Source organism: Amblyomma americanum, chromosome 7, assembly GCF_052857255.1.
Source record: "Amblyomma americanum isolate KBUSLIRL-KWMA chromosome 7, ASM5285725v1, whole genome shotgun sequence".
Lineage (NCBI taxonomy): Eukaryota > Metazoa > Arthropoda > Arachnida > Ixodida > Ixodidae > Amblyomma > Amblyomma americanum.
Genome location: NC_135503.1, coordinates 56,086,453 through 56,138,338, shown reverse-complemented (window position 1 = coordinate 56,138,338; position 51,886 = coordinate 56,086,453). Strand labels below are relative to the sequence as shown.

Genomic DNA, 51,886 nt, shown 5'->3' with positions numbered 1-51,886 from the left:
TGATGGAAATCTATCCTGTAAGGCCTTCCGGCGGTGTCACAGTGAAGAACAGCCATTGTTTCAGTCGTTCTCCGGTAGGCAGAAGCGGCTGTACAATCCTGTAATCCTTCAAACCGCCCAAAAACGACGCTCACCGGCCAGCATCGGCCGTTATCACAGCTCGCGAAGAGCCAGCCAGCCACGTGGTCCTCTCACGACCGTGGCCGGAAGCAGAAGTGACTATGCTATCTCCGCAGCCGATCACTCCTCGCGTTCAACTGCAGCCCACTCTTGCGCTGTCCATTGTACATCGTCGTCTTCATCCCGTAGTACTACTATCCAACCAATATCGTTGCCAGAGTGCCGACGACGCGGCAAAGCAAAACCATGAGCCAAATAGACTAAACACATTTTAGCACGTCTACTCGACGTAACTACACGTTGAAACACTGCCAATTCTTTTTTACCTCTCAAGGCCACGTTTTTTTGGCATCTTTCTTATTGTGAATCATACGGGGAATATTCAAAGATACTGTTATTAACATATCGATGAGAATGGTCCTAATCTTTCGATGCCTTCCAAAATCTTGCTTTTAAAAGTTAGTCTCGCGCTCGCATCATGTAGTTAAGACTGGCATATCAAACTAAATGGTTTGAGTTTTGAAGATAGCAGGAAACTACAAACGTCCCGGGGAGGAGTCTGTGAATATATTGATTATGGCGCAGCCTTGCAATATGCGAAAAAACTGCGTTCATAAGAAAACGTCTCGTTTCAAAAATGCGCTTGTCCAGCCTCGGTGTCTAGCTGAAAGAACCACAGTTCTCAGTGAAACTAGCGTCCTTGTCATTAGAACGTGGTAATTTATAATACAGGCCAACTTTAAACTTAACCACATTTATTGCGTAAGGCGTATTTCAGGTGGCAGTACTACCCAAACTAATGATTCCGAAGGCGTAAATGAAAAACAAGGTTTTTGCACCTAGTTTTGAAGAAGTAGGTTATGGTCCTTCGCACTTATGGGAAACGAGTTTGAAAATAGACTCCAATGCAGCAGTTTGAAATCGTGAAAATCAATAGGTTCATATTTGTGGGCGTTACATCAAAAACCATCGAAAATAAACGCCACTAGCGCACACCCTTATTCTCAACATGTGCTCGCTACCTTAAAAGGACGATTTTACGTGAACCAGCCAGGGGAGATAAAACAAGTCTTTTACAAAAGTCTCCCGATTTCAAATTATCAATAATCCCCGTTAGTTTACGACGTACCAAATATCGAGTCCTTCCGATAGCCGCTTGTCGTAGCCTACTTGAGAAAATCATCCTGCGTAACGACACCCACCGGAAACATATTTGCCTCAGAGGTTAAAAGCAATATTCAGTCAACCGAAAAGAAAACGCACATTAAAGGCGAGTGACCAAGAACGCAGTGCTGACTCTTCACAGGATCACTGAAAAAGTCAACATTGAAGGTTCAGCAATGTCTCCATCTGTGGCTTAACCAGGAACTACGTACACAATAAGCTGCATTCATTCTGCGTTATGCTCCTTGAGTCCTTATGGAAAGGGCTGCAATTATGGCAGATGGATGAAGTGGGGCACATTAGTCCAGAAAGCAGATAACGATAATTTGATTAAGCCCCACACCAGATTGACAGTACGCTCCCGCAAATGCATATCTGCTGGTGAGAATGCGTGCATCACACTCACCAACAGCGCGTAGTAATTGCATGTTTATTTCTTCGGTTACGTCTATTAATGTCTATGAAGTGATAAGTGCGAGCAAGCTTAGCAAAACTATGGTTATTCTGGCTTCACTTCACAAAAGGCAGCTCAAACACGCGGTTTCCATGAATGGAAATCGCAAAACAAAGTTACAAATAAATCTGACAAAATAATTATCCAGGCTTGGTGGAATGGTACGCATAGAGCGGCCGCGTCTACATCTGCGTGAAGTTCGCACACTCCGGACTACTGGGTGCGCGTTCGGAGGCACGGCACCCAAAGGCGGTGGCGAAATCGGTGTTCAGCTTGAGAGGTTCATTTACAAAGAGCCGGGCATCCTTGTCGACGCTGCACCGGAAGTAGGCGTAGCGTAGATAGAAGAACTGCGCGTCGGACATCTTGTCGAGGCTCCAAGCAGCTTTAGGTGTGCCAGTCGGCAGCTGCTGGGCCTGTGGGCGATGGGGAGGACAGTGCCCTCACAGCAGCCGCGGCAGCGATGTGTAGACCAATCGTGGACGCGTCAACAATCTTAAGTTGGAACCTGCTCAGCCTCGAAACCGAGCTCTCGACGCAGCGCCTGCAAAGAAACTCGAATTCAGAGCACGACAGAGATGGGTGAGCAAGTTTATCAACGGCCTCGTAGCCACATGAGTGCCTAGGGCACTGCAACATACTTGGCTATCCGCCGCTATGAATATTTTTTTAATTTTATTTCGCAATGCTGTCGATCCCTTTTTGGAGTTTCAAAGAAATTAAAGAAACGGGAAAAAAAACGTGTGGCAAACACAAGTATACTTTCATTGGCTACAGTATGAAGCTTCATCAATAGGATGATACACATGCAACCCATGTGGCATAGACAAAGGAGGAATCAAGTGATAAAACAAGAATGACACTTGCATCTTGTATATACATTGGGAGAAAGCACTGCAGTAAAAAAATGAACATAACAGATTCATTCCCAAAGAAATGTAAGAACAGAGCTCTCAAGGCCAGCGTGATTTGACCACGATTGGCTGAGCTGTAATCGATGTGTGCAATTGATTCCAACCTCGGACTACTTGTTGAAAAAATGAAGATCGGGGCGTATTATATTTAATAAAAAGATGCATGACAGTGCATTTTGGCGAGTTTCTGTTTAATGGTTAATACGAGAAAAGTCTGTAGAAGAGAGAGTTCGACCTCAGGGTACTTTGAGAGAGTACAGGCAGTTATGTTAGGTTGTTTTTTTACTCCTAATGATGCACACGACGTTACCCAAGATAAAACGACATATGGAATTTCCCTACACATAGTAAAATGCCCTCTGATCTCTTCTTTCATGTTGTGTCAATTTCGGTTACAGAGTCCAAAAGGGGACTACGATGTAAAGTTTAGTTTCATTCAGGTGAAGCGTACAAAAACATTATTTAGCTGCTTCTTCATGTGTTCTTGTTCTGAGCCTTGGGTCAGACTGGCAAACAACTGTAATGAACTGAAACCGTGAAGCAGTGATTACATCGCACTATTCTTAGGCTTCAATTTCCCTTTCTTAGGCTTAGGCGCCCCTTTCTTAGGCTTCACTTTCCCTGAACTAGCTTGAAATGGTACCGACAATTCGACTGTTGACAACAAAAGCAAAAAAATACGAGAGAACAAATAAATCAAAATACTTACAAAGCGCAAGAAAGCTCGCATGGTTACCCATGGATAGCACGCTCAGTTCATACATATAGGTGCGAAGCTAGCGCTCCCCGTTGCGTTGTCTACGTCCGCGCCCGAGGATTCGTTTCCAAATGCACAGACAACCGGCAAGCGTATTTCCTTGCGACAAAGCTCAAGTACCAAAACTGGCAACATCCTGCACATTGTTTTACCTACTACCATGTTTTCGTCCTGGCACTGACCAGGACCTCGAGAAGTAAGAGTGACATTCGATACAAGGCTGGCGCGCCTGGAGGCTCTGTCTTCATGCCCGCCCAAAAAGTTGTTGACCGTCGCTTGAAGTTAATATCACACTGCTCGATAATGTAGCGTCTCAATGCCTCGTACGTACATGATTCGTATGCCTAGTACGTCTCTTTATAACGTTCCATGTTTTTATCAAAACCCACATCGGGCCTTCGAAAACTGCGAGTGATACTGAGCGGAGTGATATGCTTTTGCGGGCGCACTACTTGCGTTGCTTGCGCAGCTTTGCACGTTAAGTGGCAACGCAGTAAACTGCCTTGCGCGACATTTCAAAACCACACAACCATAACTTTGACGCACACACTTCTTTAAAGAACCACATACACTAACTTTACTTGCATGTTTTCTTCTTTCGTATGATGCGCTAGCCATTAATATGCATGGTTCAGCACGTGGAATTCGCCTACGACCAATAAATAGTTTATAATTGAATTTCTTCTAAATGCTTTTTCCGGTTTCTGTGTCATATCGACCGAACGATGACTGTGACGTGTAGTTGAATTGCAAGTCAAGTGAGCCACAAAAAAACTAAAATATAATCGCAGATGCGTGGTTTCACTTCACTACAACACTTAAAACAGCTTATTTCACGTACTGAAATGATAATGACGTATCAGCAGTTATACTGCCGTTTTTTCTATTTCCTGAAGTAACCTCAACATCAACTACACGTCATAGACATCATTAGACTGAAAACGAAACCGGAACGAGCCCCGCCGCGGTGGCTCAGTGGTTAGGGCGCTCGACTACTGATCCGGAGTTCCCGGCTTCGAACAAGACCGCGGCGGCTGCGTTTTTATGGAGGAAAAACGCTAAGGCGCCCGTGTGCTGTGCGATGTCAGTGCACGTTAACGATCCCCAGGTGGTCGAAATTATTCCAGAGCACTCTACTATGGGCACCTTTTTTTCCTTTCTTCTTTCACTCCCTCCTTTATTCCTTCTCTTACGGCGTGGTTCAGGTGTCCGCCGATATACGAGGCAGATACTGCGCCACTTCTTTTCCCCTATTATTATTATTATTATTATTATTATTATTATTATTATTATTATTATTATTATTATTATTATTATTATTATTATTATTATTATTATTATTATTATTATTATTATTATTATTATTAACCACGTGGTCAACGGGGAACAAAGCAGCGCACATCCAAAGCGCGTTCACCATGAAGCTTGCGGCTTGCTGCCCGTTCGTTCGGCGCGGAAGCTGTGCTGGCGTTCGTGGCAACGGATTTTTCGAGAACGATGTGGCGACGAACTACGACTGCAACTTGAGTCCCGCGCGCTTCGGCAAGGCGCCTGGCAGCGCTTCTACGTGGTTTTCCGCTCCGCGCGTCCGTTTCACCGTACGTAGCAGAGCGATTTGTCTAACGGGCAAGGCGTTGCGCCGTTCCGTGAACTCCCTGGCAGTGCCGCAACACGCAGTCGCGTTCCACTCAAAGGCGAAGCTTAAGCATCCTCAAGTTTTTTCTTCAGTTTGTCTTTGTTTGTTTGGACTACTCTTCGACTGCGCTTTTTGACGCTGGGTGACACAGAGGGAGCATAACCTTTCTCATCCCGTTCCTAGATAGGAATTTCCAACTAAACTAAAAACTAGACTGAACTAAAAAAGGTTACTTGAAGCAATCAGTTCTGTTCTTTAATGATTTCAAGTGTCTTGCGTGATTTGTTCGAGAATGAGAATTAACTGGTGTGATGTCTTCCGTAATATTCATTTCATAGCAACCGCACAAGATTTGAAGAAAAAAAAATGGCTGTGGTTTTAGTTCTGGTTAATCCTGGAGTGACGTGATAGCTACAGCTGGCCGAGTGAACTCGCTCAGTCAAATTGCTTCCACCGCCTTCGCTCAGAAGAGCGTGTTGTCGGGCAAGTTGGCTTTGCATGATATAGAAAAAGTTAGCGCAAAACTTAGACGAAGACAGAGAAGAAACACACGAGACGACAGACGAGCGCTACTACCAACTGTTTATTGGGTCTTAACACCCGGAATATATATCCGAAAAAACAATCATGCGCAGACAGTTGGAGGCACACACGTCATACACCAGCGCCGTGACGAGGCGAAAGGGAATCCAGAAAATCACATTCAGAAGTATAAGTCTGTAAGGAAGGATCACTAGCGCAGCGATCAGATAGCCTTTTAATGTGGAAGGCCTCCAGCACAAGCCTCGCTGTGACATTGGCGCTCCTGCCCAGAATCTTTGTTTTCCCACTCAAAAGTTGTGAAAAGAGCTATTGCGTCACTCTGCCTGGAGTCTGCCCTTCTTAAATCGTGCCCTCATAGCATTCAGGAGAGTGTCAATAATCAGGTTTCCCGCCTCTTGGCGGTAGGCTTCCCTGGTCCGGTTATTTCTGCTATTGCTGAAACCCTCCTGCAAAAACAAAAAGGCGCTCAAAAAAGAAGACCGGATTTCTCGACATCAAAGCCGGTGGTTGTTCCATATGTGCACAGAGTGTCACACAACCTCAAGAAGGTGGCCGGCAGGCACCACGTGCCCTTAGTCTTCTCAGCCCCCAACAAGCTTTCAAAGCTTTGCCGACGCATTTCTGGCCCTTGTGAGAGTGGCTGCAAAAAGAAACATGGCATTTCTTATGTCAAATGCGCTACAGGGGTGGTGTACAGCATACCATTTTCTTGTGGGTCTTCTTATGTAGGTCAAACTGGCCGTTGCATTAATGACCGGCTACGGGAGCATGATAGAAATTTAAAAAACAACGACAGAACCGCTAATATTGTGCGGCATATTTCTTCCTGTGACAGCACGTGTAGGGAACTATTTGAGAAAACAAAGATTCTGGGCAGGAGCGCCAATGTCACAGCGAGGCTTGTGCTGGAGGCCTTCCACATTAAAAGGCTATCTGATCGCTGCGCTAGTGATCCTTCCTTACAGATTTATACTTCTGAATGTGATTTTCTGGATTCCCTTTCGCCTCGTCACGGCACTGGTGTATGACGTGTGTGCCTCCAACTGTCTGCGCATGTTTGTTTTTTCGGATATATATTCCGGGTGTTAAGACCCCATAAACAGTTGGTAGTAGCGCTCGTCTGTCGTCTCTTGTGTTTCTTCTCTGTCTTCGTCTAAGTTTTGCGCTAACTTTTTCTATATCATGCAAAGCCAACTTGCCCGACAACACGCTCTTCTGAATTGTATTTCTTGTACAGCGGGCCCATCCTTTTGTACGTCATCTCTTCATCCTTCTGTTCTGGATCATCTTGTGCGGCACACCGTCATCGCTACATGTCAAGCAAGACAGTTTGCCTTCTGTCTCAGGAGGGGTGTTATTCCTGGCTGTGTTAGTGCACTTGTTGGCCCTGTTCAACCGTCGTGGGGCCATGTCAAACGCCTTCTCAAGATTCTCCGTTCGGAACTTTGGCGGCAGATCAGGCTCTACCATGATTGGATGTGGGTCGTCTGCCAGAGTTTGTACCCTGACTGGTTCGCCAAAAAGAAGACAGCTGACCTAAAGAGTCTAGTTTCGCACGTCGTCGAACAACGTTGGAGAGCTGATCTTGCCTGTCTCCTCACCTCATTCGGTAAGAAAAGAAGCCATGACAACAAGGAGCGTGTGGTCTTCGCCGGTGGTTCTACTGCGCCAGAAAACATTTTATCTGTCCTGGAAAAAGGCCCCAAGTACTGCATTCAAACCAAGGTACCGGCTCACGAGCTCCTTGCTTTTAATAGGAATATTGCCTCAAGGGCCAACGATGAGGACAAGGAACGATGCCTACTAGAAGGTGTGGACAGCCTTAAAAGGTGTGCTAAATATTCCCCGAGTAAGTCTGGTTCTGTGGATGTGAATTCTGTTGTGCACCATTTCAAAAGCCACGATTTGTGCTTACTGCAGTCCGATAAAGACGGCAAATTTGTTGTTTTACCAAATGGCCTCTTTAAGGAAAAAGCCCTTGAGGCGCTGGGCAAAAACTTTTTGCCTGTCAAACGAAGCAAAGTCAGAGTAAAAACAAAATTTGTTGACAATTGCAACAGCTTGCAGCTGACGCCTTTAGCGAGTGCTATTGATAACAGTTCAAAGAATTCCTTGTCGGTCTTTTTTTCGGCCAAAACACATAAACCAGATATGCCGTTTAGGACTATTGTAAGTGAGAAGGGTTCATGGCAACACCACGTCGGCCGATTTCTTCTTTCCAAGCTTAAACCTCTGTCTATTAATGACCCCTTCTGGGTAAAGAAGTCAGCTGATGTTGCCGATTTTTTTAAAAACAGCGATCAGGTATGCTCTGCCTTTTCTATCGACATTGAAGATTTGTTTTATTCGATACCACATGCTGAGTTGTTGGCCTCTGTTAGAGAATGTATCGAAAGCTCGGGGGCGGTGGCGTTCCAGAACAATGCCGGCATTTCAACTGATAATTTTCTAAAGCTTTTAGAGTATTACTTGAATGTTACCTTTATCTTACATGACAATCAGTTTTATCTGCAGCGCAAAGGTATTTGCATTGGTTCTTGTGTAGCGCCAATTTTATGTGATATTTTTTTAGCTTTTATCGACCGCTCTTTGGAAATTGCCTTACGTGATGGTCCGGTTTTAAAAGTTTTTAGATATGTAGATGATTTTTTAATCATTTTAAGGGCTGGGACCTTTACATCCCTTGACCCGGTTGATTCTCAGATTTTAGCTGTTTTTAATCAATTAGGACGAGGGTTGGTTTTTACGCATGAATTGCCTGATAATCAACAGTTACGGTTCCTGGACTTAAAGCTTAGGTTCTGTAATGGCCACGTGTGCTGGATGTACTCCCCCCGTGCCAACAAAGAGTTGTTGAGATACGACTCTTCCCACTCAAAAGTTGTGAAAAGAGCTATTGCGTCACTCTGCCTGGAGTCTGCCCTTCTTAAATCGTGCCCTCATAGCATTCAGGAGAGTGTCAATAATCAGGTTTCCCGCCTCTTGGCGGTAGGCTTCCCTGGTCCGGTTATTTCTGCTATTGCTGAAACCCTCCTGCAAAAACAAAAAGGCGCTCAAAAAAGAAGACCGGATTTCTCGACATCAAAGCCGGTGGTTGTTCCATATGTGCACCGAGTGTCACACAACCTCAAGAAGGTGGCCGGCAGGCACCACGTGCCCTTAGTCTTCTCAGCCCCCAACAAGCTTTCAAAGCTTTGCCGACGCATTTCTGGCCCTTGTGAGAGTGGCTGCAAAAAGAAACATGGCATTTCTTATGTCAAATGCGCTACAGGGGTGGTGTACAGCATACCATTTTCTTGTGGGTCTTCTTATGTAGGTCAAACTGGCCGTTGCATTAATGACCGGCTACGGGAGCATGATAGAAATTTAAAAAACGACAGAACCGCTAATATTGTGCGGCATATTTCTTCCTGTGACAGCACGTGTAGGGAACTATTTGAGAAAACAGATTCTGGGCAGGAGCGCCAATGTCACAGCGAGGCTTGTGCTGGAGGCCTTCCACATTAAAAGGCTATCTGATCGCTGCGCTAGTGATCCTTCCTTACAGATTTATACTTCTGAATGTGATTTTCTGGATTCCCTTTCGCCTCGTCACGGCGCTGGTGTATGACATGTGTGCCTCCAACTGTCTGCGCATGCTTGTTTTTTCGGATATATATTCCGGGTGTTAAGACCCAATAAACAGTTGGTAGTAGCGCTCGTCTGTCGTCTCGTGTGTTTCTTCTCTGTCTTCGTCTAAGTTTTGCGCTAACTTTTTCTATATCATGCCTTCGCTCAGTCTTTCGCCGCTGCGTTTCGCTGGGTGTTCCTTCATTTTCGTCCCTGAACGTGGATTCACGAACCCGACCGCGGCGGCTGCGTTCTTATGGAGGCAAAACGCTAAGGCGCCCGTGTGCTGTGCGATTTCAGTGCACGTTTAAGATCCCCAGGTGGCCGAAATTATTATCCGGAGCCCACCACTACGGCACCTCTCTCTTCCTTTATTCTTTCACTCCCTCCTTTCTTCCTTTCCTTACGGCGCGGTTCAGGTGTCCTCCGGTATATGAGACAGATACTGCGCCATTTCCTTTACCCAAAAAACAATTATTATTATTATTATTATTACTCTCTTCCTCCTCTCCACTCCTCCCCACTCGGTTTTGCCGGCGCGAGGCGCCACCGGCAGCTGCTACGGTGGCCACGGCGCCGCCACACTGAAGGCTCCAAATGCTAGCGCAGTGTAGGCGCGCGGCATGCACACCAGCTGCGTGCTCTGACGTCACTCCGCACATGCGCACAACTGACGAGGCGGACGGCGTCAGCTTCGCCGTCGGCGCAGCGGCGAGGCGCGCGGCGCGCACACCCGCTGCGGTCTATGACGTTTCTCCCCGAATGCGCACAGATGGCGGAGCGGTGGTGCTACGGCTCAGTGTGCAGCCACGCTGACCTCGCGAAGTGCTGGCGTAATGTAGCTATCACTGCAAAAAATAGTCTACTGTATTAAATCATTTGGTTCAATGAAACGAACTCGCCCAATGACTACCCGTCGACGCCTTCCAGAAGCTCCACAATCCAACCACCTACCTACCTCCTCCCTCCTCCGATGCAGAGCGTGGTCCGTAACGAGGATAAGCGAATTGGCGCCAATACAATCGGCCAAGAGAGAAGGAGGAGAGTGAAGAGAAAAAAATTAGCTGCAGTTTAACTACTGCTGAACCTACCTGGTTAGAGAGCGAAAGCTGTGGTTTATCGGGCAAGTAGACGCGGCTCGGCGTGAGGAACGTTGAGTGCGTTCCGCACACTGGGTAGGCAGCGTGCCCACCCTGGCAGGTGGCAGTTAATGGTTGATCGCGAGGTTGGTCAACCAATGAACGCTGCGGCCTATTGCTGCAGTGGCGCGTGTCTGCCACAACGTTGTCAGCGCTAATGCATGCCGCCCGCATCTCTTTCTCACCACCCCACGTACCTCAAAGCGCGATTGAGGCGTCCAATGACCCAGCGAGGCAGTTATGCGCCGTTCCTTGCCTCGAAATCATCGGAGTTTAGAGCGTTGTCAACGCCTACGAACACAATGAACGCCGAAGGCCAGGCCGGTAACCTGGTAGGCTTCTCATATTCCATTAAAGTCCCTCTTCCTCCTCCCTCCTCTGGCACAACGTTGTCAATGCCAACGCACATCTGTCAATGCCAGCGCTTATCTCTCAAGCGCGACTGGTGTGTCCACTCCCCTCGGGGGTGACTTATGCACCTTTCCTTTGCTTTCGAAGCTCCCGCTCTTTTTCTGTCTCGCCGCAGTTCCGCAGCGGCTAAGTCGCTGAATGTCAAAGCGACGGAGTCGGCGAAACTCGTGGAACATGGCGTGTGAAGCTTTCGCTTTAAAATGAAAGGATCTGAAGCTTCCTGGCCCTACGGGGCTGGGATCTAGGGTCTCTCACCAATGTGGCGAGGGCTCTTTGTCACCGGGTGTATCTGTTGCTAAACCACCGACGTCGCTTCGGATGACGCGGTTGTTGCGACGCGAGTCTTGTCTTTCCATCTTTCCTCTCTCATCTCTTTTAGCTCTCCTACTGTCTGCACGTGGCAGCGATTGCGGCTAGTGGGCAACCCCCGTGCACTTTCCTTTTCATTCTTCCTACAGCCGCAACTACAACAACTAAGGCCAGCCCTGTTTCCCTTTCTCCGCGGAGCTCCAGCTGCACTACAATGGGCGGCGCTGAAGAGACGCGCTGATGTAACAACCGATAACTGTGGGTGACACCGAGGCAATATCCGCTCGCATTCACGGGGCTGAAGCGTCGGCGCAGAGAAAATCCTTCGGTGCGCGAAGAGGCTGGAAAAAAATTTGGTTTTGGGGGAAAGGAAATGGCGCAGTGTCTGTCTCACATATCGGCTCACACCTGAACCGCGCCATAAGAGAAGGGGTAAAGGAGGAAGTGAAAGAAAGGAAGAAAGAGGTGACCTAGTGGAGGACTCCGGAAGAATTTCGGGCGCCTGCGGGTCTTTAACGTGCACTGACGTCGCAAAGAGGGCGGATCTCCAACTTCATTCTCGGACGAGGGCCGAAAACGCTGCGCGATGCAGCAGCTGCCACCGCCCAGCTGCCGGAGAAGAAGCCCTGATGTGCCACATGGGACCAAGAGACGGCCTAGTTCAAGCGCGAGATGCGCTGAAACAACACCGGCCACTCCAGCTCTGTGAGAGACGTATTTTGGCTTTGACACGACCTGTGGCCGCTGCACGGTGGGCTGCAGCACGACTCCGGTGCCGACCTTAACGTATTCATGAGAAAAAGTTTTTGGGGGCTAGTTTGTGCATTACTGGAACTGATTTTTGAGCGCATACTGACAGCACAGGGGGGAACGGCCTGTCCTTTGTTAGCGCTCTGTTCTGTCAACTTTGTTCCTTCCTGTACTGTCTTTCTGCGCTCAAATATAAATTATAATAACGCATTCAAGCCGTGCTCGACGTGTTGGGATGCCGTGGCAAGTAGCAATGCTCCACACCTGTCGACATTTGCGGAGAGGTTTTCCACCGCTTTGCGCAGTAATGAGCGCTTCATTTCACCTCGGCTGCTGTTTATTCAGCTGTGCGATTGATGCGGTTGGTGGCCAGTACGACATTTGCGGTCCATTGGTCAGTGTGGAGGCTGATGTCACTTCGACGCCATAGTGACGTCATTGCCGCGTGAGGTCGAGCTCTACCTGCCCTAAAGGTCCACATAACGCGAAGATTGGTGGCTAAGACCACGGGCATTACCCGGGTGGTTGCGCTATTATCTATTATGGATGTGATCAGCGCGCATTTCATTAATTACGAGGCCCTATTTTTGAGCTACAAAATGACCCCAGCACTGTGTGTCTGGCACCTCGGTCCACCTCCCTACGAATGCGGTCCTTCCAGGAGCGCAGTGTGGCACGCGAGCAGGCCAAGAGTCGGTAGAGTGCGCTGCTGAGGCTCCTCCCGGACCCGAAGTCGCCCCCCGTTGGCGACAGGATCTGCGACGTTCATCTTGATGCAGCCTCCAGGACCCTAGTGTCATGAACGGCAGGCCACCTTTCCCCATCCTTCACATAACCCCTTTTCATCCACTTCAGCGTCTCTAGACTCAAGTTAGTGGAATAAACGCGGTCCGAATCAAGAAACAAAACACGAGTTCATTGCGCTGCTTTAATGAAACATCGCAAAAATATTACTGGCTGAACGGGAAAGCTAGACAAACGTAAACGGACCAGAACAACTAGGGAACCAAAGTGCGATCTCTAAAGCAATGGAGGGGACTGGCGCATCTCTCCTGGCGCTAATCCGATTGTGGGCAAAGCAGGAGAGCGAACGAGGCAGCATGTGAACGAGTGTTTTTTTCACAAAAAAAAATGTTAGTTGTTCAGTTGACTGACAGAATTTTGCAAGTTGTCAATGGCGACCATTGACGGCTGTCGCCGATCATTTTAACTAAGTCATAGTGTCACGTAGTGGTGACGGCAGTCGAAGCAGCGATGAAGACGGACGAAAGGGTCTTCTAAAAGAACTGTTTATTGGGCTGACTTGCACCCAAAATGGACTGAATCACTCGGCGGCGGCGAAGCGACAAGCGTGCTCGGCGGTCGTCGAACAGAATGCCCCGCCGCTGTCGGCCGTGCTCAATTTAAAGCTGATAGCGAACATTCGAGATAAAGGGCGCAAAGTTACTAGAACATTCCGGAACAACGTAGAATCAGCTTTGCCTGGCTGCGATCAATCGAGATAAATCTAGTCGCGTCTTGCGTCGCAAACAAAGCGATAAGGTGGTGTCGCGGCAGATTTGAAAAACGAACAAACACTGCAAATATTGGCGGCATTACTCCCCTCTCAAAGAAGCATCGACCCGATGCATTAAAACAAATAATGCGACTAGTAAGGGAAAAAAAACGGATCTTGCGAAAATAGAGCATGGAAATGCAGCGGCCTTTAGCGCGCATAATACGGCTTCAGACGGACTACATGGACAAATTCTGGTCGTACGCGGCGTCGCTGGGATGCAGTCATTGCGTCAGGGATGACTTCATAATCCAGTTCACCCAGCCGACGAAGAACCTTGTACGGGCCGAAATAGCGGCGCAAAAGCTTTTCACTCAATCCACGGCGGCGAATGGGCGTCCACACCCAGACTTGGTCTCCTGGCTTGTATTCCGCGTTGCGTCTTCGTAGGTTGTAGCGTCTGGCGTCGGACCGCTGCTGATCTTTGATCCGTAATCGGGCAAGCCTTCGAGCTTCTTCTGCGCGTTGAAGGTAGGCGGCAACGTCGACGTTCTCTTCTTCTGTAACGTTGGGCAGCATGGCGTCTAGCGTGGTCGTGGCATCCCTGCCATGGACGAGCCTAAAAGGCGTCATCTGGGTGGTCTCCTGCACTGCGGTGTTGTAGGCGAAGACGACGTAAGGCAGGATGACATCCCAGGTTTTATGTTCGGCATCGACATACATAGCGAGCATATCGGCGATGGTTTTGTTCAGGCGCTCGGTCAGTCCGTTGGTCGGCGGATGGTATGCAGTTGTCCTCCGGTGGCTGGTTTGGCTGTAGCGCAGGATGGCTTGCGTGAGTTCCGCCGTAAATGCTGTTCCTCTGTCCGTGATGAGCACATCGGGGGCGCCGTGTCGAAGAAGAATGCACTCCACGAAAAATTTGGCCACTTCTGCTGCTGTTCCGTTCGGTAGGGCTTTCGCCTCGGCGTAGCGGGTCAGGTAGTCGGTCGCTATGATGATCCACTTATTTCCAGATGTTGACGTTGGAAAAGGGCCAAGCAAGTCCATGCCAATCTGCTGAAAGGGTCTTGAGGGAGGTTCAATGGGGTTCAGAAATCCTGCTGGTCGTGTAGGAGCAGTCTTTCGTCGCTGACAATCTCGGCATGTTTTCACATAGTGTGCGACATCGGCAGACAGTCGGGGCCAGTAATACTTGTCTTGAATGCGGCGGAGGGTGCGAGTAAACTCGAGATGTCCAGCTGTCGGCTCGTCGTGTGAAGCCTGTAGAACTTCTTCGCGGAGACAAGTAGGTACAACAAGGAGGTAGGCTGTTTTGTTCGCTGTAAAGTTCTTCTTCACAAGGACCTCATTCTGCACACAGAAAGAAGACAGTCCTCGCTTGAATGAAGCGGGGGGTGAAGAAACCTTGCCTTCCAGGTACTCGATGAGGCCTTTTAGGTTGGGGTCCGAGCGTTGCTGCTGAGCAAAAGAGCTTGCGCTGATGGGCCCCAGGAAGGCGTCCTCATCGTCGTCCAGCGGCGGTGCATCTACAGGGGCTCGTGAGAGGCAATCGGCGTCAGTGTGCTTGCGTCCGGACTTGTAAACGACGGTGACGTCAAACTCCTGGAGACGCAGACTCCATCGAGCGAGTCGGCCAGAGGGATCCTTCAAATTGGCAAGCCAGCAGAGCGCGTGGTGGTCGCTGACCACCTTGAACGGCCGTCCGTAGAGGTAGGGGCGGAATTTCGACGTAGCCCAGATGATGGCAAGGTACTCCTTCTCAGTGGTCGAATAGTTAGCCTCGGCCTTAGAAAGGGAACGGCTAGCGTATGCGATGACCTTCTCCAGCCCGTCACTTTTTTGAACGAGAACGGCGCCTAGTCCCACGCTGCTTGCGTCGGTGTGAACTTCAGTATCGGCGTTTTCATCAAAATGCGCAAGGATCGGTGGGGACTGTAAACGACGCTGAAGTTCCTTGAAGGCTTCTGCTTGCGGCGCTTCCCATTTAAACGGCACGTCTGCCTTCGTCAGTTGGGTCAGGGGCTCGGCGATGCGCGAAAAGTTTTTCACAAATCGTCGGTAATATGCGCATAGTCCGAGAAATCTGCGCACTGCTTTCTTATCGGCCGGCGGTTGAAACTGTTCAATAGCGGCTGTTTTCTGCGGGTCTGGGCGTACTCCTTCCTTGCTAACGATGTGGCCTAGAAACAGCAGCTCTTCGTAGGCAAAGTGGCATTTCTCTGCTTTCAAGGTTAGGCCAGACGACTTGATTGCGTCTAGTACTGTTCGAAGTCTTTTGAGGTGCTCTTCAAAGTTCGAGGCGAAGACAACGACGTCATCTAAATATACCAGACAAATCTGCCACTTCAGGCCTGCCAGCACTGTATCCATTACTCGCTGAAACGTCGCTGGTGCGGAACAGAGACCAAATGGCATCACCTTGAACTCAAACAGCCCATCCGGAGTTATGAATGCTGTCTTCTCGCGATCTCTTTCGTCGACCTCAATTTGCCAGTAGCCGCTCTTGAGGTCCATCGATGAGAAATATTTGGCGTTGCAGAGGCGGTCCAGTTTGTCGTCGATGCGGGGGAGGGGGTAGACGTCCTTCTTTGTTATGTTGTTCAAGCGGCGGTAATCCACGCAGAATCGAAGTGCGCCGTCTTTCTCACTAGAACAACCGGTGCCGCCCATGGGCTGTTTGAAGGCTGGATGACTTCGTCGCGAAGCATTTCTTCGACTTGGTCCCGGATGGCTTGTCGTTCTCGCGGAGACACACGGTAGGGGCTTTGACGGAGAGGTCGGACGTGTTGATCCGTTATAATGCGATGCTTGGCAATTGGCGTCTGTCGCCCCTTCGGCGATGTCGAAAAGCACTCACTGTAGTTTTGAAGCAGATTGCGGATCTGGTCTTGTCTGTTCCGGTGCAGGGCTGGGTTGATGTCGAAAGTGGGCGAGTTCTCATGGTCATGCGGATCTACTGCGGAGGGGTCGGAGAGGGCGAAGGAATCCCGTACGTCAGATATTTCGTCGTAGAAAGCAATCGTCGTTCCTCTGTTAATATGCCGGTATTCTTCGCTGAAGTTAGTCAGCAGTACTTCGGCCTGGCCATTGCGGAAATGTGCGATGCCTCTTGCGATGCTGATTCCTCGGTCTAGTAGCAATTGCATGTTCCCCTCGATGATGGCTTCAGTGTTTATGGCTTTCGTGGCGCCTACGGTCACGATAACGCTTGAACGGGGTGGGACGCTCACTTCTTCCTCCAGGACACTTAGGGCAACGTGATTTTCCCGAGTTTTCATCGAAGCGATGGCTTCGTCTGTCGAAAGCGTGATCAGCTTGGATCGCAGGTCGATGATCGCCTGATGCTCATTAAGGAAATCCATACCCAAGATCACTTCGCGGGAGCATTGCGGTAGCACAACAAAGGTCGCAGGATAAGTATGTCCTTTGACAGTCACTCGCGCTGTGCATCGTCCTGATGGCGTAATGAGGTGGCCCCCAGCGGTGCGAATTTGTGGGCCGTCCCAAGCCGTTGTGACTTTTCTGAGCTGCGCAGCGAATGTTCCATTCATCACCGAGTAATCGGCTCCTGTGTCGACTAGAGCGGTAACTTTCCGGCCATCGATAGTCACTTCTAGGTCGGAGGTCCTGGCTCTTGCATTGCATGTCGCTCTCGGCGTCGGGTCACGGCTTCGTCGCGTATGCGAGTCACGGGTTGGGCGTGTGGTCGAAGCTCCTCTGGGTGGCGGCGTCGATTTCAAGGTAGCTTGCGTCGTGGTCGAGGTTCTCATTGTGTGCGGCGTCGGTGCAGCGAGTGTCGGTTCTTCATGCGGCGTCGAAGGTGCAGCGTCTTCATGGGGCGGTGTCGGTGGAGGATCTTCGGCGTTTAGCTCGTGAGCAACCTCACCTACAGAGGTTGCTGCCTTTAGTTTCCCCTACGGGGGCTGGGCGACCTTCCTCGTACCGCGGCTGCGTAGCTGCGGCGTGGCGACGCAAAGCGCGAGGTTGACGGCGATGGTGAGCGCGAAAAGCGGTTCGGCGTGTACTCTTCTCGACGCAGGTACTCGTCGATTTCGTGCGGACGTTGTCCGAAGCGTGGTCGTGGGGCGTTAACGGCAAATCCTCGAAGACCGATACGTCGGTACGGGCAGTGACGAAGAATATGGCCGGCCTCACCGCAATGGAAGCACAACGGCCGGTTGTCGGAAGTCCTCCAGGAGTCGCATTTCCTGGGGCTTGAGCGTCGGTCATAGGCTGGGCGGGCGGGGGCTGGGAGGCGGCGTTGTGGAACGATTGGCTCATCTCGGGGAGGACGTGGGGGTTGTCGCGGGGGCTGAGCAGTACTTACTGCAGCGGCGTAGGTCATGGCCTGGGGTTCTGTGGCCGTCGGGGTGCCAAGTGCCTGTTGCACTTCTTCCCGTACCACATCCATCAGAGTCGCTGCTTGTGGCTGTGGGGAAGATGGCAGTAATCGGCGTAGCTCCTCTCGGACGATTTCGCGGATAACTTCCCGCAAGCTGTCGCTGGTGGTGGCCGGCGTGTCCGAACGGATTGCACAGGCAGAGGAAGGGCGATTGTACTGCCGAGCTCGATCGTCGAGGGTATTCTCAATCGTGCGTGCTTCTTGCATAAACTCCTCGACTGTTTTTGGCGGCTGGCGGACGAGGCTTGCAAAGAGTTGTTCTTTTACGCCGCGCATTAAAAACTGAACTTTCTTTTCCTCGGTCATCCCGGGATCGGCGCGGCGAAATAGGCGCTTCATCTCCTCGACGTAACTGCGGACGGGCTCATTCGGAAGCTGGATCCTGGACTCGAGGAGTCGTTCGGCTCTTTCTTTCCTCACGACACTGGTGAATACCTTCAATAGTTCTCTCTTGTATAGCTCCCATGTCGTAAGGGACGACTCGTAGTTTTCGTACCACGTGCGTGCGGAGCCATCCAATGAGAAAAAAACGTGTCAATCTTTGCCGCATCATCCCACTTGTTGAATGACGCCACGCGCTCAAATTGGTCCAACCATTCTTCAGGGTCTTCGCCTTGGGATCCATTGAAAGTTGGCGGCACCCGCGGCAGCGGTGTCGACATCTTTGGCGAGGTTGCAGTGCTGGTAGCAGCGTCTTTTCGCTGTCTGGTGCGGTCCGGCAGTTTCCCGAACTCAGGCTCCTCTCCCTGGAGACGTCGGCTGGCTCGCTGAGCTGCTGGCTCGTCCTCGGGTGCGAAGCGCTCAGGGCTGGCTTCACGACTTGAAGGGGGCGTCCGGAACATGGAAGGCTACCCCGCACCTCCACCAGATGTCACGTAGTGGTGACGGCAGTCGAAGCAGCGATGAAGACGGACGAAAGGGTCTTCTAAAAGAACTGTTTATTGGGCTGACTTGCACCCAAAATGGACTGAATCACTCGGCGGTGGCGAAGCGACAAGCGTGCTCGGCGGTCGTCGAACAGAATGCCCGCCGCTGTCGGCCGTGCTCTATTTAAAGCTGATAGCGAACATTCGAGATAAAGGGCGCAAAGTTACTAGAACATTCCGGAACAACGTAGAATCAGCTTTGCCTGGCTGCGATCAATCGAGATAAATCTAGTCGCGTCTTGCGTCGCAAACAAAGCGATAAGGTGGTGTCGCGGCAGATTTGAAAAACGAACAAACACTGCAAATATTGGCGGCAATAGCATAGTTTGGTAAGGTTTCCTTCAAAAAAAATTTGTAATGAATAGAAACAAACCATGCGGTATAATGTGAACAGCTTTAATGCAAAGCATTTCAAACATTGGTCCTGTTTCCATTTTCAGCTGACATAAGCTATCAGTTTCTTGCGGTTAGAAAACAATACGTTTTTTTTTTAATCAGAGCAGTTTGTTCGGTGTAGGCAAAGTTTTAATCATTTCCTTGCTACATTGAGCATCGCCGGGGGCGTCTTTATCGACAACACTCAAGGTGGACTAGAGACTAATGGAAGGTAACTGGACGCTTGGCGGATTTATGGACGCAGTAATAGGCCCTGCGCCCGTTTTGCCTTCCACGTAGGCATATGCAGTTGCGGGCGCAGAACATTCCGTGTTGCCATTGCGGACACTGGTTGGAGGACAAAAGCAAGCAAGAAAAAAAAGCTTGATGAAGTGACTATTACATGTAATGCTGCACATGTAACCGTACAGTCAAGCCGGAATGAAACGCGAACAGCTCCTGCAAACAGAACAAAACACCCTGCCCGTGTACTCTCAGCTGCAATACAGCTAGCCTGATTCATGTTTCTGGAAAAAGGGTCTACCCAAGTACATATTCATAAACCGCTTGTAAAGAGATATCTCCCAGCAAATAATAAAAGTATAGCAAATGCATGTTCACGTTTCCTTTCGGCCCGTCTATACATTCAATTTCAAAATAACATATTTCTTAAGCGACAAAAATCACTACTGTCAAGGAGAAAAACTACTCTAAGGCGAGTTCTTCACGATGAAAGCGTGGTAACTGGTCTGCCCTGTCGACTCCTATTGATTTTAAATGAACACAGAGTAAAAATCGTTGTTGGCTTATATCGATAGGCTACCGCCTTGTGATGGCAAGTAGGTGACATCCACTGTGAACGCCGCATTCATAATGTAGAAAAGACGAAAAACAGAAATATAGGTATGGCTTCTATCGGGTGTTTTCTCAAGCGAACTGCAATGACACCCAATACGATTTTTTTAACGCGAATCTCTGAAGCTAGGTTACGCCGCCATACACTTCGGTAATCACGGAGACCTTTGTGAACTGGGCGCCACGAGTTGGAATTGCGTTGCGTAAAAAAAAAATGTTCAATTTTTGGAACCAATGTTCCCAGCAATATAATTGGACTTTTTGCTGCTCAACAAACAGTAACATAAGCCCTAAAAAGCAAACAATCAATTTTCGGCAAAAGCAAAATTTGTATGCAGTTGTTCTCACTCTCCTTCTGAAAGTTACCTAAATTTTACAAGGAGCTGGAGAAGTGGCCGGCAGCAAAAAGAATCTAGCTCAGAGAATAAACAACCTTTGCTTTCTTCCCGATACCAAAGTGCCCCATGGACATCCGAAACAATGCTTTTCTCTGAACAAAGCGGAACTTTGGGCTAGTTGTTTTTTTTTTTTTTGAGGGTGAGGCTTAGCGCGGGAACACAGGATGAAGGGAAGAGAGACGGCATGAGGCTCAGCGGTCTTCGCGCATTCCTTCTTTCACACTGCGTTTCTGCGCTAAGCCTATCTGTCCAAACCTTTCCTACTACCTCGCTTGGAACAGCTGTCGAGCAATTATTGTGGGCAGTACCTCTCTCTTTATGCGATAGGGGCCTATTTTGTATGGGAACACGCGTTCCAGCCGTCGGTATCAGTGTGTTAATTAAAAGTTTCAATAGTTCGCCACTATTACTCGTCACCCATCTTCATAAAATGAGAGCGCCCTGACAGGACTCGTACAGCTGCTAGACATATTTCCGGTGCCCACACTGCGGACTCTAAACGAAGCCTTCAAAGCCAGGATGCGCAGCACTGCTGGTCAGTTACTGAACTCGCATGAGTGCATTGTTTCGCAGTGGTCTCGTGTGATCAATCGCAATTACAGGAGCTGCTCCCACGACGTAAATCGCAAGTAATATTGCTTAGAAGATTACAAGTGTAATGAAAACACCGTTGAAAAACACAGTTAAACCTGAGTCCAACTTGGATGTAATGCAATTAAGGCGTCTCGAGCAGATGCTCCTCCAGTGAACCCTTAGTGTGAATAGACCGATAATAATGAACATTGCACAGGAGGCAATTCAGGCGGTTTCTGCACGTTCATTCCTCTGGGAGCTGGCTCTTCCTTCAAACGGCCCTTTTTTCTACAGTGTTCACTGTTCGGAAGGAGCGAATGAGAACGTTCTGTTGTAAGGCTCGACTGGGAAAGTGATGACTTTTGTAAACAGTGTGGTTCGTTGCGATTTCAGTCACCGTGCGAATTAACGAAGGGGACCATGTCAAAACAGGATATCAAGACATGAAAATCTTTGATGAAGAAAAGACGTAGTAAAAGCGTGAAATAATGCAGCCAAGTGGTGACAATTTAGGGCTGAATTCAAATGTTCTCGACAAATCCTTGGCTGGCGCTAATAGCTTTGCGTAACGACTGAAGATACAAAATTCAGGTCTTTGCAGTCTCGCCGTGACCAGTAGAGGCCATGGACAGGTCTGTCATTCCCGTGTGATCTTGCTTTCGAAATTCCATAACATCTGCCGGCGCACGTAGATTTTACTGGTATTTTTTTTTACTGCGTAACATTCGCAATTCACTTATTTTTTTCAATATTTTGCGCATCGTCATTAAAGTTGTGATGTTCGTTTCCTGAAATTGTCCTCTTTTCAGAGAATTTGAGGGGTACATTTTGACGAAAGCGGCGCTTTTGTGGAGTTCAGAGAATTTTAAAAATGGAAATGGGTTCGCTTTTGCCCGATTGGCGGTGTTTCCAAGCTGCTGCGGTGAGAAATGACCTGAAATAAGAATTTGTGGGTCTGATGGAGGGAATTTTCGGTTACCCCATAAAGCATCACTGCTTTAAAGGGACTTTCACTATTCGGAGTTTGAGCAGAAAAGAGCATTCAACTTACGCTGCTTAAAGTATAGTTGTCGCGTGACTCGTGAAGTACGCTGAAAGTGTAGAAGATGCCAGGACGGTGAGAAAGGAACAAGGACGAGAGAGGCACAAGAACACAACAGGACAGGCCTCTCTCGTCCTTGTTCTTTTCGCGCCGTCCTGGCATCTTCTACAGCTATGAACCAACTAGCCGAAACCAAAGTATTCTTACGCTGAAGGCTTATCAGTGAGCGAGTGGCGTTTCACGTTCTAAGTGTAGAGTCTAGAAAGCTCACCCAGGTAAATAAAAACACAAGCTCTCTCCTTAGATATAACATACCGCAAAATAGTAGGCGCGAAATTGTCAGACCCACGAAAAACTGGGTCCACTGTTCACAGAAACTACTGATCCGGAGTTCCCGGGTTCGAACCCGACCGCGGCGGCCGCGTTTCGGTGGATGCGAAACGCATAGGCGCCCGTGTGCTGTGCGATGTCAGTGCACGTAAAAGATCCCCAGGTGGTCGAAATTATTCCGGAGCCCTCCACTAGGGTCACCTCTTTCTTCCTTTGTTCTTTCAGTCCCTCCTGTATCCCTTCCCTTACGGCGCTGGTGTCCAACGAAATATGAGACAGATACTGCGCCATTTCCTTTCCCCCAAAACCTATTATTATTATTATTATTATTATTATTATTATTATTATTATTATTATTATTATTATTATTATTATTATTATTATTATTATTATTATTATTATTATTATTATTATTATTATTATTATTATTATTATTATTCACTGAAAGGAAGGCTACACCTTATGCAGGCTTCCCCTGAGGCCTTATGTCAGTAATGAAAACGCACTTGTAATGGACTCCACAGCTTCTTAGCGTAACAAGGACGCCGCCCGCTAAATATGGATTTCAGTTACCCTTTCGAACATTAAAGGAAGAATCCATCAAATGCATATTTAATAAAGATCTGAGATTACCAGAACGCGCATAGGTTGTAAAAAAAAAAGGTCGTGCTCCTACACGCCGCAGAGAGCCTATTGTACACAGACCACATTACCATTGCCGGACAGGCCCATTCCTCCGGTCTTATTGCTGGTCTGTTTGGTGGAAGTCCAGCCCTGGAAATAATATCAATAAAAACGTTAAGTTGGTTTGGTTTATGGGGGTTTAACGTCCCAAAGCGACTACGGCTATGAGAGACGCCGTAGTGAAAGGCTCCGGGAATTTCGACCACGTGGGGTTCTTTAACGTGCACTGACATCGCACAGTACACGGGCCTCTAGAATTTCGCCTCCATCGAAATTCGACCGCCGCGGCCGGGATCGAACCCGCGTCTTTCGGGCCAGCCGCCTGCGCCATAACCACTCAGCCACCGCGGCGGCTAAAAACGTTAAGTCCTCCAACCCACTCTGCAGAACCTAAGCACTATTTCACACTAATACTTCATAAATTGCACCCGCTGCGGAGACTCAATGGCTTTGGAGTTGATCTGCTGATCTCTAGATCTCCGGATCGAATGCCGACTTCGGCGGACGAATTTCGATGGAGGCGAAATTTCAAAAAACGCCCGCGTGCTATGCGATGTATGCGCTTTAAAGAACCCCATATGACCTTAATTAATCCGGAGCCCTCAACTTCGCTGTCAGAGCCTCATGTGTCGCTCCAGGTCGTTAAAGCCTACATACCGTACTAATTTAAAACATCGGGTTAATAGACGCGAGGCTTGGCAAGAACCCTCCTCTGTTGCACTCAATATGCTGGACATGCACGTGATAATTAGTAGTCATTGGGATATTTTGTTCAGTTTTAAAATGGGCTCTATATTTTGGCAACATATACCCTAGAGATCCCGTCTCCGCTGCTGTACAAGCACAGCTTTGCGCTATGCGGAGCATCATCACCAGCCTGATTACGCCCACTGCAAGAGAAAGGCCTCGCCCATATCTCTCCAAGTTAACCCTGTGCTTTGCCAGCTGCGACCACAATATCCCAGCGAAATTTTTATCTCATCCGCCCACCTAACTTTCTGCCTCCCCCTGCTACACTTGCCTTCTCTTGGAATCCCCTCCGTTACCCTTAAGGACCAGTGGTTATCTTGCCTTCGCGTTACATGCTCTGCCCAAACACATTGCTTCCTCCTGATTTCGACTAGGATGTCATTAACCCGCGTTTGTTCCCTAACCCACTCTGCCCGCTTTCGGTCTCTTAACGTTGCACCTATCATTTTTCTTTCCATAGCTCGCTGCGTTGTCCTCAAATTAACGTCCCCCAATTAAGTTAACCCTTTTATTTACCCTCCAGGTTTCTGTACTCTTGGTGAGCACCGTTTCTGCCCCATAGTCGAAGTAAGCGATGCCGAATGAGCGTTTGATTTACGTTTACGCCACACAGCTGCTAATCGTACATACCCGATGAACGGCCTAGAGAGGGATAGAAGGAAAGGAGCTCTTCAATGAGAGACAGAGAAGTATGCGCTGATGTGGTACTCTGCGTCGAGGAGGAACTATAACTCTAGAGGAGCAGTAGAAAAATACGGGCAGGGAAGAGTGCTACGAATAAACGTAAAATAAGTAATGAAAGAATGAAAGAACGAAAGTATTAAGTCACTGGATTGGAGTGACTACACATTACAATACAAATTTTTGAAGTTAGTGGAGAAGTCATATGTCCTGCAGGTGTAACAAAATGTTCACTGCACGGCGCATACATTACAAGGGAGCTGCAGAAGGGCTTTAAAGTTTCTGATCTAATCCAGTGTCGTTAAATAAGGTAAATAAAATGTTCAGTACATGGCGCTGTTTTGTTGGGCAGGCTGACCGATCTAAAATACCATTCACTTCTAGAGGCACTTGTCCTAGAGACGCCATTTGGCGCTCGGAATACTCTCGCCTGTCTGCATAAGCTGAGCATTCCAACAGAATGTGCTTCGCTGTTTCAACTGAGCCGCAGTTGTCGCAGTGGGGACTCTTGACCTAAGCGGTATCGGAAGCTGTTTGTAAACACTGCGTGCAGCCTAACACGACGGTAGACAGATTCTAGGCGGCGAGTCTGTGCGGAAATCGATATTCTAAGTGTAGGTCAATAAAATAAATAAATAAATGCATGATAATGAAACAATCCAGTCTATGTCGGCATAACCGTATTTTTTCGCCATTTCGGATGCGTCGAAGTTTTATAGAACATCATCAAGAAGTTCCGATGCTGAAGATCTTTGCGAGCCGCTTCTTCTGCTTTTCGCTGCCCTATGCCACACTCTGATGAAATCTATTCGAATAGTATACAGTGGCTTGCGACGCTGGACAACAAATGTAAATATCCGACGTCAAAAAATACGGGCTGGTTATTAGTTCTCTTAACATGCTTGAGAGGTTTTGCGGAGCTACTTTAAAGTCAATGACCATCACCAATTTTACAGCTGTTCAGGGCAGGATATATAGGACAGCTTCTTTGGTACCGTACAGCTCCGCAGATGTAGAGGGAATCATCGGCAGTAGATAGGATAGGCTTTGCCCTGTAGGGACGGCCTAGTAGGCTTGCGAACCGCATGCGTGAGCGACAGAAGCAGTCTGCAGATGAGCATGGGGCAGCCATCCCTGAAGTCCCTTGCCAGGGCACCTTCTCGGGGCACTGAAGCATGCCAATACAAAGTCCCTTGCCAGGGCAGGGTATTTCAGTGTCTGCGTAATGCTGCACACGAAGCACCGCTTCAGAAACGCCAGACGTCGGCCATTTTTGAACCGAACGATGAGGACGAAGTAGCTAGTAATAACATACAACCTTTGTCCGTGAAATTTCGAGACATTTATTTTCTTCTCTAGAAATGATTCCCCGAAACAAATGTTGGTGCGTATGTGGAGCGCCATCTTTTTTGGCTAACCTGAGCTATATATGTCAATTGCTGTGGCAGCCGCTAGATGGCACTAAATGTAGAAGATACGTTGTCACTAGTCGTCTGCGCATTCTACGGCGAGTGAATGTGGAGAGATGGACGTCCACATCGAACAGCGTGGAAAAAAAAATTCTGTGTGAAGCTTGGCAAGACACCCACACAGTCGTATGAGCTCCTTCGTGACGCTTACGTCAAAGAGACATTATCGCGGGCGCGAGTTTTCGAGTGGCACAAGAGGTTCGTTTCGGGGAGAACGTCGGCGGAAGACGACCCAAGGCAGTGGCGTCTTTCACCCTCACGGAATGAAAACAACGTGGCTCGAATCAGGGAAATCGTACAGCAAGGCCACACCATCACAGTCCGCATGCTATCAGATGCTCTCGACATTAGTTAGACAACATGCCACCAAATTGTGCGTGAGAACTTGGGGAAACGAAAGCTATATGACAGGCTTGTGCCGCACTCCCTCACACAGGACAAGAAGGACACGCGGGCATCAGTGAGCGCTAATTTGCTCTCCGAGGCAGAAAAGGATGCTGCATTCGTCGACAGCCTCATTGCTGAAGACGAAACATGGTGTTTTCAATAGGATCCTCAAACAAAGAGGCAGAGCTCCGAATAGCGGTCCACAAGCTCTCCGGCGTCGAGAAAGGTGCGGCGACAGAAGACCAAAACAAAGACGATGCTGATAGTTTTTTTCGATGCCAGAGGTGTCATACACCACGAGTTCGTCCCACAAGGGCAGATGATGATTCAGGAATTTTATATCCGCGTCCTCTAACACAAGCGTGATGCACTGCGACGCCGTCGCCCTGACTTATGGTCATCTGAAGAATGGAGCCTTCTGTACGATAACGCAAGGCCGCAGACTGCTCTCAGCGTGACAAAATTTCTCGCCAATCACAGCATTACTGTACTTCCAAGTCCGCCATACTCGCCTGACCTCTCCCCTTACGATTTTTTCCTGTTAACTCGTGCTAAGAGAGCCCTAAAAGGTCTCTGAATGGGTAGCGTGGAGGCCATTCAAGATTCCACGAGAAAGGAGCTGACAGCCCTGACAAAAGAAGCGTTTTCCAACTGTTTCAAAGACCTCAACAAGCGTTGGAAGCTGTGTATATACTGCAAGAGAGACAATTTCGAAGGGGTGCTGCATAAATGTTTTCAATGTTAAACGCATTTTTTAATGGACTCAGTCTCAGAACTTTACGGACAAAGGTTGTAGTTCACTGTCACTGCTGACTGTTTAAGCACAGAGGCCAGTGCCGAAGGTTTACGGGGGTTTAACGTCCCAAAGCGACTCCGCAAAGGGACACCGTAGTGAAGGTCTCCGGACGTTTGGACTACCTTGGATATCAGTGCACTGATATCGCACAGTACACGGGCCTCTATAATTTCGCCTCCATCGAAATTCGATCGCCCCGGCCGGGATCGAACCCGCGTTTTTCGAGTGCCGAAGGTGGCAGTCCATATGGCCCGGTGACAGTTCGGGCGCTATGAAGCAGCACCAATTTCACCTTAAAGTGCGAGCGTTTGATGTGACTAGATTCGTGTCATAAGCATCGTCGCGCTACTGCCAGGCTGATTCCACAAATGATGTGTCATATGGACACGGCAGTGCGACCGGTACGAGCGAATTATCTTCTTTGTTCAATAATTACGGCATGGCGTTTTTTCGCACTGCTATTGCTCAAAGCATCGAGCAGAAATTTTGACTAATTTGACATCGTTCGTGACCTCTTCAAGCGAAGAGAAGTGCGGAGAAATAGCCCATTTACGCATCAATTATCGCTCCCAGAAACAAATGGTCGTTGCGGAAAATCATGCCAGATTGATGGAGCGCATGAATATATTTCCTTTCCTTTTGTGCTGCAATTTCCGAAATGTATTCTGGTACGAAGGCTACTTAGAAGTTTTGCTCCATAAAAAAATTATCCTCATCATCATCAGATCCGTATCAGCATCATCAGCATCATGCACGATTTTAAAAACAAAGGCGAATAGCGAATCGATGAAGTTGCATTGGTCAACATGCTGTCCTATAAGAAGGTTTGCAAGCAGATTCTGACAACTGCTTCGAAGACCATCTTCCTCAGATATGGAGCACAGCTAGGAAGTTTGTTATGAGTTCACATCTCGACTTGGATAATCGTGTTAATTATGGTGCAGCTATCCAAGTATACTTCATAGTGAGGGTCAACTTATGGAACGCTATGTAAGGGGCCTGTCTCGTATACGTACAGCAGGAGTTTTTTTTTTTTTACCTCTAAGGTAGTTACGGAAAGTGATTGTACTTCTTGAAAAATTTCAGGCCCCAAGCTACCACTCTCGCTCCTTAAAGCATCCTGTATTCAAAGTGTGGCTCGAAAGGCAGTGTAATAAAGAATTTGAAACTCCTAGAACCCGGTTCTATCAATGCAAAGTATGCTGTGCAAAACGTTATACTCACTCCGATAAAGAGCAGAAAATGGCGACAGCAAGCAGACAAAATGACAAAGCCTTCATTTCGGTTGTCTTCCCAAAGACTGCCAAACGAATTCTTATTGCCCAATGGTAACAATTGGCTTTATGTTAAATATTACCGGCAGTCTTCAAATTGCTTCAAAAGGCTCTTTTGTACATTTTCACGCAAACAAGTCCAGCCTACTGATTTTGGCTTTAGCGCTAACATAGGCGTGCAATCGACGCTTTATAAATGCAAAGTAACCTAGACGTCAGTCAGTTCATTAATTATACGGAATCTCACTTTCGGATTCCTAATAAAGTCTTTCGGGTAAACTTGTAGAACTTGTAGCATATCTCCCGGTTAGGTGATGACGTTGAATATATTTTTCCTCCCTGGATAAAACTGTTTCGATCACTTTGCTTCTACATCAGTCTACTGCCATCCTCCGTATTCAAAGAAAACAATGACTGGTCGGGATTTCTTGGTCCAACACCAGCTGAGGCTTCAAACCCTGTTGCCACAGCAGCTGTTCATGTTTTGCAAACAGTTTTCTCTTGGGGTTTTATCCGCGCCTCTGGTAATAGTGTTATACGTGTCGCAAAAGCAAATCGCGATGCGCATGCTTTGCCGCAACAATGACGATGAGATCGCCCGGTGATTAGCGCGCACGCCTCACTTGATTACTTTCGCCTCTCCTGAGAACTGTTCCGTTTCTCTGCGTATACTTCGTATGAAGATTCCCCTCGCTCGATTAGGGCTCCACTTACTATTCAGGTCCTTCTCTCATTTGGGGCAAGCGCCAGGGGATATGTGCTAAAACCATAGTGCGATTATCTTCATAATTACATCGTTGCGTCAGGGAGATTCCTTTGTTAGTTATATTTATCTGAAAATTTTCTATTACAACAAAACTTCACCTGCGTCAATCTTAATTGTTCCTAATGCTTGAATATGCAAGGCACCCTGGCCAATCGCCCGCTGTGGGTATGGGCCATTCCTCCGGAGGCTAACAACAGCAACGCCTAGCTATTCTAAAGGTCGTCATCACTGCCTAGGCCGCTGCGAGCTGACTTCAGAATTAGACAATGTCTTGCTCGCAACGCTCTCTCGTTACTCGCGGAAAGACACGTCGAATACTGACTAAAGATTTATGCTCGCTATACAAACAACCTTCCTCGTTTATCGCAGCCGCCGGCAGGTGGCCTCGTCATTTTCTGTTCGCCACTCGGGCCGAGTAATCTTCCGTAGTTTCGCTAGACAGCGAAACTACGGAAGACGTCTTAGCGAATAGGTTCCTCTCGAGGAGCCGCAATCGTGCGCGTTCAATTAAACAACACTAAGAACCGTTCCCGACCATGTACATTTGCGTTACTTCGAAATGTATCAAATGTTCAGACAATTAAGGAAAGTAAAACTGGCGCGACCTGTCAAACGGAAGTTCGAAGTCGCATCTCCGCTCATTTAATTCACCGATTTCGCAAGCCAGCAAGTGCGCTTCGAAGGTTTGACATACCACAGTCGGAATTAAAAAGCAAAAATTAAACTGACTATCCTGAGAGCAACGCTAAACACGAGATGCTTATTAGCCCACGTTGGACGTTGGAAGTGGCAAAAGCAATTATAAGCTCGTTTTTTACACTCCGGATCACTACTAACTAGCCTATCATTGGAAATTGCGCAAGGCGCACATGTTAGCTAACAAAGAAGACGCGAGAATCTTTCGTTAAGATGTGCCACATCACTAACGCAACAACAACAACACTGCATCGTTTCATCCCAGCACCGCACGACAAGCACAAGTGGACCACGTTGCGGCCATGTCGTATAGCCTTCATTGGGTCAACCACACACTTTTTTCGTACCTCTAGACTTCCCTCATCGGTGGCCTCATCAACGACGTGGGAGGGAGGGGGTACATTAGTGCCAGTAAACGAACATGCTGTTCTTTAAAAGAAAGATTATTAGATCATTAGTGCCAGTAAACGAACATGCTGTTTTTTAAAAGAAAGATTATTAGATCTCACCTTACCGGCTCAGCGCAGTGAAAAGCGAGAGCTTATTGGCATTAGCAGCCGAGAGGTCTGGAGTAGCTGGCCCATTTTGACATTCGCAGGCGACTGCTCGGTTGGGTGTGTCACAGGCCCGTTTTGATGTCTATATGCTCGCGTACGTACTCTTGTCTTCTTCCGCTTGGGGTCTTCGGTCCGATCGCGTTCCCGGCATACTTCACGGACTACAGGGCCCACTTGCACGAAGCAAATAGTCTAGTTCCCAGTGTTGTCTCATTCGCAGTCTAAACCCTCCGTTGGCTTTGAGGAAAGGAAAAGCGCATAACTGGCTCCCTGTGTCAGTGGACACCTTAATCGCACTTTGGGGTACGGTGTGGCCGTGCCTACCTAACGCGTAACACGTTGCAGGCCTGCCTTTATACCCCTCAAAACAAACTGCTCCAACTATATAGCTTGTACAAAGCTATTACAGCATTCGCTGTTCATGACTCATACTGACGTGCAGCCGGTGTCACAAAGCGCTACTCTACCACGCCCCGAAACCACTCGTAACAAAGTAGACGCCAGCCATGGCTTTAAAGCCAAGACGGTAGTCGCTTCAAGACCGAAATACGCTCTTAGTGACATCTAGCTATCACAAAGTGAGTTTATATAAATACACTCTAAACACGAATAAGCCTATGGAGGAGAAAAAAAGAGAAGTCAGCTGTCCTCTATATAGCGCACTCCTTTATAGGAGCAGGGTGTGCTGCCCAAGTCCCATGGTAGATTCCAATCCCTAAATTTACTGATCAGCCACTACTGTCATCGAAGGAATTTTCCCCCGCAAAGCAAGGATCGAACTGTACTCCGCGTTTTTTTTTTCTTTTTGTGCACCGACATAGAACGCTACGCTGCTTTGACCGGACCAGATTTCACATCCGGGAAGCTGTTCAGGAAAATTGTTTACGTTAGGTCGGCGTTTTCGCAAATGTTACAGTGGTTCTTGTAAGTGTATAGCGCAAAAGAATGGAGCATTCACGAACACGTCACAGTTGAAATCCTATAAGTCATGTTGTGTAAAGATTATGCCGCGAATTCTACGAGTTGGTACACATTCGTCAAAACATCAAAATAGGAGGGGGGGGGGGGGGGGGTGACAGCGCTCTGTATGTCGTCGGCTAACTATGCCTCATTTCCCGCGCTATGCCGCCCCCCCCCCCCTTCCGCCCACCCTTTTTGTGTTCTTTGGGACATTGGGACACCTGCTGAATCCGAATATCGTAGGAAACATTGCACCAACAGTGGTCGGACAGGTTGATACGTTGATACACTCTCAGTTTTTTCAACATGTAGCAAATTCCATCGATTTCATTGCCCCGGCAAAAGCCAAGCTAAGGTGGAGTGGTCCTGGACACTTAGAGTGGACAAAATATCTCGGAGGGGCAAAACTAATGAGATTGCGTGGCACCTTTGACGAAAATCTTTGCCTTCTACATTTCTCTCAGGTGCCATGAGCTGAAGTAATCAGAAGTAAAAGTGGAAAAATCTTTGAAGATACTGCTCCGGGTGATATTTCTGCAGGTGCCAGTCTGTCTTCTGTGTAGAAACATATTGCAAATACCGAATATGGCCACTGCACACACGGTTTGTGTTCACTGCCGACTAACCTCGTGGGTACAAACCTCCGCCTGTCTGGCATCTCCGATACAGGCCCCGCTTCTGTCTCTGTCAACGCGAAAGTAACGGCGCTCTTGTTCGTCAAGATCGGTCCGAGAAAGCGCTTGAAACTGGCCTCCTTTTTACTACCTGCTTCTTCTTCCTTGAACTTTTCACGCAGTTCAAGGAAGAGAGAAACTCTTTATTCGAAAAACGGAGAATTCAGCCGGCGTTTTAAGTTCTTTGCAAGGTTAGTATAAGTTCTCCCGTAACTAGTTTGCTTTCTCAAGGAATGTTGACAGTATTCCCAAGATTGATCTGCCCAATTCGCGCTAGTCAAAACTCAAACTGTCAACTCGCGCTACGTAGGGAAATGCGTCTATGTCTATTGCGCGCACTTTTTTTTTTGTCACGTGCACTAAAAAAGGAGGCCTTCTGGAAAACAGTGAATTCAAATGCCAACAGAAATGATCCTGCAAAGTTGTTTGAAAGATGGCCACGCTTCCTCGTATTCGATCCCGTATGCAACTTGTTTTGTGCAGAACTCCATGGCGCAGAACACACATTAATACCCAACACCTGTCATGTCCACTGGCAGCGAAAGATATGATCCTTGACGCTGCTTAGAAGCGCGAGTTTCATTTTGACTAGCGTCTAAATCTTGGTGGTAAAATTGTAGCATTTTACAGCAATTTACTGATGCAGCAGCTTTTAAGCGGCAGAGATATTTGTAATAGAACGTCGAGTTGAGCCCAGAGTCCAAGGGCCATCGCTCAACAGGAATTCAGGTGAGAGGATCTAATTCTCGCTAAAAATGAATTCTCTGGCTTTTTCTGAGCATATCAATGTTTGTCCGGCAAGAAGAGATACATTTATTGCTGAGAAAAATGCATTTCAAATCGCTCTCGCCACTCGATTGAAACACATGGCCTCTACGCCAAAAAAAAAAAAAAATAATGAGTCCATGATGACGGCTTTGAAATGAACGACGGTTAACCTGGCCTCCGAGATCCGCACTTAAAGAGGCGACGCACACGGTTTACTTGTTAATCTTCTGGTGATGGAGACACCAGTATTACATTTCTGCGCGAAAACTTTGCTTCAGGAGGTATAACCGGCTCACAATTTTTGTGTGAAGCTTGACGTTAAGGTTGACCTTGGACAAACCATAAATAAATAAAATATTTCCGCGACTGAGATTCGAACCCTGCGGTGGCGCGAACAGGTCAGCTTCGCTGGCCACTGCACGAGAGGAATATGCTATTTCCGCCTTTTTTATTTTCTTTATTGCATACCGACTTCAACACGTCACTCTACAAAAAAGAAAAATCCGCGCGAAGAACACGACACATATACTAAAAACTCGGCACCCGCAACTGTGTTATAACCGCCACGGTGGCTGAGCAGTTATGGCACTCGGCTGCTGGCCCGAAAGACGCGGGTTCGATCCCGGCCACGGCGGTCGAATTTCGATGGAGGAGATATTCTAGAGGCCCATGTACTTTGCGATGTCAGTGCACGTTAAAGAAACCCAGGTGGTCGAAATTTCCGGAGCCCTTCACTACGGCGTCTCTTATAGCCTGAGTCGCTTTGGGATGTTAAACTCCCATAAACCAACCTAAACCAGCAACTGGGGTTACGCGACCACATTAAAATTCCCGCATTTATAACAACACTCCAATTCTCGGAAGCCACTCAGGTCCTGGTTCTTGTTATCTTGTAGCCTTCAATAACTCTGCCAACAGATTCACGAAAATATTCTCTTATCGGCCTCGCATCAATGTCTGCGCGGCTGACCGCCATCCTAGATCGCCAAATACTGTGTATAGGTCCAATACCATGATCATGCCAAAAGGAACCCCGTCTTCATTGCCAACGGGAAAAATGATTCCGAAAGTATCCACCGGTAAGTCTTTCTTAACCGCGCGTTGGAGAATGACCCAAAATATAAAGGCTTCTAAAACAATCTAAGAGAACGTATTCAACAGTTTCTGGCTTTCGGCATATGAAACAAACATTTTCCGCAAGGCACTTGAAAAACACCTTTTCTAGAAATGCCTTGAGTTGACCCATCAGCACCCTCTTTCTCCTACCCTTCCCCAGTGCAGAGTAGCAGGCCAGATATCAATATTTTTGGCCGACCTCTTTTCCTTCGTTTTATTAAATTTATCTATCTTGACTAAAAGAGTGTTCGTATGAAGCTTAAAGAAGAAAATTTAACTCCACCTGGTACGACCATGCCTTTCAATCGTTTGAGAACTTACTGCCATGAACCTGTGCAGTACAAAGACGTGTACAATGGATCCAGAAGAAAGACATCCCACAGGTACTTAAGTTTCTTTCGCAACACAGCTGACAACTATTTCATTGAAAATCGCGCGTGCAAGACGCCGCATGCCATGTACATTTAAGGAAGCCAAAAATGCTCCCTTGCATAGTTGCCGAACTAACAGCTAAGCCTGGCAAGACCCTGCCCAACCAAACCAGACATGCAGTTCGCAGAAAGGGGGTTATTCACGTCACGAAAAAAAAAAAACATAACTCGATTAACTAACTGGCGCAAATACAAATGCGCTAAACACGATGTAACAGATTGGTTCACCGCATCCGTTACCAAATGCGTCCTCAAATCCGGTGCAACTTCTGCACACTGACGAAAGAACAATGAATTGTTTGTGAAACATACCAAACCTTGCTTACAAAAAATATGTTGCAAATTGTGGCACGCGAGAAAATAGACCAACTGAAGACTTTAGCCTGTCGGCCTTCTCACGCACTTCGACTTCGTATTTCCAATATGGCTCGCTGTCACTATAATTCTTGTGGGCGTGCCTCTTTTTCAAACCGAGAGCACGTTTCGTGGGCATTTCGCCCGCTATCAGGCGCTGAGCCCCCGCCATGACGATCGCTCTTTGATACCGCTCCTTATCTATTGCCTCTAGTTTCTGCTTAACGAAGGGAATTTCTTCCGTGCACGCGCCCGGCTGGTAGCCCTCTTGCGTTATCAAAAACTAAGTCATCTCTAAGCATATTTTCCTTCGCTCTTAGCTTTTTCTTTATATCGTGCGATCGTTCAATGGCTTTCCTTTCCATTGTCTTTCCCACTTCACTGCAAGGAGTTCGTTGTCCGATGGTTGCTATTCGTGCGTCGCCGACGCTACACGTTCCATAAAGATGTCAATTTTCAGCTGCTTTTCATTAAGTTTCCACTTTTCCCACACAAATTTGCTTTTCGTTCCTTTTCTTTTTCCTGCACGGAAGACAACAAGACAGCGGTCACTAAATGGCACTGGTTGTACGCGGTATTCGCCGCAGAATGGTATAAGTTCCGCTCTCCGTATTAGTCTGCGCGTAAATATAATACTAATAATAATAATTAGTTTTGAGGGAAAAGAAATGGCGCAGTATCTGTCTCACATATCGGCGGACACCGGAACCGCGCCGTAAGGGAAGGGATAAAGGAGGGAGTGAAAGAAGCAAGGAAAGAAGTGCCGTAGTAGAGGGCTCCGGAATAATTTCGACCACCTTGGGATCTTTAACGTGCACTGACATCGCACAGCACACGGGCGCCTTAGCGTTTTGCCTCCATAAAAACGCCGCCCCCGCGGTCGGCTTCGAACCAGCGAACTCAGGATTAGTAGCCGAGCGCCCCAACCGCTGAGCCACCGCGGCGGGTAGCGTAAATATAGACGACACGCAATTCCAAACCAGCAAATGTGGTGTCGCAGACAATGAGACTACCGAAATCGCAAGTTTGAACTCTTTCCACAGTCGCTCCCAGGGACTGGCAAATAAAAAGAATGCGACCTGCCGAAGTACCCACCTCATGCGACACGCAAACATCGTGTCGGCTGCTGAACGGACGCACCAATATCCAATTCCTGCTCAGTAGCGAGTCGTAATAGCTGATTTTGCCTCCTCCAAGATGCAAGACTTCTGACATTGAGCGGAGCTACGACGAGGTGTCTTTCAAAAGTCGCCATCGCTTAGCAAGACCATGCCACCGGTACGGCGCTTACCTTTGCGCGCACGTCGCGCGGTGTAGTGCAGTCCCGCCATTATTAGGACCTTCAGTTGGTCGCGAGAAAGCGACGACGATCGTTTTCCGCTGGTGACACGCTGCTTTTTCACCTTCCCGGCGTCCCATTGGCGTTCTAAACGGAGCTAGTCTTTGCTACTCGCTCGTTGCAGTGACGTCGTCGTGGCGCCGTTTAGCAGCAGCAGGTTGGGCCTCCTTGGATTCCCCGATGCATTTTTCAGCGGGCCGGGGGATATCCAGCTGTTAATTGGTAGCAGTGCACGTGATTGCCGAATCAGGTGGGCTGAGCGTTGATTCAAGAGTCCCTGCCATGTCACCTTCTTGTCATCGCACTTCGATGCGGTCGCTGGGGTCTGGACCACTGGTTTGGAGATGGCCTGCTGAGCTTCATCCTCGTCCATACGCACTTCGCTATTTTCGCCCAGTGTTCCTTGCACATCAACGCGGGTGCACAACTTCGTGCATTCAGCTTCTTCGTGGGCGTATGCGTGGCACTCGCTACACTTGGGCACCTTGCAGTCACGCCTAATGTGGCCTGCGTTGCTGCAGCGGAGACATATCGGCGCACGCCCAGGCACGACGACTAACACTGTCCCGTTTCCGATACGCATCTGACGTGGTAGGCGCTCGAGGCTCGCACCTTCTCGTAGAACAAGCCGCACAATCCGAGTAGTCGTCAGCGTTTTAAAACCCACCCGTCTTCGATCTATCGCTCGAGATATCTTTCACTTAGACGCACCCAGCGAACGCCCGGCTCAGACTTCAGTTGCTCACGTTGAAAGCGCACCAATTCAGCTTCAGCCGCACTTCGTGCCTTTCAGTGGCAAAAACTACGCGTCTTCCCTTTAACAATGATATGCCCGACGTCTAGCAACTTTCTCTTGGCCTCTTCGCTACGGAAGTTTACTAACGAGGCGCGCTACGTCTGGTGTGCTCCATGGGGAACTTGCGCTGAAGTTTGCGGTGCCGACTGCAGCGCCATAACACACTGCCTAGCGAGAAGAGCAAGCAGTTTTGGATAGTACTCTTAGTACTTTTCAGCGCCACCTTCAGGCGTTTATTGGCGTCAGCCTCCGCGCTCTGTCAAAGGCGTACGTGCCGTGCGTCAGTTATGTGGGCTACGCCGATAGAAGCTAGGCAACAAATGCTGTCAGCCAAACGCGGGTATCTAATCGCGCAGAATGTGTTCTCGCGTTTGCAGCGGCCCAAGCGGCTGACAAAAGCAATTTCTAGTCACCGAATGCAACAATTGCAGTGCCACCTTGGCAGCGCAGGTTCCCGATAGCTGCCCACCTGTTCGATGACGCCGGCTTCTTTCATCGGCTGATGGAAATATATCCTGTAAGGCCTTCCGGCGGTGTCGCAGGGAAGAACAGCCATTGTTTCAGTCATTCTCCGGTAGGCAGAAGGGGCTGTACAATCGTGTAGTTTTCAAACCGTCCAAAAAAAAAAACGCTCAGCGGCCGGCATCGGCCGTTATCACCGCTCGCGAAGAACCAGCCAGCCACGTGTTCCTCTCACCACCGTGGCCGGAAGCAGAAGTGACTATGCTATCTCCGCAGCCGATCACTCCTCGCGTTCAACTGCAGCCCACGCTTGCGCTGTCCATTGCACATCGTCGTCTTCATCACGTAGTACTACTATCCAACTAATATTGTTGCCAGAGTGCCGACGACGCGGCAAAGCAAAACCATAAGCCAAAAAGACTAAACACATTTTAGCACGTCTACTCGACGTAACTACACGTTGAAACACTGCCAATTTTTTTTTACCTCTCAAGGCCACGTTTTTTTGGCATCGTTCTTATTGTGAATCATACGGGGAATATTCAAAGATACTGTTATTAACCTATCGATGAGAATGGTCCTAATCTTTCGATGCCTACCAAAATCTTGCTTTTAAAAGTTAGTCTCGCGCTCGAATCATATAGTTAAGACTGCCATATCAAATTAAATGGTTTGAGTTTTGAAGATAGCAGGAAACTACAAACGTCCCGGGGAGGAATCTGTGAATATATTGATTATGGCGCAGCCTTGCAATATGCGCAAAAACTGGGTTCATAAAAAAACGTCTCGTTTCAAAAATGCGCTTGTCCAGCCTCGGTGTCTAGCTCATAGAACCTCAGATCTCAGTGAAACTAGCATCCTTGTCATTAGAACGTGGTAATGTATAATACTGACCAAATTTAATCTTAACCTCATTTATTGCGTAAGGCGTATTTCAGCTGGCAGTACTACCCAAACTAATGATTCCGAAGGCGTAAATGAAAAACAAGGTTTTTACACCTAGTTTTGATCAAGTAGGTTGTGGTCCTTCGCACTTATGGGAAACGAGTTTCAGAACACTCCAATGCAGCAGTTTGAAATCGTCAAAATCAATTGGTTCATATTTGTGGGTGTTACATTAAAAACCATCGAAAATAAACGCCACTAGCGCATACCCTTATTGTCAACATGTGCTCGCTACCTTAAAAGGACGATTTTCATCGAACCAGCAAGGGGAGATCAAAGAAATCTTTTACAAAAGTCTCCCGATTTCAAATGATCAATAATCCCCGTTAGTTTACGACGTACCAAATATCGAGTCCTTCCGATAGCCGCTTGTTGTAGCCTACTTGAGAAAATCAACTTGCGTAACGACACCCACCAGAAACATATTTGCCTCAGAGGTTAAAAGCAATATTCAGTCAACCGAAAAGAAAACGCGCATTAAAGGCGAGTGACCAAGAACGCAGTGCTGACTCTTCACAGGATCACTGAAAAAGTCAACATTGAAGGTTCAGCAATGTCTCCATCTGTGGCTTAACCAGGAACTGCGTACACAATAAGCTGCATTCATTCTGCGTTATGCACCTTCAGTCCTTATGTAAAGGGCTGCAATTATGGCAGATGGATGCAGTGGGGCACATTAGTCCAGAAAGCAGATAACGATAATTTGATTAGGCACCACACCACATTGACAGTACGCTCCCGCAAATGCATATCTGCTCGTGAGAACGCGTGCATCACACTCACCAACAGCGCGTAGTAATTGCATGTTTATTTCGTCAGTTACGTCTATTAATGTCTATGAAGTGATAAGTGCGAGCAAGCTTAGCAAAACTATGGTTATTCTGGCTTCACTTCACAAAAGGCAGCTCAAACACGCGGTTTCCATGAATGGAAATCGCAAAACAAAGTTACAAATAAATCTGACAAAATAATTATCCAGGCTTGGTGGAATGGTACGCATAGAGCGGCCGCGTCTACATCTGCGTGAAGTTCGCACAGTCCGGACTACTGGGTGCGCGTTCGGAGGCACGGCACCCAAAGGCGGTGGCGAAATCGGTGTTCAGCTTGAGAGGTTCATTTACAAAGAGCCGGGCATCCTTGTCGACGCTGCACCGGAAGTAGGCGTAGCGTAGATAGAAGAACTGCGCGTCGGACATCTTGTCGAGGCTCCAAGCAGCTTTAGGTGTGTGCCAGTCGGCAGCTGCTGGGCCTGTGGACGATGGGGAGGACAGCGCCCCCACAGCAGCCGCGGCAGCGATGTGCAGACCAATCGTGGACGCGTCAACAATCTTAAGTTGGAACCTGCTCAGCCTCGAAACCGAGCTCTCGACGCAGCGCCTGCAAAGAAACTCGAATTCAGAGCACGACAGAGATGGGTGTGCAAGTTTATCAACGGCCTCGTAGCCACATGAGGGCCTAGGGCACTGCAACATACTTGGCTATCCGCCGCTATGAATATTTTTTTAAATTTTATTTCGCAATGCTGTTGATCCCTTTTTGGAGTTTCAAAGAAATTAAAGAAACGGGGAAAAAAAACGTGTGGCAAACACAAGTATACTTTCATTGGTATACAGTATGAAGCTTCATCAATAGGATGATACACATGCAACCCATGTGGCATAGACAAAGGAGGAATCAAGTGATAAAACAAGAATGACACTTGCATCTTGTATATACATTGGGAGAAAGCACTGCAGCAAAAAAATGAACATAACAGATTCATTCCCAAAGAAATGTAAGAACAGAGCTCTCAAGGCCAGCGTGATTTGACCACGGTTAGCTGAGCTGTAATCGATGTGTGCAATTGATTCCAACTTCAGACTACTTGTGGAAAAAATGAAGATCGGGACGTATTATTTTTAATAAAAAGATTCATGACAGTGCATTTTGGCGAGTTGCTGTTTAATGGTTAATGCGAGCAGTGTTTAGAAGAGAGTGTTCGACCTCAGTGTACTTTGAGAGAGTACAGACAGTTATGTTAGGTTGTTTTTTTTATCCTAATGATGCACACTACGTTACACAAGATAAAACGACATATGGAATTTCCCTACACCCAGTAAAATGCCCTCTCATCTCTTCTTTCATGTTGTGTCTATTTCGGTTACAGAGTCCAAAAGGGGACTATGATGTAAAGTTTATTTTCAGTAAGGTGAAGCGTACAAAAACATTATTAGCTGCTTCTTCGTGTGTTCTTGTTCTGAGCCTTGGGTCAGACTGGCAGACAACCGTAATGAACTGAAACCGTGAAGCAGTGATTACATCGCACTATTCTTAGGCTTCACTTTCCCTTTCTTAGGCTTAGGCGTCCCTTTCTTAGGCTTCACTTTCCCTGACCTAGCTAGAACTTGAAATGGTACCGACAATTCGACTGTTGACAACAAAAGCAAAGAAATACGAGAGATCAAATAAATCAAAATACTTACAAAGCGCAAGAAAGCTCGCATGGTTACCCATGGATAGCACGCTCAGTTCATACATATAGGTGCGAAGCTAGCGCTCCCCGTTGCGTTGTCTACGTCCGCTCCCGAGGATTCGTTTCCAAATGCACAGACAACCGGCAAGCGTATTTCCTTGCGACAAAGCTCAAGTACCAAGACTGGCAACATCCTGCACATTGTTTTACCTACTACCATGTTTTCGTCCTGGCACTGACCAGGACCTCGAGAAGTAAGAGTGACATTCGATACAAGGCTGGCGCGCCTGGTGGCTCTGTCTTCATGCCCGCCCAAAAAGTTATTGACCGTCGCTTGAAGTTAATATCACACTGCTCGATAATGTAACGTCTGCATGCCTCGTACATGATTCGTATGCCAAGTACGTCTCTTTATAACTTTCCATGTTTTTATCAAAACCCACATCGGGCCTTCGAAAACTGCGAGTGATACTGAGCGGAGTGACATGCTTTTGCGGGCGCCCTACTTGCGTTGCTTGCGCAGCTTTGCACGTTAAGTGGCAACGCAGTAAACTGCCTTGCGCGACATTTAAAAAACACACAACCATAACTTTGACGCACACACTTCTTTAAACAACTACACACACTAATTTTACTTGCATGTTTCCTTCTTTCGTATGATGCGCTAGCCATTAATATGCATGGTTCAGCACGTGGAATTGGCCTACGACCAATAAATAGTTTATAATTGAATTTCTTCTGGATGCTTTTTTCCCGTTTCTGTGTCATATCGACCGAACGATGACTGTGACGTGTAGTTGAATTGCAGGTCAAGTGAGCCACAAAAAAAACTAAAATATAATCGCAGATGCGTGGTTTCACTTCACTACAACACTTAAAACAGCTTGCTTCACGAACTGAAATGATAATGACGTATCAGCAGTTATACAGCCGTTTTTTTTATTTCCTCAAGTAACCTCAACATCAACTACACGCCACAGACATCGTTCGACTGAAAACGAAACCGAAACAGTATCGAGAAGAAATTCAACTAAATTATTTAGCAGGCGAATACCCCGGGGCGATCCACGTATGTTAACGTCTACTGCATCATATTAAAAAAGAAAAAAAGGAAACAAAAATTTGGTGCCTCTACTCCTTTAAGGCAAATCATTTCGTTATATAACCGATATGTACTGACCGCAACGCAAAGTTGACCTAAGCACTCGCATGCTATTCCTTCAAATGGCACTGCCTATCTGTCCATATCGATAAAAGTTCACGGTAGCCCTTTTCATGACAAAATCTCCTGAGTTTAAGGGCGAAGAAGACATACATAATATAGACTACATCACCTAGCATGTGTGGTGAAAGCTTACGCGCATAAGCGCCCACAGCCACAGTTGAACATGGGGCTACTGGTGAAACCAGTGAGCGTTGTCAATTGCTAGATTTCCTTTAGCGGCTTTCATTCAACAGTTTTCATTTAAAAGCTGCTCCGTCGCTGTCTATATCGCGTGAACAAATCGCAGCCAAGAGGTTCCAACGACCCTTCTTTGGTAAAAGCCACGTTGCATGCGTAACATATGACAATTAACTAGCCCAGCAATTGGTTTTACATAAAGCACAAATCAAGGAAGGCCCCGTCAGAAACCAGCCGTGCTTCGCTAAGGTTGTATTTACTTCGCGAGTAAATTTTAAATCACCTTTGCAGCCCGATGGCTTTTCTTGTCTGTGGAGACCAGGTGTTTTCGTAGACAACTTGATTCCACATAAGAGCTGCCAGTCGAGAAGCTATCACAGGGGCGTCAGCAAGCATCGGACCGGTGGTGTTCGCGCTTAGCAGGATGAACGCAGGCGCTACGTACAGGGCTGTCTCGTTGGCGAAGCGCATCTCATCTCTTCGATCGCCTCGCAGGTCGTCTCGCATGATCGGCACGCCTCGACGCCGCATTGCCGTACTTACGTCAAACTCGAAGCTCACAGCCCGAAAAAAATTCCGCACGAAACCCCGAGTGGACAGGCTGGGTTCTGGAACGTCCAGAAGGATAACGTCTTCGGGCAGTAGGAGCGATATATTTCCGACCAAAGTTTCAAACTTTGATGTGTCGCCGCCCGCTGCCATGATTCTGCGAAGCGGTGCGTAGGTAACGAATGCACGCCGAGTTGCTTCGAAAACGTTTCTGAGTTGGGTATTCTTCTCCTGGCTCGTGAGAGCGGCGACGTAGGTCCTGCGTAATAGTTCTCCGAATTTTAGCGCGTGAATCCTGCAAAGTCTTGCTGCGCGAAGCGTGGGGAAATTCGGCAGGTTGTACACTTGAACTGAGGCAGCCGCTCCAAGAGTGGCAGTCATCATCATGTGACACAGCGATAAGGGCTGGTTCGAGGGGTTCCACATGAGTCGCATTTCTTCGAGGAAGGTAGCCTTGGACAAGGCGTACATGGGCTTTCCAAAGTCTACGTCTACGGAGAACTCTTTAAAGATGGCTTTCGCGTGCGAAATTCCGAGGCCATGGAAGGCGTCGCGAAACTCCTCCGGCGTCATCTGCTCGTTGATTCGCGGGCCTGCTCTGTTGGGGAGGCGCCCCTCCCACTCGCTAATTTCTTCAAGCCTGTAGCTGGTCACGAAATGAGCATTGATGGCCGAGAGAGTAACGCCTAAACAGGTTCCAGCGCAGATTGACTTGTAATTTTTCAAGCGTAGGCGGTTCGATAGGAATGTAGTGCCCTCTCCATGTCGGTGCTCGACAGTAAAGAAGGAGATCAGCCGGTAGCGATTGGGCATCTCAATGGCGAAGCGAAACATGTCGCTGGTGTTCATGCGAGGTTTGAAGTTTGCCATTTCAAGAACAGCAGCCACAGAGTCCCTGAGACGTAATTCGCGCTGCCATATTTCCCTCAAGCATGATGCGTACAAGCGATGGAGGTCAGCAGCCGCTGGCGAAGAGTACAAGGTCGTGCCCTTGGCGATATTTGAGGTTATGCGGTCCTGTAATGGATAAAAACCCGGTTTAAAAAATGAGCCGACACTGATGCAGCGATCGAATATCGAGCGTTAACACACCTAACATAGGTCGCCAGTTCGAATCCCTGCCGCGAGGTAGACTAACTTAACTGTAGTAAGTTTATGCTGCACGAAACGCGAAATCCTATGCCACCACGCCCAACACACTGCTACAAATGGTTGAGCTGCCATGTTCATATGAAGATTCGTAAAGATGTGGAATTGGGGGCACATAGGTCGCCGGTTCGAATCTCTGCCTGGAGCCAGGCTCTAACTAGGAAGTTTAAGCTGCACAAAACCATGAATCGTATGACACCATCCGGAAAATTCTGCCGCAAACGGTTGGCCCACGAATTTTACACGAATGTCGGAAATAAGCGGCCAGACTTTGACGCCTGCCAGGCAGGGATATATATATATACCGGAGCGACACAGTTCAGTTTCGAGTTGTGGAGTTCAGGCGTCACGCTGCTGCTGCTTGTTATTACTTTATTGCATTATGTAACCACCTCGGTTACCACGGCAACCACTAGGATACAATGTCGTTGCTATGGAGGCCGCCATCTTGGATTTCTTCTGCGGGACCAACATAACTCGCAGGCTCTAAACGCGACCAGTAGAGTTAATGCTCTAAAAGAGCAGCTGCCGCACTATTTCAGTCATTAAAGCGCAGCTTTCCTGAACATCACCAGCGAGCGCCGCCTGTCGGGGCGAACGAACAACCAACGAAATAGAGAATTCCAATTACTCGCCGCCCCGCCGTGGTGGCTCAGTGGTTAGGGCGCTCGACTACTGATCCGGAGTTCCCGGGTTCGAACCCGACCGCGGCGGCTGCGTTTTTATGGAGGAAAAACGCTAAGGCGCCCGTGTGCTGTGCGATGTCAGTGCACGTTAAAGATCCCCAGGTGGTCGAAATTATTCCGGAGCCCTCCACTACGGACCTATTCGTTCCTATCTTCTTTCACTCCTTCCTTTATCCCTTCCCTTACGGCGCGGTTCAGGTGTCCAACGATATATGAGACAGATACTGCGCCATTTCCATTCCACCAAAAACCAATTATTAATTACTCGCCCTTCACGACGCTGTATCTGACTTGCAGAATGGTTCCTGCGTCCGCACCGATAAGTTTCGACGGTAATGCTGGACGCCGAAGGTTTGAAATTCACGCGGTAGTTTTGAATTTTGAGCGACAGACGGAGATGTCTAAGTGCAACGTACGTGTGCAACCTAAACGTATCTGTGTATAATTTATGGGATTTAACGTTGGCTTGTAACTAGGCGTTTGACTGCACCCCACGCGAAACTGAACACCGAAGCTGTCCTCTGCCCTGTAAGGGCAGCCCCCTAAGGGTTGCCTCGTGCTATGTTAGGGGGTTTGCCTCCCTCTGTATTTGGCAATAAATGTTTCCACCACCCTTTACTACGGCACCTCTTCTTTTCTTCCCTCAATTTCTCCTTGATCCCTTCCCTTACGGGGCGGTTCAGGTTTCCGCCGAGATGTGAGGCAGATACTGCGCCATTTCCTTCCCCAAAAACCAATTCTAAATTTTCCAGAGCACTGTGCCTCTAAGTAATAATAAATGTGACTAAAATTAGTGATCATGGTGACCGGTCAAGTATATGGCACTGTCGGAATGATGCAAGATTTTTAAGTACGCGACCAACGCGTTCGTCCATATGTGGAAGATATGTACAGGAATTAGCGCGAAAAACGGACAAAATACAGTGGAGGAGACGCATATGAGAGATTAACAAGCGCTACTACCAACTGATGATACTAGCGTGATGTGTGTGCCTATATACTTCCCGCCGTCTTTGCGCATGCTAGTGCTTTTCCTTTATATTATCTGTATTGCAACACAATAAAACAATTGGTAGTAACGCTTGTTAATTGTTTCATATGTTTCCTCAGTTGTCCTCTCTCTTTGTTTTTCACGCAAATTTATTTACATGATGCATCACCAACTATCCCGACAGCACGCCCTTCCGATAAGTGGAAGTCTTCGCAGACAGGTATTGCTGTTCAAGCAAAACAGACATGATCATCGTTATCACCCACCATGCTGCATAGCATACCAAGTAAACGGAGTGGTGAAGCAATGGTCGAAATACTTCACAGGCTTTCGGATACACTGAAATGACATCGTACACTGCCCCCAAAGTATCCCGAGGTGTCAGGAGTCCTTCTCCACTTACAAAAATTTATTTATGCAGTCTACAGACTGTCCATAAACTTCTGTCTATAAAGTCTGTAGACTATAGACAAATCCTAGAGAACAGTCTATAGGCAATAGATTTATGGCCATACACCTTTAGTAGACTTTTATTTATAGACAGCCTATAGACTATGAATAGACGAAACGAAAAACCTATAGGAAGGCAATATAGTCTATAAGTAGTCTAAAGACACTCTATAGACCATTTTTATAAGAGATACCCCTCCCACCCTTCCAACGCGCACACGCTCGTCTCGAGTAAGTAAAAGGGAACGAAGTTCCGATTCCTCTAACAGTATACGTTTCTGGTGCGCTAATGGTAACATGCTGCCCGGGACACAGTTATGCTCGCGCGCCTCAGCGGAGCTTACCAAGATGTCCTTGCCGACGCCCTTTTTCACGAGACCTTCGTTGATCGCCTTCGTGCAAACGTGCGCGAAGAAGTCCCTGCAGGGTGGAATGTTCTTGTCGATGAGTGAGAGCAGGCTGGCGGCTTCTGCGCGGCAGCAGAATGGCTTCTCTGTCACGTTCCCTCTGTCTCGTATGTGAGGAGACCGAAAAGCTATCCAGATGAGCGGGCCGGCGACCGCAAGTAGGCATAGTGCGCCTGAGGCAGTGAACTTCGCTCGCGCTTTCTTCCCGGGAACTCGCCTAAGCGTGGGACTAGCTTGTGGGGAGCCGACAGCGGGAGGCGCCGCTACCTCGACCGGCCTCAGGGGTTCCATTTCGTCTTCTTTTTCTTGACTGCCGCGTGCGGAACTCACGCATGGGAGCCTGTGCCAAAATGCTGATAGACGAATGAGAAGTTTTCAAGCCTATAGGCAACGCTCGGTGGCAACGTCATGTAGGTAAAAAGAAAAAAAAAAGCTTAACTTCACATTTTTTTATTGTTATTCGAGAAGTGTGCCGTGAGGCATAAGTTGAGAAAGGGGGAATGGAATGAAGGATATAGAAATTTAAAAGTACTGAGGTCGAGTTTCGCAGAGGTAGTCGCAGAGGAACAACAAACAGGAAGCCTCATCCCACCTGTAAGATGTTGGGGCGAATTTCCGACCACTTAACCGCGTCAAAAAGTCCCCTTAAACCCGACATGGCAGAGGAGGGCTTTGATTCGTGGTGTTGCCAGCATGGAGCGCGTGTACGCAGAGTGATATGTGCGGGCGTATTCTTCAATACTCTGTTGTTTTTGTTGACCGCATTAAACATGGTGCATACCAACGCAGCGGGATTGGCCAAGGTGTAGTGGTAATGCCAAGGAAAGTCGTTTAGTATTTGCGCGGAAGAAAGGCATGAAGCAGAGAAGTAGATTAGTAGAATGACTGTCTTGGTCAGCCCCGCCGCGGTGGCTCAGTGGTTAGGGCGCTCGACTACTGATCTGGAGTTCCCGGGTTCGAACCCGACCGCGGCGGCTGCGTTTTTATGGAGGAAAAACGGCAAGGCGCCCGTGTGCTTTGCGATGTCAGTGCACGTTAAAGATCCCCAGGTGGTCGAAATTACTCCGGAGCCCTCCACTACGACGCCCCTTTCTTCCTTTATTCTTTCACTCCCTCCTTTATCCCTTCCCTTACGCGCGGTTCGGGTGTCCAACGATATATATATGAGCCAGATACTGCGCCATTTCCTCTCCCCAAAAACCAATTATTATTATTATTATTATTATTATGTATTGGCCACTGACTTGAAGAAGACAGTGAAGCTGCTGTTTCGTTATTTCAGGAGCAGCTGCTCTGAAAAGAAGAAAACAGGTGTGACCATCGTCACGGTATAGTACATAAAATAATCGGGATCTGCGAGACCTATCGCGCCTCCTTGCAGACATTAAAAATTTGTCACTCCAAGCATGTATGTAGAAAATCTGTAGGCTTTTGTGACCCTTCAGTTTTTTTTCTTACTGAGCTATGAAAGTATACTTGGCGTTGTCCAATCGTTAGTGATCCCATGAAGTCCCTGAGTACTTTAAGGAAACGTGATTAGCAAGCATTCATCTGCGGAGTCATGTTATATAAGGCACAGTTCTCAACAGAGAACATGGTCAAGCCCTTCTACTCGGTGCCTGTTGCTGAGTCCTTAGCCCGCTGGAAGTACGCGCGGCAGAACAGACTCTTTCCCAAAGCAATTAGGCGATGAACTGCACTACTTGCGCTATTAAGCCACACGCAAGCACCTTGCTTTCAGTGTATTTGTAAAGAAGCATTGCATCCTTGTTAATGAGGCTATTATGTGGGCGTTATGAAACACTGAACTGCCCACTGCTACCCATGCTTCGTAATGTGTATCCTCTGTAAGTGGCATCTCGAAAGGTCGCTTTTGAATTATTACTATCTGATTTTTTTCGAGTGCCCTACCCCCCCCCCCCCCCCCCAACTATCTAAGGGGAACATCATGTCGTTCCCATACCTTTACCAAGTCGCGCCTGCCCTGTCGTTGTTTATAGTGCAATGCTATGGCCATGCAGGTTTTTTGACGATACTGGCGGCCGACGACCCGTTTACTGTTTACTTGCAGAGTCAGTTTGAAGCAATCTTTTCAGGTTATTTTTTGCAGTTAAAAAATGACAGATGATTCGTACTTTTTTCTGTGGTTTAGAGAGAATAGAATTTCCATCGGAAGCGTGTTATTACACTGATACCTCAGCGACCCAGGGACTCAATTGCTTCCTCTGCTGATGTTACAAGTGAAAGAAAAAGCTACTGTTCAATATTTCGTATATTTTGCAATTCCATTACATTGAAATAAATGCTTTAGAGCCATTCCTCATCTTTGCGCTGTGCTTTGACCGTAGGGGCCTCGGTGGGAGAGCGTTGGGGGGGGGGGGGGGGGGGGGGGGGCGCTGCGGTGGAACTTGGTTCCCCCTTTCGAGAACCCTGCGCACGCCTATGCTCACGGTTATCGACATGCTGTACCGAGTTTTTTGTACAGGCACTAGAAGCATCGATGAGCGAATGAATGGGTGGGGAATGGGTACACCCAGCACGTGACCTAACGGAGTTGCAGTGGTTTTGGTCCTGGCAGCCGACTGCAGGACCTCTTCGTACTTACGAACTGCATCGACATCGCAAGAAAGGAAGGCGGCAGACATCTGCTGTTTTCTCGACGTCGAAAAAGCATAAGATGACGTCCCACATGCAACTCCCTGCGACCGCTTTGGTTTTCTGGGGAGGGCGTCACCACCCCTTGACACGATAATGACTGTAACATGGTCACGGCTTTGCTTGGCAACGCTCATTCGCAAAGGGTCTCTCTCCGCGAGGGCCTTCGGCAGGGATGCATCCACTATCTCCCCTCCTCTACCTGGTATAAGTGTCGGGTCTGGGAAACCACTCCTGAAATCAAACGTGAGCTTCGGCCGAAGATACAATACTAGCGGAATCGATAACTCCCAACGATTGCCGAGTACTGCCTTTGCCGATGGGACTCATGGGAAAGGTTCCACAGGACGTGCAAAAAAAATGCTTGACATTTTCGCCGCGGTGTTCAAGAGCCTTGGCCTTTGGCTCAACCGGCGGAAATCCACGGTTGCCCAGCTAGCAGGAGACGCGACTGAACAGCTGTCCCTAACGTTGAATGGAGAGCCCCTGACAGTTGACACGTCGTACAAATACCTGGGCATAACGGTGTGCACCGCGGGTGACACGTTCAAACTGCACAAATCCGAGGTCCGCCAGTCAGCACTCAGAGCACAGTGCATCCCCAGACGCCGGTGACTGTACGTATGCCACCCATACGTTACGGCCAGTGACCTCTAGGAGTTTTCCCGCGTATTACGACTTCCATCCGCAAACACAGCTGTTTGCCTCTCATCAGACTCCGGGAATTGGCTAGAGCGCCAGCAGTTGGAGGTCGGCTGCACTGCGGACGGCTGTGGCGAATGCAGCCGTTCAAGGCGACCGCGGGTGGTATAGTTTTGAGGCAAGAGGAGCGTCCAGATAACTGGAGTACCGGAATCAGCTACAATTCATGAGCCACGACTGATGGGCAAGGCGCGCTTTTCAGTATCTCGCTGCGACGTGCCTGCGCCTCCATAGGCTAGAAGGCAGGTGTTGTCCGTTCCAGGTACCCATAAACGCCGAATCGAATGCTGCGTGGAAACAGGAAGCACGCAGACGTGTCCAGGATGAAGAGGGCAAGCAATGGCTGAAGGCGCTCGCCGAAAATCCAACGCTTGCTGACAGACAAACGAAGAACATCAGGATTACCACGATCTCAAAAACGAGGAAATGCAACCACGCTTACCAACTTCAGACCAATATCCTCAGCGTCATGAGCGGCCAAAACATTGGAGTGACATGCACCGAACAGACTAGAAGAACACCTGGAAAACACGAAACATTTTCCGTACCAGCTCACAGGGTATACTGCAAAAACATCTCCACGCAGGACTTATTCTCAAACTACATAACACGCTTCTGGAGCCAGAGGTGGTACATACAGAAGAAAGCCCCGCCGAGGTGGCTCAGTGGTTAGGGCGCTCGACTACTGATCCGGAGTTCCCGGGTTCGAACCCGACCGCGGCGGCTGCGTTTTTATGGAGGAAAAACGCTAAGGCGCCCGTGTCATGTGCGATGTCAGTGCACGTTAAAGATCCCCAGGTGATCGAAATTATTCCGGAGCCCTCCACTACGGCACCTACTCTTCCTTTCTTCTTTCACTCCCTCCTTTATCCCTTCCCTTACGGCGCGGTTCAGGTGCCCAAAGGTATATGAGACAGATACTGCGCCATTTCCTTTCCCCAAAAACCAATTATTATTATTATCAAAGGTAAGACAGCCCTCTTCAAGGCCGCGCAGTCTCTCTTCTTCCCAGTCAACATTAACTGTGGAAAACCTCTAGGATCGATTATATCTCCCACCCTATTTATCCTATGGATGACAATTCTATCCAGGCCGCTATCCACAATCCCCAACCTTGATCACGTATTCTACGCCGACGACATTAAAGTATGGCGCGAAACTGGATGTCCAGGCGACGATAGAGCAACCTCCCAGCAAAGAAGGCATACCTATAGACACCATAGTTGACCACTTACACAAAGCCGGGCTGCAAACTTCAGCGGAAAAGTCAAGAGATTCGATCGCCTGATGAATCGAACACAATATGAAAAGAAAACCAACGCCCTGTTTCAACTCGCCTTCTAGGTGAACATGTACCAAAGGTGACATCGTGCAGAATACTCGGACTCATACCCGACAACAACGCGCCAAAGACCCCAACCGAGATCGACAGATGGCACCACGTTTCCACAGGCACTCGGGTTTCACGGGCCTGGAGCGGATGACGAGACCGGTAGCTACCGTGACGGGGCAATGCTACGAACCAAACATAGACTGACTGTGGCTTAACCATCACACCGCACCGACGCCATGGACGTCATAGCACCGACGCAGTAGGTGTGGCGCCGACGTCATAGCGGTCGCCATCTTTGGGTCCGGAAAGCGCAGTGGAAGCCAAGGCGTTTAGTTAGTCCGCCTATCGCCAACCGGCTCCCGCGTACACTGTGGGAGCTAACCGCCGTACCCAAAGATGGCGCCCGTGACGTAACATGAAAACTACCCACAGAATTAGGTGCGAATCTTCCTCCTTTTCTCCGCTCCCCTGTTTTTTTTTTTTTTTTTTTACAGCGAGAGCTGTTATAGCTTTGGTTTAGCCATATATCCCTGCATTCTACCAAGGAATCTACAGCGTCAGCCGTAAGATCTTAATCGCTTAGTGAACTAATTTATTTATTTATTTAGCGGAATGCAATTGAAATTAATTTAATTCAATTCAATTTAACTTCACCAGCTGGCAATATAGACGATGCAGATTCCACAGCCAAATGCACCGCTAAATGGCTAAACTAAAGCTATTACAGCTTTCGCTGATTAAGGAGCTAAGCTCTGTAATGTTTCTTTTTTCCTCGCTTTTGCTCTTTTATTTTCGTTTTTGGTTTTTATTTTATTAGTGCACTTTGACCCGGGGACTAAATTAATTAGCAGGGCCCATCCGCTACACAGGGTATGTCCTCAGGTATCTATTTGTCTGTCTATCTGTCTGGCTGCCTATCTCTGTCTATCTATCTGTGTGCCTATCTAACTGTTTGTCTCTCGGTCTACCTATCTATCGGTCTATCTTATTTGGTTTTAGG

General features: G+C 48.1%; 1 protein-coding gene and 1 long non-coding RNA gene across 6 annotated transcripts; both read right to left on the bottom strand.

The window, feature by feature from the left end:
• Positions 1-1,209: 1,209 nt before the first annotated feature.
• On the bottom strand, positions 1,210-36,483 carry LOC144099164 (uncharacterized). 5 transcript variants are annotated; one of them, XR_013307329.1, is made up of 3 exons: positions 35,860-36,483; positions 22,919-22,979; positions 1,210-2,282 (listed from the first exon to the last, which is right to left on the bottom strand). It is a non-coding gene; the product is annotated as an uncharacterized LOC144099164 (long non-coding RNA). The 5 variants fall into 5 exon arrangements; XR_013307330.1 differs by lacking the exon at positions 35,860-36,483 and adding an exon at positions 35,664-35,800; XR_013307332.1 differs by lacking the exon at positions 35,860-36,483 and adding an exon at positions 28,197-28,327.
• A 1,868-nt stretch (positions 36,484-38,351) lies between these two features.
• LOC144097123 (uncharacterized) lies at positions 38,352-42,326 on the bottom strand. The gene is made up of 2 exons (XM_077629908.1): positions 42,248-42,326; positions 38,352-39,487 (listed from the first exon to the last, which is right to left on the bottom strand). The coding sequence occupies exons 1-2, from the start codon at positions 42,313-42,315 to the stop codon at positions 39,124-39,126; spliced, it is 432 nt and encodes a 143-aa protein (XP_077486034.1). The 5' UTR covers positions 42,316-42,326; the 3' UTR covers positions 38,352-39,123.
• Positions 42,327-51,886: the final 9,560 nt, after the last annotated feature.

Coding starts and splice junctions, on each gene's coding strand:
- LOC144097123 (XM_077629908.1), bottom strand. CDS start 42,315: ATGTGGAATCAAGTTGTCTACGAAAACACCTGGTCTCCACAGACAAGA. Junction 39,488..42,247: donor AAAGCCATCGGGCTGCAAAG/GTGATTTAAAAT, acceptor GTTTCTTTGCAG/GCGCTGCGTCGAGAGCTCGG.